The 72,089-nt window shown below is 39.0% G+C and overlaps 1 protein-coding gene and 1 non-coding gene across 2 annotated transcripts; one reads left to right on the top strand and one right to left on the bottom strand.

Annotated features, from left to right (window-relative positions):
* Positions 1-35,109: 35,109 nt before the first annotated feature.
* On the top strand, positions 35,110-39,397 carry LOC140860874 (uncharacterized). Its single transcript, XM_073263880.1, has 4 exons — positions 35,110-37,123; positions 37,291-37,421; positions 37,596-38,360; positions 39,200-39,397. The coding sequence occupies exons 1-4, from the start codon at positions 35,110-35,112 to the stop codon at positions 39,395-39,397; spliced, it is 3,108 nt and encodes a 1,035-aa protein (XP_073119981.1).
* A 19,615-nt stretch (positions 39,398-59,012) lies between these two features.
* On the bottom strand, positions 59,013-59,123 carry LOC140876843 (small nucleolar RNA R71). Its single transcript, XR_012149075.1, has one exon. It is a non-coding gene; the product is annotated as a small nucleolar RNA R71 (small nucleolar RNA).
* Positions 59,124-72,089: the final 12,966 nt, after the last annotated feature.

Here is a 72,089-nt window from a genome sequence, read left to right as displayed (position 1 = left end):
AGACAATAGGATCAGCTGTAGGTTTTATTTAAGCTTATTCGATTGGGTTGTATAGTCGAATTTTTTTAACTGGTTGTATTATTCCGGTCTGCTTTTATTTAAGTCTTCCGCAACAATTTTATTAATGCATGCTTATTTATGCTCTAACTCTGATTAGGTAGTGGATCCGAGTAGGGTCGCTACAGGTGCAATCGACTACCTAGAGCTTGCTGCAGGCTATGTAAAAAATGAGATGTAAATCTAGGGTCTCGGTCTGAAACGATAGATTTAGGCACACAATGCAATCTTACCACTTCATTGACGTAAATCTATGTCATTTAATCATGTCTATACGTCATCTTGTATGGAATAAAACTTGCTGATTTCGTTAACCTGTCAATAATCACCCAAATGGCATCGCAACCTCTGGATGAACGTGGTAGCTGGGTTATAGGAATTATTTTTGCATCTTTTATTTCTTAATTTTTATGTGTTTTGCATTCGTATTGTGTCATTTTTTTTTTAATTTATTCATGTTTCATTTAGTGTTTTCACATGCATATAAATCACTCCTCTGGTTTTTTATGGTTATTTAGCAAGAAAACAAGAAAAAGAAGTATTTATTGCGGAAAAGTTAGAGTGCACCAGAGGGAAGCATGGGCAGTGATTCATAAGGGGGTGTGCGCGCGGTAGTTTTCTACATGCCCTTGCGCGCACTTGAGGAACAAAACAGTATCAAGAAAAAAATTGAGCGCGCGAGCGGTAATTTTCTACCGCCCGCGCGCATGCTTAAGAATCAAGGCAGTAAGGTGGGCAGAAATCACACTACAACAAATATGCAAATTAACCACACTAAAAAGACAACGGTTTTATACACAAACTGTTGTCTTTTCACATTTAACAACGGTTTTTTCAAAAACCGTTGTCGTTGGCCGTATTTTAATTAAAAACTACAACGGTTTTTAAAAACCGTTGTCTTATATGTGTTAAAGACAGCGGTTTTAAAAACCGTTGTTTATGAGCGGGTTTTTTATGGACTACGACAACGGTTTTAATTAACCGTTGTCCATGTGTGTGCTTTTTGAGCTCTACGACAACGGTTTTTTGTAACCGTTGTCTTTTTGTATTGCTCTATGTAGTCTAAGACAACACGTTTTTTAAACCGTTGTCTTTGTTTTTTTTTAAATATATATAATATATATATAAACATATATAACCTATAGCGTGCCTACACTCTTTAAGGGAAGAATGAAAAAAAGAAAGAATAGAGAAGCCCAAACCCTAGCCCCAACCCGTCGCCGCTCCGACCCAGCTCAGATCCGGTGCCTTAGCCACCGATCGATCGTCGGAAACATCTCCAGCTTCGATTTAAGACATCTCCAACTTCGATTTAAGCCATAAATCATAATTTTTTAGCAAGGAATCGAGCTGCTCGAAGTCTTGTTCGGTGACCTACTACACGCATTGTTCTTAATCTTTCTTGTGCGAGTTTGCTTCAATTTTTGGTTGTAAGTTGCTCTTAACCTAACCTCAAGCTATTTCGAGCATAGTCCAGTCTTTCTCTGTTCCATTTTTTTCTATTTTTTTTGGGTTTTTTTTCCATACCAGTTGAAGATCTTTCGATTTTGTGTTCTTGGGATGCATTTCTTCGTCGATTTGTATGAAGTAAAATTATAAGTTCTTCGCCATAATTTATGCTACATTCGCTAATGCCGCTAATTTGTCTGCTGAGAAGGCGTAAGAGCACAAAAACGCCTATTTTAGTCGTGTTGGAGAGTGTTTTTTTTACTGCAAAATAACTTTACATGGATCCAGGATTATTTTTCAAGCTGGAACTCTGGACCAGAAAAGGTGAAGGGGAAATCTTGGTCTGTCTACGAGGAGAAAATGCAAGGGTCGACAAAGGACAGCAAGCGGCCTTAACTAGAGCAGTGGGAATGGTTTTAGCCAACAATCAGGCTTCTGGTTATGAAATTATTGCTGATCCTCATGTCCTACCAGCTTCACATATCAATTATATCAAGACCCAAGATACATCCCCTGCTTTCATTTGTAGGGAATAAAATGAAAATTTAGCAACTCTTACAACAGGTCTGGTGTAGCTTCTATCACCCGACCCCAGACTCAATTAGGTACAAAGTCAGCTCCATCCATGGCAGCCTTTTCCTCCAAGGGTCCTAGCACCATCACACCAGAAATACTAAAGGTTTTTTCACATCAAATTAACTAACTTAATAAGTACTTCCCTTTCATATAAAAAGGGGGTGTGATACATTTTCATGTTGTAATTTCAGCCTGATATCACCGCTCCAGGAGTGAGTGTCATAGCTGCCTACACGAAAGCTCAGGGACCAACAAATCAAGATTTCGACAAACGACGTGTCAAGTTCAATTCTAATGGTATGATGGTAAGATGGTTTGTTAATTTTGTGGAATTTTATACTAACTTAATAAGTACTTCCCTTTGATTTGGCTTTTTGTGCTACTCAGACGACTAGAGACAGTTGAGTTTCTAATATAAAATTTGTTCCTTACATCTTCAGCTTCGATTTAAGCCATAAATCATAATTTTTGAGCAAGACTTTACTTGTTAATGCTAATGGTATGATGGTTTGTTAATTTTGTGAAATTTTATACTTTACCGGCTGAAAAGGACACTGATGAAGTTTATGCACAGATTACATTGCTGCCAGAAACAAATGTAAGAACCTATCTTTATTTTTGTGTTTTCTTTTATTTTTTATGTGATATTCAGCAAAATGCTTTAAGGTTTAAATTATGAAATTTACATAAGTTTTATGGCTGCATATTCAGCAAACTGAGCCAAGAAGCTTTGATAACTCCCCGGAGGAGCCTCCTAAACCTGCAGTGCACTCGTTTTGCAAGGTTTTGACTGAATCGGATACAAGTACCCATGGTGGATTCTCTGAATTGTATTTGAAAATTTTATGGTAACAATGGCATCAGTAGGTTTGCTCTATGGCTAGATTTATGAAGTATCACATAGTTTAGTGTTACTTCTATTGTGATGGATATGCGTGTTCATGTATGTTACGAGTCTTCTTATTTTTCAAAAAATGGTTTGCTTTTGGATTCTTCATTGTCATTTGTTTCGGCATTTAATATGATTGCTACTGTTTCATGTTCACTTAGCAGCTCATGGCTTCATGTGCAAGATATTGGAGGGGCACAAAGGTACCTTCACTCATATTAAGCATAAGAAGGTACAACTAATCAAGTTGATAAGATTTTCAATCAATTAAAATTGGGATTTTGGAGCATATTCTTTTTAATTTTTTTGGTCAAGTGAGTATTTATTATGATGCATAGTCTACATCAAAGATTAAGTTTGGTAAACGCATTCATCTAGATTTTCTGTTTTCTTATAATATATTAATGATTTTTCCACAAAAGGATTCCTCAAGATATTGTTTATGACCTTGTGGAAATCATCATTTTGTTGCAGTATATATGTTCATGGAATTTGGAGCAATAAACATCCAGTATTTCTCTTACATTCTTGATTTCTGCCTGAATGACAGAAGAGATCATGCACCTTGGAAGCTGGTATTACTCAATGTACTGATATTCACTGTACTGAAATATTTTGTTACCCCTATTATCTGATTTTTAACTAATCTGATTGTTAAGATGCTTGGTTATTATCGCTCTAAAAAGCTTCCAAGAATGTTCTCTTCAGAAGCAGTGAAGTTAAATTAGATGTTGTTAAACCAGACCCGTCAATTCCTATGGAAGAAAATAGGTATGCTTTGTCACCCATTCTATTGAACGATGTGATTTTATTGTTAAAAGCCTGCACATTTAGATTGGTTTGGTTGGTTCACGTGGATGCTTTTTATAAAGATGTCAATCCACTAGGCATTAAACAAGGGCGCGAGAGGTACACTGAACCTTTTAGATTTAAATATCTTATAAAAAGTATTACCTTGTTCATTCCCTTATATGCAATAGATCTTTGTGGCTTAAACAGCTTTAGTGAGGGAGGTTGTCCACCCAAAATTTATAGCTTGTGGACAAATATATTTCAATCTGTAGTAGCCCGTAACCAAAATCAGTAATTAAGGAATTAATCATTATTACTTGGGTAGAGTTCGGAAGCTCCGAAGGTGAGTTCGGAGGCTCCGAACAGGATCGGAAGCTCCGATGGTTTTACGTCAGGCATGACGTGTGGTTGGATCGGAAGCTCCGATCATCCCTATCCGAAGTCAACAAGTGATATTTTGACACATGGCAGATCAGGATCTTCGGAAGCTCTGATGGCAGGATCGGACGTTCCGATCGAGGTTCGGACGTTCTGATCGAGGTTCGGAGGCTCCGATCGTTGTCTATAAATAGAAGGCCGAGAATTCATTTTCAATTGCCAATTCCAGATTTCTTCTCTATTCTAGTCGTATTCGAGTTATTCCAGCCTTCCTAGGCTTGACCCGGGAGTCGTCGAGGCGTAGAGTTGTGCCCAAGTTCTGGAGGCATCGATATCAAAGGGCTAACGACGAACGAAGGTATAGCTTTTGCTTCCTATAAATATTTAGGAGTATGCAATAGCTTAGTTAAGGCTTTTAGAGCACTTTAATGATAGTAGTATCATTTGGCAGTGTAGAGCAGATTATAGGCGTGGACCTAGAATTGGTAGAGCTTGCACTGATTTGAGGTACGAAAGTACTGTTCGAGATATCCTAACTGAGTATGCATGTATTATGTGACTGCATGATTTATATGTCATTGATTTATGCTGCATTCATTTGCATACTGAGCTATCTCCTTCGAGATGTCTGTTAGTAGGGTTTTTCCCTATCCTGTTAGTGGTTGGACTTCCATGGCTTTGGATCCGGTAAATCCACTGGTATTATGGTATGGGAGCCACCTCCTGAAGCGACGACACAGCATGCTACATACCAGGGCCCAGTCCGTCTCTGTTATCTGATCCTTGACCTCGAGTTTATAGGGAGTTCACTTTGCATGCATGTATACTCATACTCTCGTACTGAGCGTTTTATGTTCATGTCTCGTACTCTGTGTTTCTGGACACCCTATTCCATGGGGCAGGTTTGCAATTGGATGAGGCGGGTGGATCCAAGAGGGGCTAGTCAGTGGTTGGCCAGCTGGAGCTTCGTCTAGGTTTATTTCTGCTGTTTTAGGTTGATACAGCTATTCGATTTGGTTGTATAATATTTGGATAAATTACAGATTCCTTTCCTTGGGATTTTATTTGTTTATGGTCTCCGCAAGTTTATTCTTATATCTGTTTAATTAAGTTAATTGCATGCCTAAGTTCTGTTTAGTAGGTGATCCAGGTAAGGGTCACTACATTTATGGTATCATAGCATGCAAAAGTATTATTGGGATTTATTCTCATCATGAGGTATTTTTGTAGATGGCAAACTACGATGATGAGAGTAGCCACGAAAGTGGAGGCGGTCATTGGGGCGATGCCGACCGAGAGTGTCATCGAGAACGGCGTCATCATCATCATGACGATGAGCATTTCACTGTGCGTCGATTCTTAGCTATGGGTCCTAAGCCCTTAGTTGGAGGTGAGCCTCCGGAGAAAGCTTAGAACTGGTTGGAACGCATGAATACGACCTTTCAGACATTGCACTGCACCGAGGATCAAAAGATAGAGACACTGGGCTATCTTCTAGAGGGACGTGCCCGCAGGTGGTGGAGGATTACTTCTGCACCTTTGGTTTCGGCTATAGGAGTGGCCACCTGGGCCGAGTTTCGTACAGCTTTCTATAAGATGTATTTCCCTCCTGCTCTCCGACAGGCAAAGGCAGGTGAGCTTCTGAGTCTGCGTCAGGGAGCCATGAATATCGAGGAGTATTAGCAGAAGTTTCTCGATCTGTTATCTTATTGTCCGAAGATTGCTGACAGCTCCCATATGAAGTATAACATGTTCCTTCAGGGCCTTAACCCTGAGATCCATGACCGTGTGGCGGTTGGCGACGACATGTCCTACGAGGGTTTGGTGAGCCGTTGTCACCAGGCAGAGGACAGCATTCGGCGGAACAGGTCTTTCTCTCAGTCGAGACCTTCTAGTTCTTTGGGTCCCCGTGCCCAATCTTTCAAGAAGTCTGGATCTACTTCTTCTTCCTCTGGCTCTGCTGGTGTTGTCCGTTTCGGTAGGAAGGACAAGTGTGATTACTGTGGGAAGAACCATCCATCCGACAAGTGCCGTAGAGCTTCTGGAGCTTGTTTTCATTGCGGCGAGGTGGGTCATATCCGGAGGGATTGTCCACTATCTGGGGGAGGCGGTTCTGGTTCTGGTTCAGGATCTGGTTCTCAGGCCACCGTTCAGCAGAGGTCGCAGGAACAACCTGCTGGGAGTTCTCATTTGAGGCCACGAGCTTCTGGCCAGGTGTTTGCCTTGAGGCATGAACAGGCAGTGGAGGAGAATGAGAAAGTCATCGCAGGTACATTTCTGCTTTATGGTATACCTGCTCTTGTACTTATTGACACTGGTGCATCTCATTCCTTCATTTCTGCACGTTTTGTTAAGAGGCATAAGTTACCATGCATTGCACTAGACATAATGATGTCTGTTTCTACTCCGATAGGCCAATCTGCTTTGGCTAAGAGTCTAGTGATGGGTTGCCCTTTAAAGTTCAAGGGGAACATTTTGTTAGCGAATCTCATGGTTCTTGCGATGGACAACTTTGATTGCATTCTGGGAATAGATATGTTGACTACCTATCGAGCTTCAGTGGACTGCTATCAGAGATTAGTACGCTTCCATCCGGTTGAGGGTGATAGCTGGTTTTTCTATGGTGAGGGAGCGCGACCCCCAATGCCTTTGGTATCAGCTTTGAGAGCCTATCGAGCTCTAGAGTCTGGCGGGGAAGGCTACCTTATCTATGTAGTTGATTTGTCTACTGAGAGCATTGGGATAGAGAGTATTCCGGTTGTGGATGAATTCCCAGATGTATTCCCTGATGAGATTCCGGGTTTTCCTTCTGTTAGGGAAGTCGAATTTGGAATAGAGTTGATGCCGGGTACTTCGCCTATTTCTCGAGCACCGTATCGTCTGGCTCCGTCAGAGATGCGTGAATTGAAGAATCAGCTACAGGATCTTTTGGACAATGGGTACATTCGTCCTAGTGTATCTCCTTGGAGAGCTCCTGTTCTTTTTGTAAAGAAGAAGGATGGGTCGATGCGGCTGTGCATTGACTATCGGCAGCTGAATCGAGTCACTGTGAAGAACAAGTATCCGTTTCCTCGTATTGATGACTTGTTTGATCAGCTTCAGGGCACTTCAGTTTACTCCAAGATTGACTTGAGATCTGGGTATCATCAGTTGAGAGTCCATGATCAGGACGTAGCCAAGACTGCATTCCGTACTCGCTATGGGCATTACGAGTTTCTAGTGATGCCATTTGGTTTGACTAATGCGCCGGCTATATTCATGGATCTGATGAACCGTGTCTTCAGGGAGTATTTGGACAAGTTTGTCGTGGTCTTCATTGACGACATCTTGGTGTATTCGCGTAATATGGAAGAGCATGTTTCTCACTTGCGGTTGGTACTGCAGACTCTTCGAGATGAGCAGTTGTACGCCATGCTGAGCAAGTGTGAGTTCTGGATGGATCAAGTGGTCTTTCTTGGCCATATCATATCCAGGGAGGGGATTTCTGTTGATCCAAGCAAGATTGAGGCGGTGCTTAATTGGTCGCGTCCGACGATGGTTGCTGAGATCCGTAGTTTTCTAGGTCTAGCAGGTTATTATCGTCGCTTTATTCTGAACTTCTCTCAGCTAGCTCGACCTTTGACGCAGCTTACCCGCAAGGGTGTGGATTTCGAGTGGTCCTCCGAGTGTGAGGAGAATTTCTGTGAGCTTCGACGGCGGTTGACTTTTGCGCCGGTGTTGACATTACCGTCAGGATCTGGAGGGTATGTGGTGTACACTGATGCTTCTCTTTAGGGGTTAGGTTGTGTCCTGACTCAGAATGTGCATGTGATCGCATACGCTTCTAGACAGCTGAAGCTTCACGAGGACAACTACCAAGTCCATGATTTAGAATTGGCAGCCATGGTGTTCGCTTTGAAGATCTGGTGTCATTATCTGCATGGAGAGAAATTTGAGATCTTTACCGACCACAAAAGTCTCAAGTGTTTGTTCACTCAGGCGGAGTTGAACATGAGGCAGAGACGTTGGATGGACTTGCTTAAGGACTATGATTGCGAGATTAAGTACCATCCGTTTAGTGACCCGTATCCAGAATTAGCGATTAATGAGTATATTAATCGTGTAATCATGTTTAGATTAAGTAAAACATGATTAAGGAAATTCCAGATGAGTTAACGGAGTCCAGAAATGGATTCAGGACACTCGAAAATAGCCGGGAAGGTCCCGAGGATCCGAAGGGTTCGGAAGCTCCAAACCAAGTCAGGAGGCTCCGAACGGGTTCGGAGGATCCGAACTCAGGATCGGAGGCTCCGAAGTGGATCGGATGCTCCGTCGGTAAGATCGGACGTTCCGATCGGGACCAGGGCACATGTCATCGCTTACATCAGCAAGGTGACGTCATGGCTGACGTAATATTGGGCGATCGGACGCTCCGAAGGTGGGATCGGAGGATCCGATCGTGTTCGAACGTTCCGAACCGGGTTCGGAGGCTCCGAACTCCGTCTATAAATAGGGGGCCGAGATTTCATATTCAAGTGCACTTTTCCCTCTCTTCTCTCTGATTCCTAAGCCTTCTAACTCAGATCTAGGGAGTTCTAGGCATCCTATTGGGAATCCGAAAGTGGCATAGCGATCCAGGCGTCGTAGCGGAGCTGTGGCCTAGTTTTGAGGCAATTGTCATCAGTGGGCTGACGACGGACGCAGGTATAGCTATGGTCTCCTTAAATTATTTAGGAGTATGCAATAGCTTAATTAAGGCTTTTAGAGCTTTATTATTGATGCATGGGTATTTGCATTGTAGAGCTGATATATGGTTGGAACCTAGAGCGGAACTGCTAGGAACTGCCTGTAGAAAGGTACGCAAGTACAGACTGAGATAGCCAGCGGGTTTTGCATGCTTATATGTTGCATTTGTGTGTCATATTATTATGCAGCATGTGCATATCATATTGTGCCTGTCCATCTTGTGAGATGAACCATGTAGGGCCTCTCAGCCCTGTCTGGACGGGTGATGTCTAGTGCCCAGTGACTGACGGGTCATGGGTGATTAGCATCTGGGGACACAGTCCACGTCCTGTAGGAATGAGCAATGTCGACAGGGTTTGCTCCCCGGGTTGTACCACTCATGTCCTAGGCGCCATTACTGAGCATTTATATACAGTTATCCCAAATATGGATACCCTATCATTTTCATGCATCATATTTGTATGTTTTACCCAGTGCTTTCGTATTGAGCTTAGAGCTCACGTCCATTCTTTTTTGTGTATTTGGACACCCCATTCGACTGGGCAGGTGTAGGTGCAGGATTGAGCACCAGGAGCTTGGAGTAGCCAGTGACCAGTGAAGACAGCAGGATTAGCTGTAGGTTATGCCTTTAGGTTATTTATTCGATTTGGTTGTATAAATCGAATTGGTTTAACCAATTGTATTCTGCCGGTCTGTTTTTATTTAAGTCTTCCGCAGCGATTTATTTAATGCATGTTTAATTATGCTCTTAAACTCTGATTAGGTAGCGGGTCCGGGTAGGGTCGCTACATTTATTGGTATCAGAGAATATGCATGCAAGAGTCTTGGGATATAGTACTGAGAATTTGGGTTATCCTTATAGGATTGATGAGACCTTGGAAGAGGTGATGATGCGGCGATTAGTTTGCCCAAAGACTATAATCATCGGCAGGATTTCTGAAGATTTGGCTTATGGGATTCCAGCAAGTGCGGACAGGAGTGATGGATCGTGTCCGAGTTTTCAAGATTTCTACTCATGTGGATCCTAGTTTTGGATCGAGTACCGGATGCCAGAGGCAGTGGCAGAGCATTGGATGGGACGCACTTGATGCTTGCATCTGTATCGTCCATACCATGATGACACTACTCTGAAGATTCTCCAGTCGTAAATGGAGAGATTGTCATATAGACCTTCACGGGGAAATGCCTCGAGTGCCTAAGGCATGACATGTTTCAAGCGTAAGGTCTTTAACCTCATGCAGCACATGGTTTTGCCGGTATGCTGATATCGATGCTTTCAGTAGGCACACGGAAAACTTCATGTTCAAAAGCATGATTTGGTTACAAGAAGAAAGCTGACGGTAGATCGTGAGCTGAAGAGGTCGACTGACATGCACTGACGCAGAGCATAGCTGGTTAGCTATCACGAGCCATTTCTCCGAAGTTCTTCGTAGGAGGACATGTAGAGAGACTTGGTCGGGAGTATGCTTGTATCGATGCGTGTGTCAATTAGAAGCTTCATGCTCAAGGAACAAGACTAGTACGATGATTTAAATACTGTATTGTTGTAGTTGTAAACAGTATTTCAGTTGTAAAGAATCATCATACTATGGTTGTATCATTTCAAGTTTGGTTGTACATTTCATTGTATTTTGAATACTGTATGTATTACATGGGATTGTAATTGAAAAATTGTACATAAATGGAAGAAATGATACATGTTTTATTTATCCAGCAATTCGTGAATGATTGCGAGTGATTTTGCTAGGATTGGAATTGTTTTAGTTGATTAGTGTTCAACTGTGGTAACTCATGGGATTTTAGTGGGCCGACTGTGACAGTTTGACTTGTGGTTAGTCTAGGCGTTTTTCTAGGATTGACCTAGTTAGTCAGTGGACTATGTTAGTGCTAGTGATGGGTGGACTCGTCTAGAGGCATTAAGGGTATTGTACGGTTTAGAACTTTGTTCTAGGTTGTTTCCTTAGAACAGGCTGTCTGACCTTCGTTGGGTTGAGACTTGTGATGATGGGTTTTTCATTGGGATACCAGGTCCAGTATATGCCGAGAGTTGTGGACTATGACCATGACTAGATGTGATGGGGCGCGATCCTATGCCAGTATTACTCTGGGAGTCCTTGTACTTCAGAGGTTATCTGGGAGCCTTGGTGCTTCAGGATTGGCGGTGGGAAGGCTGTTCAGTCTAGGGATTTGGTTACAGTCACGACGAGGTATGACCTTGGATTAGATATCAGGTTTGATATCGATGGTTTGATATCATCTGGGTGCCAGAGATATAGTTTGAGTATTTTGATGTAGGAACCAGTCTTGGAGGGAATTCCTTGATAAGTGTATACTCTGAGAAGATAGGTTTTAACCTTTGATTTACTTCTAGACGTGTGAATCTAGTAGGAAGAAGGATTTCTACCAGCGATGACTAGAGGTTTTCATCAGAGTTGTGGTTAGAGTTTCCTTGTGATAGGGATCAACCAAAAACTTGGATGGGATGCTGTTTAAAAACTTAAACTCGAATACGAGGACTAATCCTTGATGATTGGCTTCATCAGTATTGGATTATATCAGACGTTGAGGATTGTACATGACTATTTAAGATGTGGGGAAGCATGGCCTATAACCGTGAAACCTTGGTGGTTGTCCAGGTGGGTTATTGAGGTAAGCTACCTTAGTCTTAAACTGTTGCACAATCTTAACAAGGGATATGATCAGGAGAGTGTTTGAAGATTGTGGAAATCTTTGGGATTCTTTAGTTATTCTTCTTGGACTTGACGAGCCGTGGTGTTCATTCTGAATGAACGAGGTAAGGATAGTAAGTCCAGTGGTTGCGCTAAGTACTGTCTGATATTTTCAGAGATTGATCGTAGGATTTTCCATGGGATGGAAATGGGCTTAGTTTATCTTGATGTTTGCCTTGGGTGAACAAGACAACGATTAGTAGTGCGAAGGTGGCACAGGATCTGTGCTAGTGACTACTAGTGGTTATTGGCTAAACTCTGTCAGAGTTAGGATGATTAAGTTCAGAATACGAAGCAGCGGTTAGTAGTGCTTAAAAGGCGCAGGACTTGTGCCAAGTAAACTACTTATGTACTATGATCTGACACCGATAGAAATGGTTCTTTGTGGTAGCTAAGTCATGGTTATTGACCGAGCCATGTAGGTTGGATGATCAGTGGTGGTCTGATCTGATAAGTGCGAGCTTAAGTAGATCGACGAATTCGATTGTTTGAGCCAATCAGGGTTGATCAGGATGTATCAATTAAGAAATACTTGAGATAGTATTTTGTCGAGTAATGCTTATGGGATGAGTACTGAATACCATCACAGAGAAATCGGAGATTTAAGTTATTTAGTCTCAATGATCACCAGAGATGAATCTTCTGGGATTGCTGTAATCAGGAACGATTGCAAATGGACTTGTATGATCAAGTTAGGTGCTAACTTGACAATGGAGACAAGCAAGGGAGTTGGTAGTTTCCAGTATAGTGCATTCTTGTTAAGAAGGAAGTTGATATTGATCCAATCAATTGCTTAGTGATAGCAATAGGTCAGGAAAGGATCATGTTGTTGTTTCATGTGAGAGTTTTCCATTGAACAACAATACTGAAGATTGTTGACCGGATATTTCGGTTAAGTAAGGGCATCTATGTGTACCGTTGTGGTTGGTTCCGACGAGTAGTTGGAAATGCTAATGGACATTAGCAAAGAAACATCAGTTGTCTGATCTGTGTGACATTAGCTAGGATCTGATCCTCGAGATCTAGCAGGATGTGTCACTAATCTTCCAGCGAGTGATGTGCGATATGTGAATGAGATAGTCAAGGATTGACTTAGTAGCCAACGAGGTTTGCCTTTGGGGTCGAAGATTTCGCAAGATCGTGATGGATCGAGTTTGTTCTTTCGAGTCAGTGAGTCGCATCTATGCAGACTGTTTGTCAAAGATATTGCATTGTAGCAATAAACGACAATCAGAGACTCATTGTGTGGCAAGTTACTTCGAGCACAAGTATTTCCCAGGATTGACTAGGGAATCGACGAATTAGATCGTTCAGTGCTGAGACTGATGCGTTCGACAAGGGAACGATTTGACTATTGAGGATCCGTTGGGATTTAGTTCCAGGATCAGTATGTTCAACCTTGGGAGATTGGTATGAGCTGATGGTATTATCAGAGACTCTGAGTTGAGTTATACCAGGTGCAATGACTGTCGAGTTTCGAGACGGAATAGGAAGCATTTCCATATGTCTGTGCACTGTGGAATGTCCCAGTCGAGCATATTGGTTGGAGCTTGCCTTAGTCTTGATGAGCGTACAGTGATTGCGAGTATGTATAACTATCAGGAGGACGTCCATCGATCAAATTCATGAGGTCATGAATAACCTATGATCGAGATGATGTAGATCATCAGAGGCGTGATGACTTCCATTGCAATGTATGCGTGACTTCGCAGGCCAATGGCTAGGAGATGACGTAGCGTCATGAATTTCAAGTGATGATAGTTATCATCAGGGCACAGTGTTGAGGTTATACTAAGAAACGTGGACAGCAGAATGTACTGGACATGATGGTTTAAGTTCTCAGTATTCCTTGGGAAGCCGGTTGTGCTTCAGGGAGAGTGGGGAGGATAACCAGTCTAGGGAACATTGTGAGAAGTTACGTTGAAGTATAGACTTGAGCAACTAGATTCTCTTGAGGAGAATTAGGGCTTTGTTGTGTTGGCACAGTGTTGGGAATAGTGTTTCCTGATTAGAGGTGTTGAGCACCGAGAAATTTTGGAACCATTAGATGGTTAAATTTGATTAGTGATTCGACGATTGTCATAAGCCAGTCAAGTTATGACTTGGTCCTCTTCAGTATAAGATTTCCTTTGAGACGATAATCTTGATCAAGCGGGTATTGTATCCTTCGTGGCCAGGAAGATCGTGTTCCGAGTGAAACAGGTATCAGTGTTATGATACGCTAGAGCAAGGGAAGTTCGATTGTCAACCAGTAGCGTAGTAATTTTCAGCTGGGAAAATGTTAATGCGGTTCAGCATTAATGAAGCTTGCAGCGAATTCGAAGGGAGTCTGAGTGTGTCGAAGGATATTTCGACCAGACACTTGAGCAAGGGTTTCTTGTACGTTCTCGAGGTATTACCTTAGATTTCGAGGACGAAATCTTTTCAGGGGGGGAGAATGTAGTGACCTGTATCCAGAATTAGAGATTAATGAGTATATTAATCATGTAATCATGTTTAGATTAAGTAAAACATGATTAAGGAAATTCCAAATGGGTTAACGGAGTCCAGAAATGGATTCAGGACACTCGAAAATAGCCGGGAAGGTCCCGAGGATCCGGAGGGTTCGGAAGCTCCGAACCAAGTCAGGAGGCTCCGAACGGGTTCGGAGGATCCGAACTCAGGATCGGAGGCTCCGAAGTGGATCGGACGCTCCAAAGGTGGGATCGGAGGATCCGATCGTTTTCGGACGTTCCGAACCGGGTTCGGAGGCTCCGAACTCCGTCTATAAATAAGGGGCCGAGATTTCATTTTCAAGTGCTCTTTTCCCTCTCTTCTCTCTGATTCCTAAGCCTTCTAACTCAGATCTAGGGAGTTCTAGGCGTCCTATTGGGAATCCGGAAGTGACATAGTGATCTAGGCATCGTAGCGGAGCTGTGGCCTAGTTTTGAGGCAATTGTCATCAGCGGGCTGACGACGGACGCAAGTATAGCTATGGTCTCCTTAAATTATTTAGGAGTATGCAATAGCTTAATTAAGGCTTTTAGAGCTTTATTATTGATGCATGGGTATTTGCATTGTAGAGCTGATATAGGGTTGGAACCTAAAGCGGGACTGCTAGGAACTGCCTGTAGAAAGGTACGCAAGTACAGACTGAGATAGCCAGTGGGTTTTGCATGCTTATATGTTGCATTTGTGTGTCATATTATTATGCAGCATGTGCATATCATGTTGTGCCTGTCCATCTTGTGAGATGAGCCATGTAGGGCCGCTCAGCCCTGTCTGGACGGGTGATGTCTAGTGCCCAGTGACTGATGGGTCATGGGTGATTAGCATCTGGGGACACAGTCCACGTCCTGTAGGAATGAGCAGTGTCGACAGGGTTTGCTCCCCGGGTTGTACCACTCATGTCCTAGGCGCCATTACTGAGCATTTATACACAGTTATCCCAGATATGGATACCCTATTATTTGCATGCATCATATTTGTATGTTTTACCCAGTGCTTTCGTATTGAGCTTAGAGCTCACGTCCAGTCTTTTCTGTGTATTTGGACACCCCATTCGACGGGGCAGGTGTAGGTGCAGGATTGAGCACCAGGAGCTTGGAGTAGCCAGTGACCAGTGAAGACAGCAGTAGGTTATGCCTTTAGGTTATTTATTCGATTTGGTTGTATAAATCGAATTGTTTTAACCGGTTGTATTCTGCCGGTCTGTTTTTATTTAAGTCTTCCGCGGCGATTTATTTAATGCATGTTTAATTATGCTCTTAAACTCTGATTAGGTAGCGGGTCTGGGTAGGGTCGCTACAATCCAGGAGCTGCTAATCTCACCGCTGATGCTTTGAGTCGCAAGGTGCGACTTTCCGCACTTCAGACTTGTTCGATGTCTAGTGCAATCAGTGACTGTTGTACTTCGGGTTATACCTTCAAGCATAAGAAAGGTATGCAGAGTATCCAGATGTTTGCGATATTATCTGAGTCAGCTTTGTATTCGCGGATTTGAGATGCTCAGATGTCTGATTCGAAGACCCAGCATTTAGCTCGTCTAGCTAACGAGGGTAGCTCGTCTGGATTTCATTATCAGTCAGATGGCTTTCTGTGTTTGTCTGGTAGGCTTGTGATTCCGCAGGATGAAGAGTTGCGAGAGGAGATCTTGTCTCAGGCGCATCGCACTAAGTTGAGTATTCATCCTGGGAGCAACAAGATGTACAAGGATCTACGTACTCGTTTTTTGTGGAAGGGAATGAAACGCAGTGTTTATTAGTTTGTTTCGAGATGTTTGGTGTGTCAACAGGTCAAGGCTATGCACCGACGACCTGGAGGATTGCTTCACAGTCTGCCTATTCCAGAATGGAAATGGGAGTTTATCACAATGGACTTTGTGACCCATTTGCCGGTATCCCCGAGGAACTGTGATGCTATATGGGTTGTGGTGGACCGACTCACCAAGTTAGCGCATTTCATTGCCTATAGCCGGGATTACAATGTGGATCGTATGGCTCGGTTGTACATTCAGGAGATCGTTCGACTTCATGGAGTGCCTGTGAGCATTATCATACTAGTATTGGGATGGCACCTTTTGAGGCGTTGTACGGGCGACGTTGTCGTACTCCACTCTTCTGGGAAGAAGTAGGGGAGAGACAGGCTGAGGGACCAGAGTTTATCCAGCAGGCAGTAGACATTGTTGATCAGATCAAGAAACGGATAATGACTGCACAGGATCGTCAGGCCAGCTATGCTAATACTAAGAGTAGGCCTTTGCATTTTGATGTCGGGGAGAAAGTGTTTTTGAGAGTGTCACCTTTTCGCAAAATTCTCAGATTTGGCCTTAAGAGCAAGTTGTCTCCCAGATTTATCGGTCCGTTTGAGATCTTGGAGAGCATTGGCGATTTGGCTTATCGACTAGCTTTGCCACCGCATCTTTCCAGTATTCACGACGTGTTCCACGTATCTCTATTGCGATGATATGTGGCGGATGAGTCCCATATTTTGCAGCGGTATGAGGTTCAGGTGAGCAAGGATTTGACCTATGTTGAGAAACCTATTCGTATCCTGGATTATAAGGATAAGGTTTTGCGGAACAAAGTCATTCCTTTGGTTTTAGTTCAGTGGCAGCGCCGAGGCACTGAGGAAGCTACTTGGGATCTTGAGGACAGGATGCGTGAAGACCATCCTGAGTTGTTTTGATTTCATTCTTAAGATGTATTCAGCTGCAAACTTTGTAAACGTTTGATTTGAATAAAGAATGTTTCTGAATTCTGTATTTCATTCAGTACTTAAGATCTGATTTCGAGGACGAAATATCTTAAGTGGGGGAGAATGTAGTATCCCGTAACCAAAATCGGTAATTAAGGAATTAATCATAATTACTTGGGTAGAGTTCGGAAGCTCCGAAGGTGAGTTCGGAGGCTCCGAACAGGATCGGAAACTCCGATGCAGGATCGGAAGCTCCGATGGTTTTATGTCAGGCATGACGTGTGGTTGGATCGGAAGCTTCGATCAAGATCGGAAGCTCCGATCACCCCTATCCGAAGTCAACAAGTGATATTGAAACGCCTAGTACTAATAAATGCGGAAAAACTTTTTTTTTTTTAAATAATACTATACATATACGCCCATACATATATGTATATAAAAATAACATACTTTTCTTAAATAACCTGAAAAATATTAAATAAATAAATCCTTAAAATTGTTTCATGCATCAATTTAAAATAATAAACAATACTTCTGAAAAATCTCATACGCGGAAACAATAGTAAAATAAATCATGTTTCAAAACTCAATGCAATAATCTAAATAACTGCGACGATCACGGGGTCCACTGCCATGCTCGCTCATACGTCCTCGCCACCGGTAGGAGCTACATAGACATCATCATACTCACCTGCACCATATAAGCGTAGTGAGCCTAGAGGCTCAACATGTCTAATCCTTGATAACGAGGTTTAAAATAATGCATCACATAATCATACTAATACATATAACTTACGTGGACATGCATGCATGATCTTAAAATAAATGCATCATAAAAATTATTCATCATCAGTCGTACATACATCATAACTAATCATACATAACATAATTGAGCATGTCATAATCATAAAAACTGAGTAGGGTCATATCCATGAATGTGACTAATAACCGTGCCGACTGATCAGTCTAGAAACCATCGTACGTGGCGGTGGATAAATCCACCTCTATGCTGGTAGTAAACTACCTCTGTCCAGTGGTAAAACCACTTCTATGCCGGTAGTAAAACTACCTCTGTGCCGGTGGTAAACCACCTCTGTGCTGTCACACCACTTCAATTTCCATAAAAATATTTTTCATGCTCAATTCTTAATCATAAACACATCATAAAATATTTCATGTATGCATGCACTTAAAATATGTCCGTAATATATATTTAATTAATTTTAATAATAAATATACTTAAACTTAAAATAAACTTCATGCATAAAAAAAAGAATTAAATATATATTCCGGAATTAGTTAATTTTCATGGGTTGGTCCAGACTGCTGACCACTCACTCAAAGCCCATTAAACTTAAATAAAAGCCCTATTATCATATTTAGCCCAAATAACTTAACTAAACTTAACTGGGTCTAAATAAAAATATTTAAGCCCACTAACTTAATTAAACCCAATAAAACTCTAAACTGGCCCAAAAATCCACTTACTGGCCCAAAAATTCCCATGGGCTCCCAAACCCATAAAAATCATTGGGCTAACTTAAATAAATATTTAAGGCCCAAATAAAATTATTTGGAGCTCCAAATAATTTTATTTCTAATTAATTGGCCCAAAAACCAATTAAAACATTAAACATTTAAAAATTAAAATACTCAAGCCCGGCCCACCTAACCCGAACCCGGACCAACTTAACCCCACCCATGACTACCTGACCCGACCCAGCACTCAACCCTGACCTATAACCCGACCCAGCAACCCCCCAAACCCCAAACCCGATCACCCCTCTCCTTCTCTTCTAGGCTGGGCGAGCAGCAGCCATTCCATGGCTGCTGCCGCCCTTCTCCGACCGCCCCTGGCTGGAGCACCACCGCCCATGGATAGCCCACATCCAGGGGGTTCTAACACAACAAGAATCAGACCAAACCATGGCCCGAGGAGTGAGAACGAAGCTCTGCACCAGACGCCTTCCTCCTCCTCGCGCGCAGACTGAGCAGTCGCCAAACTTTTGTTCGTGCGGCTTCCTCCAACAACCAAAGACCGTGAAACTACTTCTCAATTTTAGCCAACATCTAAATCTTTTAAACCCAACAAACCACGCACAAATCCATGGCCTGAGGAAGGAGAACGACCCCTCTCTTCCCAAAGCCCTAACCTGCACGTCTGTGTGCATCAGAAGTGAATAGCTTCGTTTCCAGCCTATGACACCTTAAAACTCTGAACAAACTCGACCCTAAGGCACCCTGGGACCCCTCTGACTCGAGCTCTCAGCCCTAGACCGTACCATGCTTGGCAAAAACGTGAATCATGACCCAAACAAGCAAGAACATGCATCAATACAAAGAATACATGCATAAACTCTAAATTTCCATGAAAAGTCTGATATAAAACACGTCATGCATGATTAATAGCTTATATGGTGGCCAAATAAAAGTTTTAGACATGCCTTTTAAATTAAATACGGGACTATTGCGTATTCGGGACTCCGGGACGACGAACGAATGAAAAACCACAAAAAATCCTTGAAGAATCGGCTATGGAGGTTGAAGAAATTCTGAAAATCTGATGGTGAGGGTAGAAGAGGGTTGAAGGCGGCTAAGGGAGACAACGTAGGGTAGGGAGTGTTTTATTTTGGGTAGATATAGGTCAATAATTGATATAAATTTATTAGGTAGATAATATAATCATAAAATATAACATTTTAAACTCCTAAAATACTTACCAATCTGATAATAAATTAAAATCCCGAAATACTAATTTATAATATTTTTAAAAATTAATAAAAGTCATTAAAATGACTTATTTTGGCTAAAAATCAACTCTTAAATAAATATATAAATAAATACTAAAATTTTCTTGACAAAATACATTAAAATAATATTTTAAGCCTCATAAAATTCATAAAATATTTTTGGCTAAAAAATATTGGTATCTCGTCCGTCCACAGTCCCGTCTACGCGATCAACTCAATAAAATTCTTAAAAATCTAAAAATACAATAACTGCGGGTTAAATGATAAAATAAATTTAAATCATGCATATAATTCACATAATAACACATAAATGTCATTTAACCCAAATATAAATTTTTAAATAATTAATTTCTTTAATTATGCATGCGAATTTACGTATTAAAATTTCCGGGTGTTACAGATATTTTGACACGTGGCAGATCAGGATTTTCGGAAGCTTCGATGGTAGGATCGGACATTCCGATCGAGGTTCGGAGGCTCCGATCGTTGTCTATAAATAGAAGGCCTAGAATTCATTTTAAATTGCCAATTCCGGATTTCCTCTCTATTCTAGTCGTATTCGAGTTATTCTAGTCTTCCTAGGCTTGACCCGAGAGTCATCGAGGCGTTCGGAAGTCATAGCATAGTTGTGCCCAAGTTCTGGAGGCATCGACATCAAAGGGCTAACGACGGACGAAGGTATAACTTTTGCTTCCTATAAATATTTAGGACTATGCAATAGCTTAGTTAAGACTTTTAAAGCACTTTAATGATAGTAGTATCATTTGGCAATGTAGAGCAAACTATAGGCGTGGACCTAGAGTTGGTAGAGCTTGCACTTATTTGAGGTACGAAAGTACTGTTCGAGATATCCTGACTGAGTATGCATGTATTATGTGACTGCATGATTTATATGCCATTGATTTATGCTGCATTCATTTTCATACTGAGCTATCTCCTTCGAGATGTCTGTTAGTAGGGTTTTTCCCTATCCTGTTAGTAGTTGGACTTCCATCGATTTGGGTCCGGCATATCCACTGGTATTATGGCATGGGAGCCACCTCCTGAAGCGACGGCACAGCGTGCTACATACCAGGGCCCGGTACATCTCTGTTATTTGATCCTTGACCTCGAGTTTATAGGGAGTTCACTTTGCATGCATGTATAATCATACTCTCGTACTGACCATTTTATGCTCATGTCTCGTACTCTGTGTTTCTGGAAACCCTATTCCATTGGGCAGGTTTGCGATTGGATGAGGCGGGTGGATCCAAGAGGGGCTAGTCAGTGGTTGGCCAGCTGGAGCTTCGTCTAGGTTTATTTCTGTTGTTTTGGGTTGATACAGCTATTCGATTTGGTTGTATAATATTTGGATAAATTACAGATTCCTTTCCTTGGGATTGTATTTGTTTATGGTTTCCGCAAGTTTATTCTGATATATGTTTAATTAAGTTAATTGTATGCCTAAGTTATGTTTAGTAGGTGAACCAGGTAAGGGTCACTACACAATCAATTAACAGCCACTCAGATTTGTTGTAGTAAAAGTGCACTCTTCATGTTCAGAGTTTCGGGAATGCTTCAAACAAGAGGTTTCTTATTTTCATTCTCAATATGATTTGAGTTAATTTGTTATTTCTATTATATGAGGACAACTATGTTCTTGATTGTGTAGGACGGAGAAAAGAGGTTGCTAGCATTCACCAAGAGAGGGACAAATATTCACTCAGTAAGTCTAATATAAAGTAACTTGGCTTCTGGAATTGTTCTGCTTGAGAAAAGATTTAAACCTTAAAGGCCTACTTACTAGGTTTTATGTGGTGTTCGGTAAAAAAAATGATATTAGCATTTCCTTCATCGCCACCTCGTTTAGCTGTTGCCAACTCTGCGCAAAGAAGTATATGTCTTACCTTCCCACACCCTTGATAATTTTGAGAAACGACTAGTACAACACACACCTTCGATTTCTAGACCACATAGCCTCAAGGAAAGCATACATGTGTAATGCTAACAACGTTGATTTCTATTTTATCTAGTAAAATATCAAGATGATTAAAAAGTAGGGAGTTTATTTTTATCATTAGGTTTCGCCATCACATGACAAAAAAATTATCAGAAAATTCCATTTCCCCTACAATAATTGACTCATAGAAACGTTCATGATGAGCCGAGAAATATGAGAGTTAACTGTGTTAACCACTGTATGTATGCCTTTTTTACTGCTTGTATATAATTCTTTATAATAAACGGGCTGTGATCAGGTATTTATTCAAGAAAATCTATTATTTTTTTTAAAAAAAAATTAAAAAAATCTTCTTTAAGCTAATAATTGGCAGTCTTTAAAGATTTTCTTGACTATAAATCCTCCTGCATGCAGGAATTTTCCTACAGAAAGGGCGATTGGCTTGTATTCGGCTTGGAAACAAGCGGTTTGCCTCCGGAAGCGCTGCTGGATTGTAAAAGCAAACCACTCGGTGGAGGAACCATTCGAATTCCGATGATCGAAACGTACGTTAGATGTCTGAATTTGTCAGTGAGTGTTGGCATTGCCTTGTATGAAGTGTCTAGGCAGGTAAATTACGAGTATATGCAGACAAATACAAGTTAACCACTTATATATGCAGACAAAAAGATTATATGCAGGCTTGTACTGCCTGCTTCCCATGAAGCAAAATCCATGTTGAAAAACACATTTGGTTTCGAAAACCATATAATAGACAAATACAGATTAGTCATGAGCTTGTTTTAATTGGTCTATTAGCAATTTAATATACTTTAAGCGTTAACTTCACTCTTTTCAATCTCTATGCCACTACAGCTACAGTGTCTGCAAGGTTGAAATTAAGTTTCTTGGAATATTCTAAATGAATTAACTTGTGGCATGTTTATTTTTGGTTTTAGGGTCGTGGAACTGCACTGAAAGACATTCCAAAGGATATTCATTTTTCATTAATTTCCTCATTTCTGTACCATGCAAGCACTACTCCTCATTTATGTACCATGCAAAAGCCTTAAGATCAAGAAAGTTAATTTGATCGATCCTGTAGCTGCTTTGATCTTGAGGAGGTAAAGACATGTTTCGAATTGCAGGTGTCAGATGAAGGGGGGATAGTGAAGAGGCTGTGGAAAAAGTTCAAGAACGAGAGGGCTTTAGCTCTTTACAGCCCTTTTTCAGTTTGCTTGGCTGCCAGAACTTTGGACCCCAAGTCTTTTATTCATTGCATCTCTCAAGATGTCTACTTTCTTCAGGATTTTTCTCACGCGTAAGCCACCATGTCTCTTTATGTGTTTTTTTTTTAAAGAAATCATTTGTGTTGTTTTGAATATTTGTTTCTGCATATATTTTTGGATTGGATCAATTTGGTGTATATGTGATTCGAGTGTCCTGCCGTTTTGGGCAGTAAGAAGTAGGAACTAGTTTTGTTGGTTGATTTAGGACAGGGGAAGGTCATGATAAATTATGCTTGGAATTCGAAAATTTTTCGTTGAAGGTGGTTGGATCGAATAGGAAAGGATTCTCTGGAATCTGAATCATAGTGAAATATATGATGGATAAATGTCTTTGAGAAATTAAGAAGGATGGTTCGATCCTCTTATCTTTACTTATTTAGCCAGGAGATCCATAAATTGAGATAGAACATCTTGTTTCGGGGGCAGAACAGCTGTTTTCAGATTAGTATTTGATCTGGTGGCCTCTATGTGTGTTTATCTTTGAACTGGATTGACTCTGAACATCTACTGCAATTGGTTGATTGAGTGAAATAAAGTGAAGGAAAAGAAAATTTGCTGAATTGAGGGGGAAGCATTTGTTTTTATGTTAATAAAGTTTGCGCATTTGCAGGTACGAATTGGCAGAGTAATATGTAGATGACGAGGAGGACAAGGAGCGCCGACAGTCAAATGATATGAATATTTATAGTTTTTTTTACGCTGATTCTTTATATTGCCACTACTCATTTTCATAACATCGACAGGAGGAATTTTTGTTTTATGGATTTGTATTGGAACTTCTAGATGGATATATTTTCTAGTGTAGATTGATTTAGAATTTAGAATTAGAATATTGATATGTAATATTGAAAAATTGTATATTAAATTTTATTTTAAAAATTTAATTTTTATTTCATTTATAATATTAAAAATTTGTATATTAAAATTAATTTTTTTTGTTTTTTTTAGCAACGACAACGGATAAAATCCGTTGTCTTTGTAATTTCAAAACTGTTGTAATTTTCGGTGTTGTTAAAAGTTCTATATACGACAACAAATAAAACCCGTTGTCGTTTCAAGGAAAAGACAACAGATAAAATCCGTTGTCTTTTGAAAGAAACGACAACGGATAAAATCCGTTGTCTTTTGAAAACAACGACAACGGATTTTATCTTTTGTCGTTGGGTATATTTTCGACAACACCTTAAAGTACAACGGTTTTTTGACCCCTATGACAACGAATTATATCCGTTGTCGTATCCCGTTTTTGTTGTAGTGACATGCGCCCGAGTGATAAGTGTATTTTATACACTTAATTTATATATTCTTTTAATTGTTAATTGCTTGTTTCGAGCAGATTTATGTGGGTATTTTGTTGTTTTTGTGTTTGTAGGAAATTATGGAATTTATGTGGAAAAGGAGAAAAAATGAGAAAAATGAGATTAGAGAGAAAAGAATTAAAAGAATAAAAGGGAAGAAGAAAGAAGAAAAGTAAAGAAACGTACAGACAAAAGAAAGGAACAGTGATGGGCCATCTTATTGGGCCAAAAGATCAGCGCTTCCCATTAGTGCGCAAAAAGAGCTATCGCGCAAAGATTCTAAAGGCGTGAAGAATCGAGATCAGAAGGCTATACGCGGGCGCATGGATTGTGGAGCGGCCGCTTGTCGCGAAGTCAGCGTTTGGAAATTTTTATCGGAAGGAAAGCTTTATATTTTTTATGGGCTTTTGAGTGGGCTTTTTGGAGACACTATAAAAGGGAATTTTTTCATCAGATTTGGGGGCCGCCACAACACACTTACACAGAGATCAGAGTTTTAAACGTGAAGATTTTGGAAGGATTTCTGGAGCTTAACTGAAGAACGAAGACGGAGTTTGATAGACCGGACACGGCGTCGACGACGGATTTGTTTCTTATCTTTTATTTAATTCTGAACATGTTTGGGTTTATGATTTATTGTTTTCAAAATTTTATTATGAACTAATTTTTATAGTCTAGAGGTCGGATGGAACCTGATGTAGACACTTTCTTGAATTCTTGAATTTATTGAATTGAGTTTCTTCTAGATTAATTATTTTTTTCTAGAATTGATTGTCTTTTCAATTATCTGATCAATAATTGATTTGTTATATTTATTTGAAATCTGGCACTCGGGAGAGGAGATTTTGAATAGGACATTAGAAATTACACTGTTAATTGTTTATCTGACTCGGGAGAGCTTATAACTTTAACAGAGCTTTTAAAAAGAACATTGTTTTGTGATAGATCATTGCGATAAATTCTTAATAGGGATATTGGAATTTAATTGTAGTTGATAAACATTATTTGTTGCTCGGGAGAGGGAAATAATACACGTAAGTGTTCTTGGCTATTAATTCTTTGAAATTCATGAAGATTAATTAATTAGGATTGATTGTTGTTGAAACCAGGTGAAATCTATACCTCTAGACCATTTTTCTCTGATTGATTTTAATTTAAAAGTTGTGTGCGTGCTATCTAAAATCATCTGATTATTTATTTTATTGCAAAATTATTGATTATTGATTTTCTAGATAAAGTTTAGACTATTTTAATTACAAGTACTAAATATTTTCATTTTACTCCCTGTGGGATCGATATCTGATTTAATCACTATATTAAAACTTGACACTCGTACTCTTGCGAGGAAATTTTCACAACAAGTTTTTGGCGCCGTTGCCGGGGAGTAAATTTTGATTATTTTTTAGTCTTGTTACCAATTAGTCTAGATTTTAATTTAGAGTTTTTTTATTTTATTTTTAAGTTACTAATTAATTTCTTCTTATCTTTTAATTGCAGTTTATGCGACGATATCAAAGTGCTAATTCTCTACTGTTTGATCCAGAGATCGAGCGCACTGCACGTGCTTTAAGACGAGCTAGAAGAGAAGAAATTGAAAGAATGGCTGAACAAGAAGCAAATCAAGCTCCCCTAGTGCCAATTAGAGATCACTTCAGACCGACGATCCAGGCTCACTATTCTGGAATCGCTCGAGGAACTATCAATGCAAACAATTTTGAGCTGAAGCCTGCATTGATCAACATGTTTCAATCGAACCAATTTAATGGGAGTGCCACAGCTGATCCTCATCTGCATCTAAGGACCTTCTTAGAAATTACTGATATGGTAAAATTTAATGGGGTCCCTGAAGATATTATTAGCTTACGCTTGTTTCCTTTTTCTCTCAGGGATCAAGCCAGAAGTTGGTTGCAATCACTGCCGCTTGGAAGCATCACTACTTGGGAGGGAATGGCAGAAAAATTTCTTGCGAAATATTTTCCACCTGCCAAAACCACCCAACTGAAGATTGAGATCAGTACTTTCAGGCAGATGGACTCTGAACAGCTTTACGAGGCGTGGGAAAGGTATAAAGAATTACTTAGACGTTGTCCTAACCACAATTTTGTAGATTGGGAACAGATTGAGTGGTTTTACAACAGACTGAATGCGCCTACGAGAATGAATGTGGACTCAGCGGCTGGAGGTACTATATTTGCGAAGGATCATGTTCAGGCTTATGATATGTTGGAGGAGATGACGGTCAATAGTTTCCAATGGACATCTGAGCGTATAGGAGTAAAGAAGCCGGCTGGAGTGTATGCTGTGGATCCTCTCACATCCATCACCGCTCAATTATCTGCACTGACTACACAGGTAGCTTCTTTGAATAAGATTCATGTTGCAGATTCAACTGGAGTTGAGGGATCACATACACCAGAGCAAGTTAATTATATCAATCCTAATGGCTATCGAGGTTATGGAGCTTACAGAGGTAATCATGTTCCCAACACTTTTCACCCTAATTTGCGGAATAATGAAAATTTTTCATATGCTAACAATACTAATAAGGGTGATGGTAAGTTGTTTTTGGAGGATGTGGTTAGTACTTTTGTGCAGGAGTCAGGTAAGAGGATGGCGAGGACTGAGTCTCTTCTTGACAGTTTGGAGACGCACATGGCAAACATGGGTGCGCTGTTGCAATCCATGGAAACCAGCATAGGGCAGTTGGCAAACGCACTGAAGGATAATAACAGAGGACAATTTCCTAGCAATACTGAGGTGAATCCCAAGGAACAGTGCAATGCTATCACGTTGAGGAGTGGGAAGCAAATAGATAGAGAAGAGTGCCAACCTGAGATCAAGATGCCTGAAATAGCTGTAGTTGAAGAGAAGGACACCGATGTACAAGCCTCCACTCCCCTATCCGCAGAGGTTCAAGAAGAAGGTGTTGGATGAGAAGTTCTCCAAATTTTTGGAGATTTTCAAGAAAATTCACATCAACATCCCCTTTGCTGAAGCTTTGGAGCAAATGCCAAATTATGCAAAGTTCATCAAGGAGATGATGTCCAAGAAGAAGCAGCTGCTAGAGAACGAGGTGGTGAATTTAACGGAAGAGTGCAGTGCCGTGCTTTAAAAGAAGATGCCACAGAAGCTTAAGGATCCAGGGAGTTTTAATATTCCTTGCACTATTGGTTCTTCTTATTTTAATAATGCACTTTGCGATTTAGGATCTAGAACTAATTTAATGCCTTTGCCTTTGTTCAGGAGCTTAGGACTTGGTGAGGTAAAGCCCACAATGATCGCGTTGCAGTTGGCTGATCGATCTATCATATATCCGCTTGGACTCATTGAAGATGTTTTGGTAAAAGTAGATAAATTTATTTTTCCAGCGGATTTTGTTGTGTTAGATATGGAGGAGGATGCAAACATGCCCCTGATATTGGGGAGACCTTTTTTGGCCACTGCCGTTGCCAAGATAGAGGTGAAGAGAGGTGCATTGTCGATGGGTGTGGATGGTGAGAGTGTAATTTTTAATATATTCATGAAGTCATCTAACCCCCCTATTGAAAAATTATGCTTGATAGAGCCGGTTATGATGTTGGAGGGTCGTTCAAAAGCCGACATTGCGGTTGATTCATCGAATGAGAGAGCGCCAAAACCACCAAAGAAGGCCACGAAAAAAGCAAAATTTAAAAGGCGGTTCGTGGAATTTATTTGGCGAGTGAAAGAGAAAGGGAAGAATTAATCCCGTGAAAGTTGGGCTGACGACTATAAACCAAGCGCTTTTTGGGAGGCAACCCAAAATTTTTTAATTATTTATTTATTTATTTTTATTTATTTATTTTTAATTTCTGCTTTAATTTTCATTCTTGTTCATTCGTTAATTTTATGATTTTTGAATTATTGTTGGGAGTTTTGGAGGCCTAATTTTATAAATGCTTTGAAATTTTTTCAGGATTTTAACAGTCTGGGCAGACCTTTATGCGCGCTCGCTCATCAACTCTTGCTAGTCCGCGCACACTTATGCGCTATCGCACTCCCTAACAGCACAAGACCAAGCGCTATCGCCCTCTATACCCGCGCAAGAATCAAGCGCTATCGCTCTCCGGAACCGCGCTACACAAGGCGCCATCGCGCAACTTGAAAGGCGCAAGATCTTGCGCTATCGCGCAATATAAGGGCGCTGCATTATGCGCTATCACGCTCTCTAACCGCGCTCCAACATGTGCTATCGCGCAACTTAAGGCCACCGCGGATTAATTCTGATTCAGAGATTTAAAAGCCCACTGCAGTCTGCTCGTTTCCATTCCATGTCTAAATCTCACACTCTCGCATCTTGCCATCATAAATTTTCCCCTAGACAAAACATAACATCTTTGGCATTTTGATCTTCAAGGCCATCGCAAAACAGAGATTCCCAGAATTCATCTTGCTCCATCTACGCTCGTCCAGAAACAGGGTCTCGTGAAGGGTTGTCAAGTTCTCGTCTTGAATTGGTAAAAAGCTCTAATTTTCCCACTTATAATTAGCCGGGTTCTATCTGTAGTGTGTGCGGCTGTTGATTTCTTCAATCTGTGGTATGGAGAATAGCCGATGCTAGTATATTTCGATATCATTTCAGTAATGCATACTGAGTGTTTGTTCAATTGTCTGACCTAAATCTTGTCTAGAACGTTGCTTGGTGTGAAGTGTTGGGATTGTGAGAATTTCATAGGCAATTGAATTGAGTTGAATTATTGAGTCACAATGCCCCCGAAAACCAAAGGGAAAGGAGCAATTTCTTCGTCCTCTACTGCTTCATATGATAGACACAGATTTTGGAATGCCACAGCGGAGGAGTATTGTTTTGATGTAATGGAGAGAGGGATGCACAAAGAAAGGGGAATGAGCTTGAGAGAACTTGATGCTCCGGCCTTAATTGAAACTAAGAGAAGAGGTTGGGAGACATTTGTTAGGAGTCCACCAGATGCTGTTATATCATTGATTCATGAGTTTTATGCAAATTTGATGGTTAAAGACGTGAATCTGAAAGTTCGAGTTCGAGGGAAATTAGTGTCGTTTGATAAGAGTACAATTAACAGTCTCTATGAAATGCCGGATTTGGACATTTCAGATGATGAGTATGAGGTATTCAAGAATAAGTCATATCCAGATAATCTTGTAATTCAGACTTTGTGTCATGATGGGGCGGAATGGAAGAGGAATGCAAAGGATGAAGCTGTTACATTTCCATCCATCTTTCTTAGAAGAGAAGCGAATAATTTGCATGAGTTTGTGGCTGCCAGAATGTTGCAATCTGGGCATACATCCGATGTGACTAAGGTTAGAGCTGGTCTTGTGTACTGCATTGTCACTAGAAAATCTGTTGATGCTGGGAGGGTGATTCAGGAGTCTATTATTGCTGCAGTTAGGGGTTCCTCGACTATCAGTTTACCCCACTCGTCTTTGATTACTCAACTTTGCTGGTTAGCCGGTGTTGTGTGGGATTATACGGAGAAGATTCTTCCAATTCGAGGTCCTATAAGAATTACTAGTCCACTGAGACGGGACACGAATAAAAAAACGGCTAGTACTTCTGAACAGGCAGCTGAGCCACCACAGCACTCTGAGCCATTACCACACTTTGAGCCAGCACCTTTCCATTTGGAAGAACCTATGTCACTACCGACGCATCCGGCCACTGTGTATTCTACTCGTGATGATTCTACGGCTGTGCTTGCTCAGATGAAGAAGCAGTGGAAGATGATGAAAGCACATATGACATACATGCATGACTTCACTGCCGCTCTCGCCCAAAATTATCCTCCCACTGTTGTGCCTTATCCACCTTCTCCGCAGTGGTCTTCTGATGATACTGCTGCTGCTGCACCTTCTTTCCATGGAGATGATGATGATGACGCCGAGTCCTGATGCTCGGTGTCGAAGGTATGAGTCCCTTGTTCTTTTTATTTTTTTTAATCATTAGGGACAATTATTACATTAAGTTTGGGGGGGATGAATCATTTTTTTTTATTTTGTTGGTTGGTTGAGTTTTAATTAGTTGGTTGGTTGATTGAGTAGTTGAGTTTTATTGTGTGCATTATTAGATAAAATTTTTGTTTGAGTTGAGTTGCGTTTAAAAGAAGTTGAGAAATATATGGATGCATGGCTGATGAAAAATATTTTTTGTGCTATAACTGAAATCCATGATTGTCTACCTATCTGACAGACATTTTTGAAAAAATGGAACCAATTAGATGAACAATTTCCTATATACAATGTGATTAATTATTGAATCTGATTTTTGAGACATACAGACATAGATATGATTAAGGCATTGTTTGAAATTTTTGGGCCTAATTTTCATTGAAATAATATTATCTTTAGATGCCTATTTGAGCCTACACTTGTATAAGTACATTGAGGTACGAGAAATCTGAAATTTGTTGAAAATCATCTTTAACTGCTGATGATTATTTTTTCTGCACTGATTGAAATTTGTATGATTTAATTGTTGATTGAGACTTGTCTAGAACTAGTTCAAACACTCTTCGAGGCAAAATACGGGCAAAAACTGAGATTAGGAATGATTTAGGCGATTTTTCTGAATGCGTTTGAGCCTTTCAAGCTACCTAATTATTTATTTTATCCCTAGTACCTTGTTTGAGCTTTATCTGAAAATCGAATGCCATGCATGTAAACGTGTGATTATACCCCCATTCGTAATTATTTCAAGGTCCTACATTGACTACCCGATAGCTTATACACTAATTCCTACCTTTAAGGGAGTAATTTGAATGCTAAATTTTGATATGCTCCTAGTTTTATTTGTGAAAAAATGGAATGGTGTGATGATGAATTGAAAAAATGCAAAGAGGTAGTAGAAAAAAAAAAGTTGAAATTGTTGGGAAAAAGAGAAAAAAAGTTGTGAAAAAGAAGAATGAAGAAAGTTGAAAAAAATGAAGTGAATTGAAGAAGAAAGAATGTGAAATTGTGAATGAAAAAGGAGTTGAAGTTAGATTGAGCATGAATAAGAATTACTCCTTATTTTGAATTCTTTTCATTCATTTGTAGCCATGAGCCAGGCATTACATTATAAGCTGATTAAGTCTTATTAACCGAGTCTCAGTTGCCCAATATACTAGTGGAGAAGAGTTGCGAGAATTTAGCCTATGGACTGTTGATTGATGCTTTTAATGATTATGAATTTTGATCTAAACACACAAACACGTTTATTCGTTTCATTAACCTAATTGTGAGTGTTTTTTGATTAATATCCTATTTTTGATCCTAGCTACCTTGAAAAGTCCTCATGATCTATGAATGTTTAAATTGAACTTGGATAAGAGTGTTTTGAAACGTGAGTTGCGGAGATTGTGAGTTTATGCGGTTATTTTGTTATGATTGAAACTTTCAAGTGTTAGTTGGGTGTGATATGATTGAATTTGATATTTTTGAAATCATTGTTGATGTCATTGCCCCATATTATTTCTTGGCTATTCTTGTTGGTTTGATAGAATGAGTTTTTTTGGAATTTAATAGTTTTGCTCGTGACTAGCAAAAGTCTAAGTTTGGGGGTATTTGATAAGTGTATTTTATAAACTTAATTTATATATGCTTTTAATTGTTAATTGCTTGTTTCGAGCAGATTTATGTAGGTATTTGTTGTTTTTGTGTTTGTAGGAAATTATGGAATTTATGTGGAAAATGAGGAAAAATAAGAAAAATGAGATTAGAGAGAAAAGAATTAAAAGAATAAAAGGGAAGAAGAAAGAAGAAAAGTAAAAAAACGTACAGACAAAAGAAAGGAACAGTGATGGGCCATCTTATTGGGCCAAAAGATCAGCGCTTCCCATTCGTGCGCAAAGAGAGCTATCGCGCAAAGATTCTAAAGGCGTGAAGAATCGAGATCAGAAGGCTATACGCGGGCGCATGGATTGTGGAGCGGCCGCTTGTCGCGAAGTCAGCGTTTGGAAATTTTTATCGGAAGGAAAGCTTTATATTTTTTATGGGCTTTTGAGTGGGCTTTTTGGAGACACTATAAAAGGGAATTTTTTCATCAGATTTGGGGGCCGCCACAACACACTTACATAGAGATCAGAGTTTTAAACGTGAAGATTTTGGAAGGATTTCTGGAGCGTAACTGAAGAACGAAGACGGAGTTTGATAAACCGGACACGGCGTCGACGACGGATTTGTTTCTTCTCTTTTATTTAATTCTGAACATGTTTGGATTTATGATTTATTGTTTTCAGAATTTTATTATGAACTAATTTTTATAGTCTAGAGGTCAGATGGAACCTGGTGTAGACACTTTCTTGAATTATTGATTTTATTGAATTGAGTTTCTTCTAGATTAATTGTTTTTTTCTAAAATTGATTGTCTTTTCAATTATCTGATCAATAATTGATTTGTTATATTTATTTGAAATCTGGCACTCGGGAGAGGAGATTTTGAATAGGACATTAGAAATTACACTGTTAATTGTTTATCTGACTCGGGAGAGCTTATAACTTTAACAGAGCTTTTAAAAAGAACATTGTTTTGTGATAGATCACTGCGATAAATTCTTAATAGGGATATTGGAATTTAATTGTAGTTTATAAACATTATTTGTTGCTCGGGAGAGGGAAATAATACACGTAAGTTTTCTTGGCTATTAATTCTTTGAAATTCATGAAGATTAATTAATTAGGATTGATTGTTGTTGAAACCAGGTGAAATCTATACCTCTAGACCATTTTTCTCTGATTGATTTTAATTTAAAAGTTGTGTGCGTGCTATCTAAAATCATCTGATTATTTATTTTATTGCAAAATTCTTGATTATTGATTTTCTAGATAAAGTTTAGACTATTTTAATTACAAGTACTAAATATTTTCATTTTACTCCCTGTGGGATCGATATCTGATTTAATCACTATATTAAAACTTGACACTCGTACGCTTGCGAGGAAATTTTCACCGAGCGGCTGTTTTTTACCGCTCGGGCGCTTTCGCGTAATCTTGGAAATTTTTATTTCGGGTGTTTTGTAAGGAAAGGACTCTTGGGTCAGTATAAAAGGATATTTTTCAGACTTTTTAAGGGTTGGATAGACAGAACAGCGAGAGGAGGCGTCTGTTGAAGATCGAAGACTTCTTCTTCTCGTTGGGAGTTTTTCTTCTACATAATTTCTGAATTTTTATGTTGAAAAACATTGTTAGATTTAATTTTTATGATGAGTTGTCGTAGCTAAACTTTATTTTGTTGGAATTTAGGGGAACCAAACCCCGAAACACTTTTGTGTGATTGAATCTTTGGACGAATTGAGTTTGATTTATTCTAGTATTTGATTTTATCATGGTTGAATGTTCTATGTTGAGAAGTAGCTAAATTTAGCATAGATTCGTAAGTTGTGAATTGTTGTCGAGAGATACATTCATGATTAGGAAGAGTGATAAAATCCATGGACTTAAAATATGTATAAAGATATGATATTTAGTACATGTTGATAACCATATACCACCAGGTTGAAAGTTGTAGGAATTCAAAGTACGCAAAGCAATCAGTAATGATAAATAATTAAAGAGATTTTATTGTTTCATTAACTCGAGTTAGATTGGCATAAACTCGAGAGAGAGTATCGATACTTCAGGAATTTCTATCAAATTTATGTGGAGCAAATTAAGATTCAATCGTCCAGTTCAATTAGGGTGAAGGTGAACCGAGATTCCAACAAAATCCTTTCATATTATATTTTTCGATCTTGGAAAATTTGTTTCTTTATCTGCATCAATTCTAGTTATTCAAGTTGATTTCATTAGTTATAAATATTTGTTTAATCAAATTTCAAAATTTCGATACTTTGGGTATAAGAGATAAGATAAATAAATCATTGTCGACATAGTCCCTGAGGAGGATACTCGTACTCAGTACACTTTACTATATCTTGAGTCGTGCACTTGCGATAATTTTGAGCGTAATAGAAAGATTTTTATATCATTTTTAAGTGTTAGTATTTGCTCGATCAAGTTTTCGGCACCGTTGTCGGGGACTAATGATTACTTTGATTTATCTAATTTAATTTTATCTACTTCAATTTTAATCACTATTTTCATCTGTGAACTGCAGGATTCTCTTGCAGTGCATGCAACATTCACCCGAATCAGAACTCTTTTCTTTTGATCCTGAAATCGAAAGAACCTTTCGCAGGAGAAGAAAGCAACAGTGAGAAACAATGTCAGAACAAGAACGACTAAGTGTAAATGGAGTAGCTGAGAATAATGCACCACCTATCTACAGGTTAATGATGGATAGCCCTTTGCCATCCATAGAAAATGCCAGACCAAGAATCATTAGGCCAACCATAGCAGCAAATCATTTTGAAATAAAGCCTGCTATCATTCAAATGGTGCAACAGTACAATTTGGTTGGATGACAATCGATGATCCATATGCTCACCTGACAAATTTTCTAGAAATCTGTGATACTTTCATGATGCAGGGAGTTTCTGATGACGCTATTCGTTTGCGTTTATTCCCTTTTTATTTAAGAGATAAGTCTAAAGCATGGCTCACAAATTTACGTGCAGGTTCGATCACCACTTGGGATGATCTCTCAAAAGCTTTCCTCACCAAATACTTCCCACCATCTAAATCGATGAAGCTGAGAGCCGACATCACCACTTTTGCTCAAGGAGAACTGGATACACTATATGAAGCTTGGGAGCGCTACAAAGATCTATTGAAGAGATGGCCACACCACCAATTACTAGACGGTCTTGTGGTACAAACTTTTTATTATGGTCTTACTGACTCTAATCGTACCATGCTAGATGCAGCTGCAGGTGGTGATTTATTACGCAAATCACCAAAGTATGGATATGTGTTAATTGAGGAGATGACATCTAGTAGCTATCACCCTCAATCACAGAGAAACGTAGCTAGGAGATCCGCAGGAATGCATCAAGTTGATGCATTCACCTCAGTAGCAGCTCAACTTGAGGTCATGAATAAGAGGATTGAAGAGCTAACTCTTAGGGCAGTCTGCAATGCGTATTCAAGAAGTGTGGTGTGAGAAATGTGGTGGTGAACACTTCATGAAAGATTGTCAAACAAGAAATCCATAATATCAGCCAGAGGGAGGCATGGTGAACCATGTAGGAAATCAAAACCGCACTAGTAATGATCCATTTTCAAATACATATAATCCAGGGTGGAAACAACATCCAAACTTTTCGTGGGGAGGACAGAACAATAGGCCATATAGGAATCAGAACTATGGAAAACAACATCAGGAGGAGAAGTCAAGCATGGAACAGATGATGCAGAAGTTCATATCATCCACCGAGACCAGAATGCAGAATCAGGATGCATCGATTAAGAACTTGGAAAATCAAATAGGTCAGTTGGCTAAAGCGATGTCCAGCAGAGAGCCAGGTACTTTGCCAAGTGACACGGAAAAGAATTCAAAGGAGCAGGTCAAGGCAGTTGAACTGAGAAGTGGGAAAAGAATTGAACCTGAGAGACAAGGCGAGAAAGAGCCAGAATCAGTTATATTAGAGAAAAATGCAGGTAAGTATTCAACTTCTACACAACCACCCCCATCACAGTCAAATATTATTGTTCCACCACCTTTTCCTGCAGCTCTCAAGAAGGTCAAGCTAGATTCTCAGTTTGCTAAATTCCTAGAAGTATTCAAGAAATTGAATATAAACATCCCCTTCGCCGATTCATTGATGCAAATGCCCAGCTATGCTAAGTTATTGAAGGAGATTCTCTACAACAAGAGAAAATTGGAGGAGCATGAAATGATCAGTATAACAAAAAATTGCTCAGCACTAGTTCAGAACAAAATCCCACCTAAGCAAAAAGATCCAGGGAGTTTCTCTATCCCTTGTGTTATAAATGATGTGCAATTTCATAAAGATATGTGTGATTTAGGAGCTAACATAAACTTAATGCCATATTCTGTTTTCAGAAAACTGAGCTTGGGAGAGCCGAAATCCACCAGGATGTCATTGCAATTGGCGGACAGGTCTATCAAATATCCAAGAGGGATAATAGAAGACGTGCTGGTGAAAGTTGAAAAATTCATCCTCCCGGTGGATTTTGTGGTACTTGATATGGAGGAAGACTTGGACATGCCACTTATTCTGGGTAGACCTTTCCTGGCAACAGGAAAATCACTCATTGGTGTCCAAAAGGGAGAACTACTTTTGAAAGTTGGAGAGGAGAAAATATCTTTTGATGTGTTTAATGCACTTAAATTTTCACAATGTAATGAAGAGTGTTTTCAAATAGATGTTGTGGACTCACTTCTGTATGATTATGTGCAGGATAATTTTCAGGAATCGTTAGAAGCTGCACTTGTATCTCCACCTCATGATGATGAAATCAATGAAGAAATAGAAGAGATGACTGCCTACTTGAATGATAACCAGTCATGGCGAAAAGGTGGCAAGCTCAGACTCGAAGATCTTGGTGACCGGAAGGATTTAGTCCTCCAGAAACCAAGTCTTGAAGAACCACCAACTGTTGAATTGAAACCATTACCAGCCCATCTGAAATATGTATTTCTAGGTGAGAATGAAAATTTACCTGTCATATTTTCTTCTTCTTTGACAGGTGAGAAGGAGGCCAGACTGCTGGATGTTCTCAAAAATCACAAGAGCGTGTTTGCTTGGAAGGTAGCAGATATCAAAGGAATAAATCCATCCATCTGCATGCATAATATCCTAATGGAAGAGAGCATCAACCCCTTGGTTCAACCACAGAGAAGATTGAATCCCAAGATGCAAGAAGTAGTGAAAGCTGAAACGATAAAACTTCTGGATGCAGGTATTATTTATCCCATTTCTGATAGTGCTTGGGTGAGTCTGGTTCAATGTGTACCGAAGAAAGGTGGGATAATTGTCATTAAGAATGAGCAAAATGACCTGATACCTACTAGGACAGTTATAGGTTGGCGGGTGTGTATAGATTATAGGAAGTTGAATGACGCAACCCGTAAAGACCATTTTCCCCTCCCCTTCATTTACCAAATGCTAGAAAGACTTGCTGGGTATGAATTCTATTGCTTTTTAGATGGATATTCAAGATACAATCAAATTGCGATTGCACCTGAAGATCAGGATAAAACAACTTTTACTTGTCCATATGGTATGTTTGCTTATAGACGTATGCCTTTTGGTCTTTGTAATTCTCCTGCAACCTTTCAGAGATGCATGACTGCTATATTTCATGATATGGTTGAAAATTTTCTAGAAATATTTATGGATGATTTCTCCATTTTTTGTCAATCTTTTAATGCATGTCTGCATAATCAGAATACTATTTTGATGAGATGCAAGGAGACGAACTTGGTACAAACTGGGAAAAGTGTCACTTCATGGTGACAGAAGGTATTGTATTAGGGCATCGAATATCTGAACAGGGGATCGACGTGGACAGGGCCAAGGTGCAAGTCATTCAAAATTTGACTCCACTGACGACAATGAAGGGAGTCAGAAGTTTTCTAGGCCATGCCGGTTTTTATCGGCGGTTCATTAAAGATTTTTCAAAAATTTCAAAACCTTTGTCTTCTCTATTGATGAAAGATGCACCTTTTAATTTTTATTCTCATTGTTTGCAGGCATTTGAATCTCTGAGAGAAAAATTGGTGACTGCACCAGTACTGACATCACCTAACTGGGATCTCCCATTTGAGGTCATGTGTGATGCAAGTGACTCAGCTGTTGGCGCTGTACTTGGCCAAAGAATAGACAAGGTATTCCGTACTATTTACTATGCTAGCAAAACATTGAATGAAGACCAATTGAATTATGCCATCACTGAAAAGGAGTTGCTAGTTGTAGTCTTTGCACTTGACAAGTTCCTTTCATACCTTTTCCTTTCGAAAATTACTGTATACACTGATCACTCTGCCATAAGACATCTATTGGCTAAGAAAGATGCAAAATCTAGGTTGATTAGGTGGATCCTGCTCTTACAAGAATTTGATTTAGAAATAAAGGATAAGAAAAGAGTAGAAAATGTTGTCGCTGATCACCGTTCTAGACTAGAATTCATTCCTGAATGTGCACAGAATGATATTGAGGACATAGATGATTGGTTTCCTGATGAAAAGTTGTTTGCCATAGAAAATTATCCTTGGTATGCTAATTTTTCAAATTACGTGGTCACGGGCAAACTCCCACATAACTTGTTTTTTCATCAAAAGAAAAAATTTCTGTCGGATGTAAAGCATTATTTTTGGGAAGAACCTTTCTTGTTTAAAATTTGTGCTGACTCGATGATCCAGAGATGTGTGGCGGAAGGAGAGATGAAAAGTATCCTCAGTCATTGTCATGACCGTGAGGTAGGTGGCTATGCTGGGCCAATCAAGACGACAGCTAAGGTACTTGAATGTGTGTTCTATTGCCCAATCTGTTTAAAGACGCACGGTCTTTTGCGATTGAGTGTGATAGATGTCAGCGGACAGGTAATATCTCAAACCGTCATGAAATGCCTTGGAATAATATTATTGAGTGTGAGATATTTGATGTGTGGGGAATCGACTTTATGGGACCATTTCCAAACTCTTTTACAAAAAAATCCTTTTTGCTCTCCGTCGATTATGTTTCTAAATGGGTAGAGGCTGAAGCTTTTGCATCTAATGATGCACAGGTGGTCATAAAATTTTTGAAGAAAAACATTTTTAACCGGTTTGGTACACCCCGTGCAATTATTAGTGATGGTGGCACCCACTTTTGCAACAAACTCTTTGAAAAACTTTTGAAGAAATATAGTGTCAAGCACAAAGTTTCTACACCCAATCATCCCCAATCTAGTGGCCAAGTAGAAGTGTCCAATCAAGAAATCAAACAAATCTTGGAAAATATTGTGAGTACGAACAGGAAAGATTGGGCACTTCAATTTGATGATGCTTTATGGGCCTATAGAACAACTTTCAAAACTCCCATAGGCACCTCACCATATAGACTATTGTTTGGTAAAGCATGTCATTTGCCAGTTGAGTTAGAGCATAGAGCGTATTGGGCCATTAAGACACTAAATTTTGAATTTGCTGCTGCAGGAGAGAAGAGACTGCTCAAACTGAATCAATTGGAGGAATTTTGAGACAACGCATATGATATAGAGGTATCGTACAAGAAGCGGACTAAGAGGATACATGACAGACGTATTTGCCATCGAGAATTCAAAGAAGGAGACGTTGTCTTGTTATTTAATTCCCAGTTGAGGCTCTTTCTCGGAAAATTGAAGTATAGGTGGTCTGGCCCCTACAAAATCACCAGGGTGTATCCATCGGTGGCCGTTGAGTTAAAGGATGCCAGAAATGATTCTTTCACAGTCAATGCTCAGAGACAAAAACATTATGTGGGAGGTGACGTTGATTCCATGCCAGTCATCACCACACTGACTGATCAAGACTAGTTTGGGGAAGAGAAAAGTCAAGCTCTAGACTTTAAATTGAGAACTACTTTCTTCACTATATTTTTTTTAGTTCTGTCAGACTTGTTTAATTTTATTTTTCAATTTTTTTTAGTTATTGAATTTTTCGTATTGTTTTCAAATTTTTTTTCAGTGCGCTCGCGCGGTCATTTTCTACCGCCCGAGCGCCTAGTATCTGTTTTCAAAATTTTGTTTTCAAATAGGGTGCGCCCGCGCGCTGGTTTTCTACCGCCTGTGCGCTCACTCTCTGTTTTTAATTCTTGCTCTATGGGGTATGCGCCCGCGCGGCTAGTTTCTACCGCGCGGGCGCCTCGCGCAGATCCAGTTTTTAAATCCCCCGATCCCCTTTCGTTTCTTAATTCTTTCTTTCCTCTTCTCCTTTCAAAACCCTATGCCACCTCCTCTTACCCCTATTTCTCACTTCTTCTCTTCCCAATCGCAGGTATCTATCTTTTATTTCCCTAATTTCACTCAAGATAGGACCAAAGAGAGCAAAGATTGCTACCTCTCGTGCTTCTTCTTCATCCTCCACCATTATCGACGGAAAATTCATCTCCTTGGAGGCTAAAGCACGATATGAAGCCGCAAATATAAATAGGAATCCGATCCACGAGAGAGGAATCGATCTATCCGAGAACCGCACCATCTCTCTCGGCATCATTGGGCATGGATGGACCGAGTTTTGCCGCCAACCTCCCGCGGACTTCGTACCTTTGGTGAGGGAGTTCTATGCTAACGCCCCTAAGCGAACCGATAACAAAGCTTATGTGAGGGGTAAGTTTGTTTCTTTTGACCCTGAAACTATCAGTGCTTTATTGCAAACACCGGAGGTAGACGATAGCCAATTCCAAGTGTTTAGGGCTAGGCTGGATTATAATCTAGTCTCTGATGAACTGTGCTATGATGGAAATGTTTGGAAGGACTCGGTCAAATTTCTACCGTTTAAAGAAAAGTTGTTGAAGATGGAACCGACATTGTGGTATGCATTTCTAACTCACAAGATGATGTCGGTGTCCCACACGCACGACGTGGTGATGAGCAGGGCATTGTTGTTGTTTGCATTGCACAAAAACTGGCCAATCAATGTAGGCAAACTCATCAACAGGGATTTATACACGTCCATCCGCTCAACGAATATTGGCATTTTTTTCCGTCTATTGTTTCCGCACTGTGTGTGCAAGATGGAGTTGAAGTGTGAGACGATGAAGAATGGAAACATCCAATGCAGGATGTGGACGATTCAATTTTGAAGACAAAGCAAACTTTCAGACTGCAGGAGTTTTCATCGCATGGGGGGGGGGGGGGGTGAGTTCCGGGGCCGACAAATCTTCCAAGCATGTACCAAAACCACTACCGAGTCGCCGCCCCAATTCTGAGACAACCAATGAATTATATTCCTTGGCCCACTATCAGAACGAATTCCAAAACATCACTTTTGCCCATCTGGAGTCAACAAACGCTATGATGCGAGGGCTGCTCACTAATGCCGGGTTGGATCTTGCTACCTTTCCTACTCCACCACCATATCCACCTCCATTCCACTTCAAATATTCTACCCTCCGCCAAAATATTTCTGATGATTCCGAGGAAGAGCCAGCTGATGAAGACGAAGACCAGTAGCCAGGGGAGTTTCTAGTTTTCTTGTTTTTGTTTTTGTTTTTGTTTTTTTGTTTTTATTTGCTGTTCGTTTGTTTTTATTTTTGTTTTTGTCTGTGTTTTGTTTTAGTTTGTGTTTCGTGTTGTCAGAAATTGGTTGTGTCTGTTTAGCATTGAGGACAATGCTAGTGTCTAAGTTTGGGGAGGGTGTTTACTTTGAAGTTATTCTTGTTTAATATTAAGTGTTTGCATTTTCATAATTGTTCGCATGTGTGTTGAGTGAGACGATGAATGGGGCCAATGATGATTTGATGTTGTGAATTTTGAAAAAAAAAAATAAAAATTTTTTTGTTGGGATCTTGATTTGACATGAGAAACCGTAGGTTGACCCATGAATAGTTTAACCACTTGTGTTAGACCAGTGGAGTATGACGAAAGTTTAGATGAAATTTCTGTTTGTTTGACCATTACACGGCAATAGGTGTTTTGTGGATCTTAATTGTTTCTATGAATTTTGGCGAGCTGATAGCATGACACTTATGATCTTGGGCGCACCTAGAAAAACAAAAAACATTTTTTTTATACAACTCCATCCGGGCCTTGAAAGGATTAAAATCCTAAAAGATTAAATCAAAGGCTAAGTATGCGGATTACATGGGGTTGATGCTCCATCTGGGCTATAGACGAGGGGATTAGAAATTTTTTTTTTATAACTTTCATATCTTAGCCAGTTGTAGCTAAGTCAGCGGGTAATTCATGGGGCTAAAGAAATACCTAGTGTAAAATCCAGAGGTGTGTAATTCATTATATCAAGGGAGGTGGGTGTGGCTAGAGTCGTTAGAAGGAATGGATACTTGAGAGTGAAACTTGCACTGATATGTCATAGGTCGCTAAGAAGATTAGAAATGGATTTTGTCTGAGTTGTATGAAACTGAAATGACATTTCACACACACACGTTCACGTTAAACCGAAGGTATATTATGAAAATTTAAGAGCGGTGGTAATTTTGTGCTGTGAAGGGACTTCTCTGAGGCCATGAATTCCCATGAATCGCCTTACTTGTTTTTATGTTTTCATTCTAGTTATCACTTGTTTTCTCGAGGGTGAGCAAAATGTTAGTGTAACGCCCCGTTTTTATCTTAAATGAATTTAATTGAGTTAATTAGAGATTACAGAGTTCTCGAGCCGGTTTGACTTTGATCAGGGTCCTATTTGCAAATATTGGAAATTTCATGGACTAAAACGCAAATATTGATTTTTATATATTATCTACACTTAGAATTGATTGGGTAAATCTTTCATCTTCCTCTCCAAAACCGTGAGCCTCCATTGAAACGCCCCTTTTGAGTTTTGAGCTTTCAGATTTCCTTCCGAGCTCGATCCGGCCGTTGGAATTTATTTCTGAAGGCAGTTTAGCGATCACTGCAGCGAGAGCTTCGTTCTATCGTAAGTTTTTCTACGATCAGATACATTCTAGTTTTTGGATGTTGTTAGAATCATTCTAGATTCGAGTATGTTGTTCTCTACAGTGTTCTGATCGTTTATTATCTGTCGGTTTTGAAATAGAGCGACGTTCGAAATTGTTATGATTTTTGGAAGCCATTTTCGAAAGTTTGAGTTTGAGATTTGTTGGGATTGCCTTGTTGTTGTGGTATTAGCATTGTTATGAGATTATATCGTTATTGAACTGCTGTCTGCGTTGTCGGTTTGTTCAGTTATAGCCGTTATGCCGCCGGTTTGAGTTTTAGAGATTTGATACGTTTTTGGGTTGTTGGACTTTTTCTTGAGTTGAACGTTGTTGTTGATCACTTTTTGTCTCCGTACAGATTCGTTTGGAGTTTTTGAAGCCAGTGTTAATCAGCCTTTTGATCGTCAAGAGATTAGACGAAGAACGGTAAAGAGATTCGCCTTGAACCGTTGTTGTTGTTTAGATTGTATAGCTTTTGATACAATCTTTTGTTGTAGCTTAGCCAGAGTTGGAGCTACTGCATTGAAAGGTAAAAGCAGTCATCGTAGCGGGATAGCATACTCGGGACTGTTGGTTCTCGAGTTTTCCCTTTTTAAATCACATATTGCATCGATACTGGTTCTAGCATGTGGAACTTGTATTTTGTTGATTGATTGAGTTTTGTTATGTGGCTTATGTTTATGTTTCTGTTATGCATTCATCTTGAGCCTACTTTGATTTCAGCGGGCAGAACCGCCCTTTTTGTTTAGACGTTTGGGAACTATGATTGAGTGGCCTAGGTTGTAGTATTTCGCCTAGTGCTAGCATACTCGTTATGGTTGCTCAAAGTCTAGAGGAGTGGGATACGTGGCACCACCTCGATTGGGAGAGTCGGTGGGTTGTTACGTGATCTCATACTCGCGATCCCAAAAGCAAAGAAGTACTCCCTTGTTTATCAGAATTGATATCTTGGTTTTAAAGACATGCATATCATTAGCTTCGACTTGAATATGTTGTTTGATAGCATGTTGTATATTCATTACTTGTTATGTTGTTTTTACTTGGAATGTCATTCTCACCGGTTTATCCGGCTGTTGCTTTGTTTTGTATGTGTACTTCGCAACAGGTGGGACAGGACCAAGTCAGCGAAGGCCTGGTTAGCAACAAGAGGGAGAGCTAGTAGTGAGACTCGGTTTAGAAGTCGTGTCAGCATGTCTACCTAGTTGTATTTGAACATGTTTAGATATCAAACTTCGTTATGATATTGTATTGTTTATGCGAGCTGTGTTGAAATTTTGTCGTTACAAATCCAATACTTTTGAGCGGTTGTGTAACCCTAGAATTTCATGTATTAGTTGGAGAACTTGTGATTGTAATGCATGATAAAATGTTGTTGGTTTTGGACTCAAGTTCAGCATGATTTCTGCCGTTTCTGCTCTGTTTCTGTCACCGCTCGATCCGCAAGATCTTGCGGATCGAGCGAGGGCATTTTGATGCAGTTCTGTTTTGGAAATTTTGTGGCTCGCTCGATCCGCAAGATCTTACGGATCGAGCGAGGGCTGAGTTTTTCGGGCAGTAACTTTGGCAAAAGTTGCTCGCTGCTCGATCCGCAAGATCATGCGGATCGAGCGAGGCACTTTTTCAAAAAAAAAAAAAAATATTTATTGCTTTTAACCTTTGGTTATTATATGCCTTATTCTTGTTTAATCCCGAGATTAGTTGTTTGGAACCGAGATCTCACAGTTAGTTTGAGGAGGTTGATAGGAGTTGTTTTGCGTGTTTTATTGCCTGGTTTTTATGTGTTTTGCATTTGTATTGTGTCATTTTGTTTATTTTAATTTATTCATGTTGCATTTAGTATTTTCACATGCATATTGTTCACTCCTCTTGTTTTTTATGGTTATTTAGCATGAAAACAAGAAAAAGAAGTATTTATTGTGGAAATTCAGAGTGCACCATAGAGCAGCAAGGGCAGTGGTTCATAGGGGGTGCGTGACAGAGTAGGTGCCCTGTTAGCCAACTTGTGGCTAAGGGCTTTTGTGATTCTATGTGTAAACAATCTTTGTTTAATATAATTTACATTTTTATATTGGCATTTACTTTATCTTTTATCATATTATTATGTTGTGACGTACTATACGATGTTTAGATAAAGACCTTGAATATACTAGAGTGCATGTAAGATGTGATAGTATACTTGGTTGACTATCATGAAACGCATCTTATAAGCACTGTATATTCTAAACAGTTCCTAGTCAATTGAGCCGTCCACAAATAAGGATAAGGATCGCTTGAGATTGAGACTAGCATTTGCGATGCTGAGTACCACGTTTCATTGGTATGGAACAAAGAGATGTTCGATGCATGCAAATGGATATTCATATGATGGATGATCGAACTACCCTATTCGGACTTTCCAAGTGGTTATCATTAATTGAGTGGATAAGTCCGCGGTTTTGGTTGTACACCATTAGTACTTACTACATGAAACATCATGGAGACTCTATATGCTAGTACTATACTTTGACTCGTTTATCGACTCTATTAGGGTCACCAGGTATCGAGATTGGGTACAGTTACGACACATATAGGAGTCAATGCTTTGTTGTCAAGGATTCACCACACGCTTGCGAGTGTGGATATCCTATGCGATCTGAGGAGATATTAGTGTGACAAATCTCTGGCTAGAGTACATAATATGCTTTAGGTTACTTGGTTTCCTAGTAGCACATGAGATGTCACTATTTGATCTTCAAGATGTATTACTTAGTTATCGAATCTCGAACGACTCTCGATGTACCAATGGTTGTTGATTCAATCGGGATATATGGTTGAAGGGACCGTACTGTACGCTAACCAAAATCTACTGGTTCTTGCAGGCACTATCAGTGAGACCTAGGGAATCATGGGGAGATGTTGCTAGGCGCTCTTACCATGATTCGATGGGTAAGTCGGAAATTATTGTTCCGAGTCACAAGGAGTTGTGAGCCCACGACTAGCTGTATCCTTGAACCATTGAGGGTTACACAAGTAATGGATTTATAATCCCCGTTGAGATAGTTGAATTTAAAGCGTTAAATTTGGCGAAAGAGATGTTGGACTTCTTAACTAAAGGGAGTGGAATTTCCTAAAATGACATAGGGATGGGAATTTTTGAAAATCACTGAATTCGGATTAAGAAAAATTATCTTGACTTTAAAAGGTGCAGAAATGGTTTCTGTGCACATTGGTGAAATTAGTTTATCAATCGGAGTCATGATGAATTTTATATTAATTTATATAATAACAGGCTTGGCTTGTTGGGCTTAAGTTATGACTAATGAGCCCTAAGGTGTTAGTGTCCTATTAGACATATAACTAGTTCAGTACAAAAATTATATATAGGAGTTGATGGGATTTTCGAAATACATACAAACTCATAATTAAAAGAGGAATTTTTGAAAATCTTGAGAGAGTGTCTCAAGAGGATTTTCGAAAATCAGTCTCCCTTTTTGAGTGAATTCAGTCTGTGATTTTTCGGAAAAATTACATTCTAAATTGACAGATCAAATCTGTAAATCTCTTCGATAAACATCTGATTGATTTCTAGTGCAATCAATCAGAGGGTTTCAGTTTTCTATTTGTGGACCTAATTCAGGAGTTGATTGAGCGAGTCACTAGTTCCTGGGATTTACAACAAGAGCAGATTTAATCTTTTTGAGTCCATAGATCAAGCCATAGCTTGAAGAGGTAAAATTATAATTTTTATTATTATTTTACTTGTTTATTTTAATCGTAAGGATTTGATACCCATGATATGGAATCGTTCCATATCAGAAAAAAAAAATTTTAAACTTCCGCTGCTCCGGGTATCAGATCTGACTGATCTGAAAACGTGTTCCAACAGTGGCGTCAGAGCAGGTTGTTCTCAGATCAAACGATTAAAATTTATCGATTGTACAAAATTTTGGGCCTCGGTTTTTGGAAAACAAAACAAAATTTTTAAATTAAATTTTATGGGCAACAAGGGCAGCGATTGGATCGCTGCCCAGGGCAGAGATCATCGCTGCCCCGGTGCTGCCCAGGCCCGACGTGGGGCTGCCCTGCCCCACGTGGGGGCGGGGCTGCCCGGGAACGTCATGGGCAGCCTGGAAAATTAAAAATTGTTTTTTTAAGAATTTAAAATTTTTGAAATTTTAGTTTTTGGTCCGATCGAAAATTGTTTTGATTAGTTTACGAGGCATTGGGTCAAAATTTTTGAGCCCGAAATTTTTAAAATTGATTTTTGGATAAATTTGAATTTTTGGAAAATTTATAAATTTTATCCGTTAAATTATATTTTACAAAATTAATTATTTTGGTAAAATTGATGATAAGATATGATCTTATGATTATATTAGATAAAATTTTATTTTATCTTTTTAATTATGTTGCCATTGCATGTTATGCAATGATTTAATTATTAAATTAATGATTGGATAAGAGGATGATCGATTGTCATGACCAATTTTGTGGGTGTATGTTAGGTTATTTACATTTGATTTTTATTATTGTTGTTGGGTTTTATTAATGGGCTTGGTTTATGGCCCAAATTTGATTTGTCATTTGTAATAAAAGTTGGCCTGGTTTATGGCCCGTTCCCACCCTTAAATATGTATCCCCTAATTGTCATCAAAATTTATTGTAAATTTATTAGACTTAGTGAGAGATAAAGATTTGAAGACAATGATGGGCCCAACAGACAATAAAGATCGAAGAAATGTAAATTGGAAGCTCAATGTAATAGGATTACATTGCATACTTGCATATCACCTAGGATTGGACTTAGACTCGTGATTGGCAACCACGGGTCGATAAGATCTATGCATCGATCATCCTTTATATAATATTTGATATTATTGTTGTATGCATGTTTAGACTAAATTGCATGAATCCCGCAAGCATACAAATTTTTAAATGATGAGACAATTTTCAAAATTAAAATCCCTCATTTTAAATATGATTTAAAATTGATATCAAGATTAACAAAAGGAAATTTAAATATTGTTTAAATGTTCCTACCTTCCATCAACGATCAAGTATGAGATGCTACCCGCGGGCATGGTCCGGCTCATATTATTGGGGGGGCCCGTTTGTCGGAAAGCTGTACATTGGATCGACACATGTTGTAAGTTTTGTGGAACTCCCATGGGATTGGCTCATATTATTGGGGATCCACGTGACGACCGTCCATCACAACTTAATATTGATGGGTCATCTTGACATGTCACAATAAACAGCGTCATATTATTGGGCCCTTATTGGACATGAGGTAAAAAAAACCCGGGGTTGCTTTGGAAGAAATTGGGCTTTACCTTTTGAAAATTATGGTTGGCTGATATTATTCGGGACTATGATTTGTCAATTGAACTCCATGATCCCACTAAGGAAACCAGTTTCTCGTTTTCACTAGAGGGTGGTGAAAACGTTAAAATATTGGGAGGGTAATTCATAAAATTAATCTCGCCTTATTTTATGTCTTAGTAAATTAATTAAGCAATCACTGATAATTATCTGCTTTCATCTCAGTATTTCATTATGATGAATTCGAGTAATCCACATGTTTCTATTCTCAAACAAAATAAAATGACTGGCGCAAACTATACGGATTGGTTTCGTAAGTTAAGATTGTTCTGAGTTCGGAGAAGATTTTCTACGTGTTAGAAAAGGCTCCTCCGAAAACAGCCCCGACTGATGTAACTTCGAAATGGTTGGCCAAACTAGAGAAATGGTGGGACCATGATCTCAAGGCCAATTGTTACATGCAAAGCTGGAAAAGTCTAAATAAGTTTGCCATCACTGCAAGAAACCCGGTTACTGGAAGCACAACAGCAAAGAATATAACGAGCAGTTACGAACTGCAAAGGATATATTTTATATTGAAATAAATGTATAACTTAATACTACTTCTTGGGTATAGGATACCAGATGTGGATCTCACATTTGCAAATAGTTGCAGATGATGACAAGAAGTCGTAGGCTAAGGATGGGTAAGACCAAGTTAAGGCTCTGGAATGGTTCCAGAGTTGAAGCCAAAGCTGTGGAAGACATTTGTTTAAAATTTTGTAAAACAATTTTAAGCTATTTTGAGAGATGTTTCATTTGTGTCAGATTTCATTAAAACATTATTTCTATTTCTATGCTTGATAGAGATGGTTTTTCTTAAAATTTTGCGAATGAGATTTGCAATATGTACAAGAATGAATGTTTGATTGGAAATGAACAACTTGAAAATGATCTATATAACTTAAAATTAAAAGACATTCCAGTTAATTATGTTGATAAACCAGCAACAACAATAAAAGAAAAATTGATAGTCAAAACCCAGCAAAGCTTTGGCATGCTAGGCTAGGTCATATTTCCTCAAGGAGGATGAACAAGCTAGTGGGAGAGAGCATGTTTGATATGTCTGATATTAACTCTCTACCAACTTGTGAGTCCTGCCTAAAAGGAAAAATGACTAAATATTCTTTCAAAGGAAAACCTGAGCGTAGTCAAAATCTGTTGGATTTGATCCATACAGATGTTTGCGCCCCATTTAGTAATGGTACTAAATATGGTCACACGTACTTCATTACCTTTACTGATGATTATTCTACGTACGGGTATTTATATTTGATGAAATATAAGTCTGAATCATTTGAAAAGTTCAAAGAATTCAAGGCTGAAGTTGAAAACAAACAAGGTAAGAGTATTAAAGCACTTCGATCAGATCGAGGTGGGGAATACTTAAGTACCGAGTTTTTGGGCTATCTAAAAGAGAATGAGATTCTATCTCAGTGGACTCCTCCTATGACACCTAATCTAAATGGCGTTTTGGAGCGTCGCAATCGAACTTTGTTGGACATGGTTCGATCTATGATGAGCTTCACTGAGCTCCCACCTTCGTTTTGGGGCTATGCACTTGAAATGGTGGTATTGTTGTTAAACAATGTCCACACTAAAGCAGTGAACAAAACTCCATATGAATTATGGACTGGCAAAACTCCTAAGTATCGTACCGGAGGATTTGGGGATGTCCTGCTTACGTGAAGCAGACAGTGGGAGATAAGTTGGATAGTCGATCCACCTTATGTTATTTTGTAGGGTATCCGAATAATTCAATCGGATATTATTTCTATCATCCTACTGAAACAAAAGTGTTTGTTTCGAGGAATTCCACCTTCATGGAGAAGGTGTTCTTACTTGATAAGAAAGGCAAGATGATGGAACTCAATGAAATACGAGAAGAACCCGAGATACAAAATAATAATCCCGCACCTCTGGAACCAATGAATGACACGCCACATCCTAGAAGATCCGAGTGGACTTCTAGACCTCCTATTCGATATGGTCTGCTTTTGAAGGGGATCAAAGTGAATCCGACATTGGATGTGTTCCAAGAAACTTCAAGGAAGCAATTTCTGATGCTGATTCGAACTCATGGCTTGAAGCTATGAAGTCGAAAATAGACTCGATGCATACAAACCAAGTTTGGTCTTTAGTAGATCCTCCCGATGGAATTGTTCCTATAGGAAGTAAATGGATCTACAAGAGAAAACTTGGGCCTGATGGTAAGGTACTGACCTACAAGGCACGATTGGTAGCAAAAGGTTATACTCAAAGACAAGGTGTAGACTATGATGAAACTTTTTCACCAATCGCAATGTTCAAATACATAAGAATCCTTATTTCCATAGCAGCTTGGTATGACTATGAGATATGACAAATGGATGTGAAGACTGCATTCCTTAATGGAAACATTAAGGAAGATATCTATATGATGCAGCCCGAGGGATTCACATCCATGGGAAGCGAGCATAAGGTATGCAAGCTTCAGAGATCAATTTATGGTCTCAAACAGGCATCAAGAAGTTGGAACCAAAAATTTGATGAAATAATAAAGTAATTTGGTTTCATCAAGAACCCGGAGGAACTGTGCGTATACATGAAAGTGGTTAAGGATGCTGTGACATTCTTAGTACTTTACGTTGATGACATCCTACTCATTTGGAATGATGTAGGGATGTTGCAGTCAACAAAAATATGGTTATCAGGTAGATTCTCAATGAAGGACTTGGGTGAGGCGTCCTATATTCTAAGAATACAGATCTATAGAGATAGATCCAAGAGAATGATAGGACTTACTCAAGAAACCTACATCGACACCATATTGAAAAGGTTTTCTATGGATGAGTCCAAGAGAGGACATCTACCTATGTGTCATGGAGTTTCTCTATCCAAGTCTATGTCTCCCAAGACTGATGAAGAGATAGAGAAAATGACACACATATCATATGCGTCAGCCATATGGAGTATCATGTATGGGATGATATCTACCAGACCGGTTGTGGCCTATGCTCTGAGTGTCACGAGCAGATATCAAGCCAACCCCGGTCAAATGCATGGAAAGCTGTGAAGGATATTATTAAGAACTTAAGAAGGACTAAGAATATATTCATGGTTTATGGGGGAAGAGAATTGAAATTGGAAGGCTATAAAGACTCTAGCTTCTAAAGTGACGTGGATGACTCGAAATCAACCTCTGGATTTGTATTCATGCTCAATGGCGGTGCTGTCTCTTGGAAGAGTTCCAAGGAGGACACCACAGCAGATTCCACCACTGAGGCAAAATACATTGCAGCATCAGCTGCTGCTAAAGAGGCCGTTTGGATGAGGAAGGCGTAATTCCTGAAGCTGTTGGTCCAGTCCCGGTGTACTGTGACAATACTGGTGTCGTTGCTCAGGTAAAGGAACCAAGGTCTCATCAAAGATCCAAACACATGCTGAGGAAATACCACATCATCCAGGAGATTGTGGAAAGAGGAAACATCACTATCGAGAGAGTGGCATCTGCAGACAATATCGCTGATCCACTTACTAAGCCCTTGCCAGGACCATTATTTAACAAACATCGCGAAGTAATGGGACTACGTAGTATGACTAGTTGGCTTTAGGGCAAGTGGTAGATTGAAAGAGTAGGTGCCCTATTAGCCAACTTGTGGCTAAGGGCTTTTGTGACTCTATGTGTAAACAATCTTTGTTGAATATAATTTACATTTTTATATTGGAATTTACTTTATCTTTTATCATATTATTATGTTGTGACGTACTATACGATGTTTAGATAAAGACCTTGAATATACTAGAGTGCATGTAAGATGTGATAGTATACTTGGATGACTATCATGAAATGCATCTTATAAGCATTGTATATTCTAAACAGTTCCTAGTCAATTGTGTCATCCGCAAATAAGGATAAGGATCGCTCGATATTGAGACTAGCATTTGCGATGCTGAGTACCACGTTTCATTGGTATGGAACATAGAGATGTTCGAAGCATGCAAATGGATATTCATATGATGGATGATCGAACTACCCTATTCGGACTTTCCAAGTGGTTTTCATTAATTGAGTAGATAAGAACGCGGTTTTGGTTGTACACCATTAGTCCTTACTACTTGAAACATCATGGAGACTCTATATGCTAGTACTGTACTTTGACTCATTTACCTACTCTATTAGGGTCACCAGGTGTCGAGATTGGGTACAGTTATGACACATATAGGAGTCAATGCTTTGTTGTCAAGGATTCACCACACGCTTGCGAGTGTGGATATCCTATGGGATCTGAGTAGATATTAGTGTGATAAATCTCTGGCCAGAGTACATAATGTGCTTTAGGTTACTTGGTTTCTTAGTAGCACATGCGATGTCACTATTTGATCTTCAAGATGTATTACTTAGTTATCGAATCTCGAACGACTTTTGATGTACCAATGGTTGTTGATTCGATCGGGATATATGGTTGAAGGGACCGTATTGTACGCTAACCAAAACCTAATGGTTCTTGCAGGCACTATCAGTGATACCTAGGGAATCATGGGGCGATGTTGCTAGGCGCTCTTACCATGATTCGATGGGTAAGTCGGAAATTGTTGTTCCAAGTCACAAGGAATTGTGAGCCCACGGCTAGCTGTATCCCTGAACCATTGAGGGTTACACATGTAATGGATTTCTAATCCCCGTTGAGATAGTTGAATTTAAAGAGTTAAATTTGGCGAAAGAGAAGTTGGACTTCTTAACTAAAGGGAGTGAAATTTCCTAAAATGACATAGGGATGGGCATTTTTAAAAATCACTGAATTTGGATTCTGAAAAATTATCTTGACTTTAAAAGGTGCAGAAATGGTTTCTGTGCACATTGGTGAAATTAGTTTATCAATCGGAGTCATGATGAATTTTATATTAATTTCTATAATAACAAGCTTGGCTTGTTGGGCTTAAGTTATGACTAATGGGCCTTAAGGTGTTAGTGTCCTATTAGACATATAATTAGTCCAGTACAAAAATTATATATAGGAGTTGATGGGATTTTCGAAATACATACAACCTCATAATTAAAAGAGAAATTTCGAAAATCTTGAGAGAGTGTCTCAAGAGGATTTTCGAAAATCAGTCTCCCTTTTTGAGAAAATTCAGTCTGTGATTTTTCTGAAAAATTACATTTTGAATTTGCAGATCAAATCTATAAATCTCTTCGATAAACATCTGATTGATTATTAGTGCAATCAATCAGAGGGTTTCAGTTTTCTATTCGTGGACCTAATTCAGGAGTTGATCGAGCGAGTCATCAGTTCCTGGGATTTACAACAAGAGCAGATTTAATCTGTTGGAGTCCATAGATCAAGCCATAGCTTGAAGAGGTAAAATTATAATTGTTATTATTATTTTACTTGTTTATTTTAATCGTAATGATTTGATACCCATGATATGGAATCGTTCCATATCAGAAAAGAAAATTTTTTAAACTTCCGCTGCTCCGGGTATCAGATCTGACTGATCTGAAAACGTGTTCCAACAGTGTGCGCGCGCGGTAGTTTTCTACCGCCCCCGCGCGCACTCGAGGAACAAAACAGCAGCAAGAAAAAAATTGAGCGCGCGAGCGGTAATTTTCTACCGCCCGCGCGCATGCTCAAGAATCAAGGCAGTAAGGTGGGCAGAAACCATGCGCCCGAGCGGCTGTTTTCTACCGCTTGGGCGCTTTTTGCGTAATCTTGGAAATTTTTATTTCGGGTGTTTTGTAAGGAAAGGACTCTTGGGTCAGTATAAAAGGATATTTTTCAGACTTTTTAAGGGTTGGACAGACAGAAGAGCGAGAGGAGGCGGCTGCTGAAGATCGAAGACTTCTTCTTCTCGTTGGGAGTTTTTCTTCTTCATAATTTCTGAATTTTTATGTTGAAAAACATTGTTAGATTGAATTTTTATGATGAGTTATAGTAGCTAAACTTTATTTTGTTGGAATTTAGGGGATCCAAACCCCGAAACACTTTTGTGTGATTGAATCTTTGGACGAATTGAGTTTGATTTATTCTAGTATCTGATTTTATCATGGTTGATTATTCTATGTTGAGGAGTAGCTAAATTTAGCATAGATTCGTAAGTTGTGAATTGCTGTCGAGAGATAGATTCATGATTAGGACGAGTGATAAAATCCATGGACTTAAAATATGCATTGAGATATGATATTTAGTATATGTTGATAACCATAGACCACCATGTTGAAAGTTGTAGGAATTCAAAGTACGCAAAGCAATCAGTAATGATAAATAATTAAAAGATTTAATTGTTTCATTAACTTGAGTTAGATTGGCATAAACTCGAGAGAGAGTGTCGATACTTCAGGAATTTCTGTCAAATTTATGTGGAGTAAATTAAGATTCAATCGTCCAGTTCAATTAGGGTGAAGGTGAACCGAGATTCCAACAAAATCATTTCATATTATATTTTTCTATCTTGGAAAAATTGGTTTCTTTATCTGCATCAATTCTAGTTATTCAAGTTGATTTCATTATTTATAAATTTTAGTTTAATCAAATTTCAAAATTTTGATACTTTGGGTAGAAGAGATAAGATAAATAAATCATTGTCGACATAGTCCCTGAGGACGATACTCGAACTCAGTACACTTTACTATAACTTGAGTCGTGCACTTGCGATAATTTTGAGCGTAATAGAAAGATTTTTATATCTATTTTAAGTGTTAGTATTTGCTCGATCACTAGGTAACGAAATCCATGGAAATGTGATCCCACTTCCATTCAGGAATAGACAAACTATGCAAAAGACCACCAGGATTCTTCCTTTCAGCTTTCACATGCTGGCAATTCAAACATCGAGACGCAAATTCTGTGACATTAGATTTCATCTATTTCCACCAATACTGATTTTTCAAATCATTATGCATTTTTCTGCCACCAGGATGAATACTGAATCTACTGCAATGAGCCTATTTCAAAACCTGTTTTCTCAAATCTGACACATCTAGTACAAAAATTCCGTTATTCACCAATAAAACATCATCAGCACTGACCTGATATTCGGTTTGATGTTCTGATTTGACCATCTCAATCGACTTCTGAATATTCTGATCATTCTTTTGTGCTTCATTATTTTTTATCAGCAATTCTGGCTCAGCTTGAATAGCACAATCTCTGATAGGCTGCATATCTGTCTTAAATACCAATCCAAAAATACAACAATCTTCTACAAATCTAGATACACCTATCGTAGATAAGGATAAAGAACATACCTTTCTACTCAAGGCATCTGTAGCTGCATTGGATTTTCCTGGATAATATTTGATCTTGAAATCAAAGTCTTTCAGTAAATCTAGCCAGCTTATTTGCCTCATATTCAATTCAGACTGTGAAAACAGATATTTCAAACTTTTATGATCAAAATAAATTTCAAACTTCTCACCATATGGATAATGTCGCCATATTTTCAGTGCAAATACAATGGAAGCCAATTAAAGATCATGAATTTGATATCTGGCCTCATGTGGCTTCAACTGTCTTGAGACATAAGAAATGACATGACCTCTTTGCGTAAGCACACATCCTAATACCTTATGAGAAGCATCACAATATACAGTAAAATCACCAGTACCTAAAAGAATAGTCAAGACTGGTGCACTCGTCAGTATCTTCTTCAAATCAATGAAACTAGCCTCACAAGCTTCAGTCCAGACATACGGTGTATTTTTTTGAGTCAGCTGAGTAATAGGCTTTGCAATGTTGGTGAAATCTTTGATAAATCTGCGATAATAACCTGCTAAGCCCATAAAACTCTGTATCTCTGGTACCGGTGTAGGTCTAGGACAACTGATCATTGCCTCTAATTTACTTGGATCAACAAAAATTCCATCTCCTGAAATAATATGCCCAAGAAAAATAACTTTCTACAACAAAAATTCACATTTTTACAGTTTGGCATACAACTTTTCTGCTCTTAAGGTTTTCAAAACTATTCTCAGATGTTCAGCACAATTACAAAGATTCTTGGAATAAATCAGAATATCATCAATAAAGATAATAATAAAATCATCAATATATTTCTGAAATACTCTATTCATAAGTCCCATAAATACTGCTAGAGCATTCGTCAGACCAAAAGGCATCATTATAAACTTAAAATGACCATACCTCGTTCTGAATGCAGTCTTGGGTATATCTTTATCTTGAACTCTCAACTGATGATATACAGATCTCAGATCAATCTTGGAATAAATAGATGAACCCTGCAACTGATCAAATAAATCATGTATTCGAGGAAAAGGATAATGATTCTTTATCGTTGCTTTGTTCAGTTGCCGATAGTCAATGCAAAGTCTCATTGATCCATCTTTCTTCCATAAAAATAGAACCGGAGCGCCCCAAGGAGAAACACTTAGTCTAATGTACCCTTTGGCCAGTAAATCTAACTGGTCCTTCAATTCCTTTAGTTCAATAGGTGTCATTCTGTACAGAGCTTTGGATATAGGTTGCGTACCTGACATTAGTTCAATACTGAAGTCTATCTCCCGAGATGGAGGCAATCTCAGAATTTCATCTGGGGAAGACATCAACAAATTCACTAACCACTGTAAAGTCAGCCAATTTTGGGCTAGTTTTCAGCACATCTACTGCGTAAACGAGAAATCCCTCTACTTCTTTCTTCAATAAACGAGTCATAGATAGAACATATATCAAAGGAATTCGAGATCTCGAACCTTTCCCATAGAATTTCCATTCCTCTGTCATTTCAGGTCTGAATCTCACCACTTTCTAAAAATAGTCTACGGTGGCCCTGTACTTGGTTAACGTATCTATACCGATAATGCAGTCAAAATCTGGCAAACTGATGAAACTTAAAATTTGTAATTGTTTATTTGTTAAAAAGTGTGTTTTAAAATTGAAGTTTAATTAAAATTATGAAGTTGTATTATTTTAGTGTTATGTGTTTATATTTAAATGTTTTACTAAAATGTTGTATTTTACGGTTTGCGCAGGTTTCGTAAAAATAAAATTACTCAAGATACAGAGGTCATAATGGAGTAATCTCAAAACCTGTAGAATCACAAAAGAGGCATCTTCAACGTTTTAGAAGACAAGAAATTCCAAAAACTTCATTAAGATGATCAAATAATCAAACATCAAAATGGAGACAGATTTACTTTTACTATGACCATCTTGGAGTAAAAATATCATAAGTATTTCATATTTTATCCAAAAGGGGTGAATGAGTTGTCAAAACACATCTACAGACAAAGGGCTACGTGTTATATGTTTTGTACAAAAGCAAAATCGGAAGTCTAAGGCATCAAACATGCCAATTAATGTTGGGTCAATGTATTGACATTCAAGGAGACAAGCACCCACCAACTTTACTATTCCATATTTAATGAGTTTTGGACCCTTGCTCTCATTTGGCCTATAAATAGATGTGTTGTATAAGCTTTGTGGTGTGCAAGAGTGTAGAGAAGTCCTCATTTGTAAAATAAATATTGTGTGTGTGAGAATAAAAGTTTGAGTGTGCATATTTCTCAAGTTCAAGTATGAAATTTATTTTATCCTTACTCTTGAGTTTCATGTTCATGGCAAGCTAAATCTTTTTATGTCAAGGTGAAAAGGTTTCATTGTTGGTCAAGTAAGATTGTTTATATTTTGTATATTCTTCTCTTTTTCTATTTCTATTTTGTTTTTCTAATTGATCCTTATTTGTAGGTATAATTTGGAAAGATTTGTTGTTATCTATTTACATCAAATGCTTGGTACCTTGAATGTGGTTACCTTGATTTGTTGTCAAATATGATACAATAAATACTACAATATTTATATACTATAAATATAAGTATCTATTTATAATAAAATCATATATATTATTTAGACGATAGCGTGACACTGTCGGTTGTTCTAAATAATATATTGTGATTTGAACTAACATTTACTTTCTCGCATCTAACTTTTACTTTATCGCAACTAACATTTACTTTTCCGCAACTAACATTTACTTTCTCGCATATAACATTTGTTTTTCCGCAACTAACATTTACTTTATCGCATCTAACATAAAGTCATATATTTTATTTAGACGATAGCGTGGCTCTGCCGGTTGTTCTAAATGAAATATTGTGATTTGATCTAACATTTACTTTTATGTCAATTTATATTTATGCATTTATATATATATTATGGGTACTATGTATTAAATATCGGCTGATATTAATATAGTGGGAACTATATTATATGATATACTTGTTTAAATATTTAATTGTTCTTTTTATGTTTATATTTATTCATCTATATATATATTATGGGTACCATGTATTAAATATCGGTTAATCTGATATTAATATAGTGGAAACTATATTATATGATATACTTGTTTAAATATTTCATTGTTCTTTTATGTTTATTCTTATTTTAGTTTCTTTTATTTATTTTTATTAAGCAATATTAAATAAACCAACAATGAACCTTTGAAGCCTTGAAAATTTTATAATTTGTGTATTTGAAGTTTTATAATAATATTTTCATCTATAATATATTATTGCTAAAATTAAACTTACAACATCCTCTCTGTGGATCGATCTCGTACTCACGAGTATATTACTTGCAGACAACCTACACTTGGGTGAATTACAATTTAAGTTGTAGCAAGTTTTTGGCGCCGTTGCCGGGGAGGTATAAATTAAGTTTAATTTTGTTATTTATATTATTATGTAAATAGTATGTTGTTTTTAATTGTATGATTGTTTGGAGTCGTAAACAAAGTGGTAGACTTGTTCGAGTAACTGAAAATATTTTAAACATGGACGATAATTCTAATAATCAAGATAATAATAATAATAATAATCATCATCATCAAGAACATGAACAACCAAGAACACTTAGACACCATATGAATCCAATAAGAACTAGTACACCATCTTGTTTAGTTTTTCCTCCTAATGCATCTAATTTTAATTTTAAGCCACAAGTCATTCAACTTTTACCAAATTTTCATGGCTTAGATTCTGAAAATCCATATTTGCATTTAAGAGAATTTGAGGAGGTTTGCAACACTTATAATGATCAAAATTGTAGCATGGATACTATTCGATTAAAGCTTTTCCCTTTTTCCTTAAAAGATAAAGCTAAAACATGATTGCAAAATTTGAGATCAAGTTCAATTAGATCATGGGAAGAAATGCAACAACAATTTCTAAAAAAGTTTTTTCCTTCCGATAGAACAAACTCTTTTAAAAGACAAATTACAACTTTTTCTCAAAAACAAGGGGAAACATTTTATCAATGTTGGGATAGATATAAAGAGTTACTTAATACATGCCCACATCATGGTTTTGAAATATGGAGGATAGTTTCTCACTTTTATGAAGGTTTAATACCTAAAGATAGGCAAATGATAGAATTCATGTATAATGGAACTTTTGAAGATAAAAACCCAAACGAAGCTATAGAATATTTGAAGTCATTAGCAGAAAATTCTCAAAATTGGGATAATATAGGCTCAATTGAACCACCAAGTAAAGCCAATAATTCAACAAATGGGGGTGGTATTTATCATCTTAAAGATGATGCAGATGTTCAAGCTAAACTTTCATCTTTAGCAAGAAAAATCGAGTCATTAGAAATTAAAAAGAGTGATCAATTAAAAAGTGTTCAAGAAATTGTTTGTCATATATGTGACACACATGATCATCTTACAAAAAATTGTCCTACTTTGCCTTCATTTAAAGAATGTCTCCATGAACAAACCAATTATGTTAACAATTTTAAAAAACCAATATTAGATTCTTTTTCACAAACATATAATCCTTGTTGGAGAAATCATCCCAATTTTAGTTGGAGGAACGATAATAATGCACAACCTTCACAACAACCTTTTCAAAATAACCAAAATCATCAAGGTTATGCTCCTTATATCCCACCTCCAAGAAAACATTTTGAAGATTAAATTCATGCATACATTCAAAAGCAAGAGTCTATCAATATTCAAAACATTCAATCTATGAATGATTTGAAAGAAACTCTTGCAAAATTTGCATCTGCACTTAATATTCATGAAAAAGGAAAATTTCCATCTCAACCACAACCTAATCCTAAAAATCAAGATAAATTTGATCAAGTAAAATCTATTATTACTCTTAGAAGTGGTAAAATAGTTAATGATCCATATAGTGATGAAAACAAAGATCAATTAAACTCAAAGAGTAAGGATTCAAATCCTGATACTTTTGAGAAAGAAGATGCTTTGAGTCCTAAAAATAAGAAAATTGATGATAAAATAAATAAACATGTTCCTTTTCCTCATGCATTAGTAAATAATAAAAAACAAAAAAATGATTCTGATATTTATGAAGTTTTTAAACAAGTAAAAATAAATATTAATTATTAGATGCTATTAAACAAGTGTCTTCTTATGCAAAGTTTTTAAAAGATTTATGTACTGTGAAAAGACAATTGCATGTAAAGAAGAAAGCATTCTTAACGGAGCAAGTAAGTTCTATTATTCAAAATAATTCTACCTTGAAATATAAAGATCCTGGTTGTCCAACAATTTCATGTATTATTGGAAAAAATAAAATTAAAAAAGCTTTGTTAGATTTGGGAGCAAGTGTGAATTTACTTCCTTATTCAGTTTATGAAAAACTTAAGTTGGGAGATTTAAAGCCTACATCTGTCACTCTTTTACTAGCCGATAGGTCAATCAAAATACCTAGAGGTATCGTAGAAGATGTGTTAGTTCAAGTCGATAAATTCATATATCCTGTGGATTTTATTGTTTTGGATACACAACCAATAGAAGTGCATAATGAAATTCCAATAATATTGGGACGTCCATTTCTCGCAACTTCAAATGCTTTAATAAATTTTCGAAATGGAATAATGAAATTATCTTTTGGAAATATGACTTTGGAACTTAATGTGTTCAATTTGAGTAAACAACCAAGTATTAATGAAGATGAAGATGAAAATACAATAGAAACTATCGTTGAAGAATGTCAACAAGATAACTTAAATCAACAATCTGATGTTTGTTTAGTGGAAAATTTTGATTCGGAAAATATTTTTGAATCAAAATTATTTGAAAAAGACAATCAACTTGAAGAAGATAATGTAGTAGCCGATCAGTTATCAAGAATAATTTCTGAATCATCTCAAAATGAAATACCAATAAATGAAAATTTTTCGTATGATCAACTATTTTATGCTACTACTATGCCTTGGTGTAACGCCCCGTTTTTATCTTAATTGAATTTATTTGAGTTAATCAGAGATTACAGAGTTCACGAGCCGACTTGATTTTGATCAGGGTCCTTTTTGCAAATTTTGGAAATTTCAGGGACTAAAACGCAAATATTGATTTTAATATATTATCTACACTTATTTTGACTTTCAAAGGAGCTCCTCCTCTTCCTCTCAACCGTGAACTCCATTGAAGCTTGGGGAAAAGGTTTCCAAGCTCTTCCAATCTCGGTTTCCGGTCGATCCGTCCGTTAGAAATTAATTCTGAAGGCAGATTATCGATCACTGCAGTAAGAGCTCTGTTATATTGTAAGTTCTTCTACGATCGGATACATTCTAGTTTTTGGATGTTGTTAGAATCGTTCTAGATTTGAGTATGTTGTTCTCTACAGAGTTCTGATCGTTTATTATCTGTCAGTTTTGAAATAGAGCGACGTTCGGATTTGTTATGATTTTTGGAAGCCATTTTCGAAAATTTAGCTTTTGAGATTTGTTGGGTTTGTCTTGTTGTTGTTGTATTAGCATTGGATTGAGTTGTTATCGGTATTGAACTGCTGTCTGCGTTGCTGGTTTGTTCAGTTATAGCCTTTATGCCGCCGGTTTGAGTTTTGGGGATTTCGAACCGTTTTGAGTTATGAACTTGGCTTGTGAGTTGAGCATGGTTATTGATCAATCATCTCTTGTATCTGAACAGATTCGTTTCGAGTTGTCGAGCCCTGAGTTAGCAGCTGTTTGATCGTTTCAGAGATTTGAACGAAGAACGGTATAAAGAGTTTTCCTTGAACCGTTGCCTTGTTGTTGTTAGATTGTGTAGTTGTTTATACAATCTCTTTTGTAGCTTATCCAGAGTTGGAGCTACTGCATTGAAAGGTAAAAGCAGTCATCGTAGAGGGATATCATACTCGGGACTGTGGATCTCGAGTTTTCCCTTTTGAAATCACATACTTGCATCTACACTTGTTCTAGCATGAAGAACTTGTGTCTTGTTTGATTATATTGGCTTTTGTTAAATGGCTTTTGTGTTATATTTATGTTGTGCATTCATCTTGAGCCAATCTTGCTTTCAGCGGGCAGAACCTCCCTTTTTGTTTAGACGTTTGGGAACTATGATTGAGTGGCCCAGGTTTTAGTCGTTTCGTCTGGTGCTAGCATACTCATTATAGTTGCTCAAAGTCTAGAGGAGTGAGATACGTGGCACCACCTCGATTGGGAGAGTCGGTGAGTGGTTACGTGATCTTATCCTCGGGATCCCAAAAGCACAGCAGTAATCCCTCGTTATCAGATTTGATATCCCGGTTTAAAGACATGCATTTCATTTCGTTGTTATTGATTGCGTTATTGTATTGAAAGCATGTTTCCTGTTTTATTTCATGATATGTTGCTTTTACTGGAAATGCCATTCTCACCGGTTTTCCGGCTGTTGCTTTTTTGTATGTGTACTTGGCAACAGGTGGGGCAGGAACAAGTCAGAAGAGGCATGGTTAGCTTCGAGGGCAAGTAGTAGAAGTGAGACTCGGTTTAGAAGTCGAATTAGCATGTTTATCTAGTTTAAGATTGAAGCATGTTAGAACTCGAACTTGATATGTTTTGTTATTCGAATTAGTTTGTATTCGGATTGTAATCTAAAATCGAAGTATGTTGTTGTTGTATCGATTTAGACTTCTGGTTGTTTTTATGCCTTCTGAAAGCATGACTTGTTATGGCATGTTTCCCTACACTCTGTTATTGCATATGTATTTGAAGGCATGTCGGACCAAGCGCGGAATCCTTTCTTTTTTTTTTCTGCAGCCTGAGCATTTCTGCCCAGGCCTTCCGCGCACGGGAGAGGCGTTCCTCGCGTGCGCACGAGGCCTCCGTTGGGCCTTTGAATGGTTTGCCCGCGCGCGCGCGAGCTTGGTACCTCGCGCGGGCGCGAGCCTTTGGTTGGTCTCGGGTGTTGAAGCCCGCGCACGCGCGAGCTTGGTTCCTCGCGCGGGCGCGCGGCGTTTAAAAAAAAAAGAAAAAAAAAAAATTTTGAATTGTTTTACTCTTGGATTCTTGTTCGCTTACTTGTTGTTTAATCCGAGATTAGTGGTTTAGAATCGAGGTCTCACATTAAGTGGTATCAGAGCGTTAAGATTCTTGGTCGAACTAGAGTGAGCGGGGTAGATCGAGTCTGTGTGTAATGACTCCTCGCATGTGTTTGAATTATTTAATTGTGTATTTAATTCCATGCGAGCATGCTTTATTGTTCGAGCATTATTTGAATTACATGGTTGTGTGATTTAAATTAATAAAGCATGATCTACTTGAGATATAACTGTTTCTGTTCTCGACTGGTATTCGGTATTCCAAGCGGTTGTAAGGGCACTGATGGTAGAGATTGAGATATGTCGTGTGCTAACCTTTGATAATCAGATGGGTCCTCGTCGAGTGATAAACAGAAACACACCACCAGTTATCCCTGCGACTGAGCAAGCTAGCACTGAGGTTGATCAGTTGGATGCTTCAGCGACTCCTATGGAAACCTTGCTGAAGAGGTTACAGTCGTTCAATCCGCCATTGTTGATGGGTTCAGAAAATCCAGTTGACTGTGAGAGTTGGTTGGATGATATGGATCAGTTGTTTGATTCCATTGACTACACAGATGACCGCCGAATCAGGTTAGTAATTCATCAGCTGCGTGGTGGTGCTAAGAGCTGGTGGATCATGACAAAGAAAGAATTTGAGAGTATAGGTACAGAGGTTACTTGGACTCTTTTTAAATCTGAGTTTTATAAGCGGTTTTTCCCTATCTCGTATCGTAAGGATAAGGGAGCAGAGTTTGCAAATCTGAGGCAAGGGAATCTGAACATTGAAGAGTACGTGGCTAAGTTCGATAGTCTGTTGCGTTTTGCACCGCTAATTGCCGGAGATGAAGAAGCTAAGGCAGATCAGTTCATCAACGGGTTGAACCCCGATGTCTTCACGTTGGTTAACACCAACAAGCCTAGCAACTTTGCGGATGCCATGAATTACGCAAAGGGAGCAGAAGCAGGCTTGTGGAGGCAAAGAGGTAATCAGGGGGCACCTCAGCAGCAGAGGCAGTATCAGAACCAACCATCTCAGTACCAGAATCAGCCACCTCAACATCAGAACCAGCAGCAGAGGTATGAAGGTGGAAACAGTGGGGGAAACAGAAAGGATCAGTACAAGGCAAGAGGTAAACAGTTCAAGAGACAGGGGAACAGTTCGTCCAGTTCCAGTGGTTCGAAGCAATTCGGTTCAGGACCGAGTTCTGGGTCATCATCCTTGTACTGCAGCAAGTGTGGAGGAAGACACTCACCAGATCAGTGTGTGGGAGTCTTCGGCAATTGTAACACATGTCAGCAACCGGGACACTTCTCTAAAGTGTGCCCTCAACGTAATAGAGATAGAGCTCAGAGTGGGAGTTTGTCTAGACCTGCAGCTCAGCCGGAGAGGCAGTCGTCTGCAGTGCACTCTTTCCAACCCCAGCAACAGCAGAACAGACAAGGAGGTAGCTCTAGTGCAAATCAGCCTCCGAGACAGCAAGCACGAGTCTTTGCATTGATAGAGGTTCAGGCTCAGGCAGCACCTGACGATGTCATAGCAGGTAACTGTTCGATTTTCGGTCATTCTGCTCATGTCTTGATAGATACAGGTGCTTCCCATTCCTTTATCTCTAAGAAATATGTGTTATTGCATGCTTTGCCAACTGAATTGTTGCCTACAGTAGTAGCTGTTACTTCACCTTTGGGTGGAGGAATTGTTTCTGTCCGACTAGTCAGGAACTGTGAATTTTGTTTCGAGGGGAATTTGTTAGAATTCGACTGTATTGTACTTGGGCTGTCAGATTTTGATTGTATTGTCGGGATAGATGCTTTAACCAAGTACAGGGCGACAGTTGATTGTTTTCTGAAGGTTGTCAGGTTCAGACCTGAAATGGCAGACGAGTGGAAATTCTTTGGTAAGGGTTCTCGAACTAGAATTCCTTTGATTTCAGTGTTATCTATGACTCGTTTGTTACAGAGAGGTGCAGAAGGATTTTTGGTTTATGCGGTTGATGTACTGAAATCTAGCCCAGCTTTGGTTGACTTACCAGTGGTTAGAGATTTTGCTGATGTGTTTCCGGAAGATGTTCCTGGATTTCCACCCATTCGAGAGGTTGAATTCAGCATTGACTTAGTGCCAGGTACTCAACCTATTTCAAAAGCTCCTTATCGTATGGCACTTGTTGAATTGAGAGAGTTGAAGGAGCAGCTTGAGGATTTGATTGCCAAGGGATACATCAGACCTAGTGTATCGCCTTGGGGTGCTCCTGTTCTATTCGTTCGGAAGAAGGATGGTTCTATGCGGCTCTGTATCGACTACCGTCAATTGAATCAGGCTACAGTTAAGAACAGGTATCCTTTACCCCGAATAGATGACTTGTTCGATCAACTGCAGGGTTCTTCTGTCTACTCTAAGATTGATCTGAGGTCAGGCTACCATCAGCTGAGAGTGCGAGAGGAAGATGTTCCTAAGACCGCATTCAGAACGAGGTATGGTCACTTTGAGTTTATAGTCATGTCGTTCGGTTTGACTAACGCTCCAGCTGTTTTTATGGGTTTGATGAACCGTATCTTTCAGCATTATTTAGATGAGTTCGTCATTATTTTCATCGATGATATTCTTATCTACTCGAAGAACCGTACTGACCATGCAGAGCACTTGAGAATCGTCTTGCAGATTTTGCGAGTTGAGCAGTTGTTTGCCAAGCTATCGAAATGCGAATTCTGGTTAGATCGAGTTGTCTTTCTCGGTCATATTATTTCTGAAGATGGGATTTCTGTCGATCCCAGCAAAATCGAAGCGGTTATGAATTGGCCTAGACCGACATCAGTACCTGAGATCCGAAGCTTCATGGGTTAGCTGGTTATTACCGTCGTTTCATCGAGGGTTTCTCGTCTATTGCCAAGCCTATTACCCAGCTGACTCAGAAGAATGCGCCTTTTGTCTGGACTACAGAATGTGAGGCTAGCTTTGTTGATCTGAAGAGGAGACTGACCAGTGCTCCAATTCTTTCTATTCCGAAGGGTACTGGAGGTTTCACAGTGTATTGTGATGCTTCTAACCGAGGTTTGGGTTGTGTTCTTATGCAACATAAGCATGTGATAGCGTATGCATCGAGGCAGCTGAAACCGCACGAGACTCGTTATCCCGTTCATGATCTTGAACTTGCAGCAATTGTATTTGCTTTGAAGATCTGGCGTCACTATCTTTATGGTGAGTCTTTCGAGATCTTTTCTGACCATAAGAGTCTTAAGTACTTGTTTTCTCAAGCAGAGCTGAATATGAGACAGAGGAGATGGTTAGATCTGTTGAAGGATTTCGACTGTGAAATCAAGTACTATCCGGGGAAGTCTAATGCAGTTGCAGATGCCTTGAGCCGAAAGCTTTGTTCTTTATCTCTTTCTACTATGGGTGTATCCCAGTTGATCGATGATTGTTGCACTTCTGGTTTAGAGTTTGAAACAGATAGGGAGACTATCAGAGTGTTTGCTATTCAAGCCGAGCCAGAGATGTTTGTTGCAATCAGAGAAGCACAGAAGTCTGAGCCGAGCATTCAGGTTTCAGTAGAGAAAGTCAGAACTGGGCATCAGTCAGAATTCCAGGTTAGAGATGACGTTTTGTTTGTGAATAATCGTATTGTTGTGCCTGATATTTCGGAGTTGAGACAGCGTATTCTCTGAGAGGCTCATTGCAGTCGGTTTAGCGTTCATCCTGGAGGTCGTAAGATGTACAACGATCTGAAGAGTCAGTTTTGGTGGAAGAGAATGAAGGACGATGTTGCGAGATTTGTATCTCGGTGTTTGAATTGTCAGCAAGTGAAAGCAGAGCGGAAGCGACCAGGTGGTCTTTTGCACAGCCTATATGTTCCTGAATGGAAATGGGATCACATTTCTATGGATTTTGTCACGAAGCTACCACTATCCGTTCGAGGATGTGATGCTATTTGGGTAGTGATCGACCGATTGACGAAGTCTGCGTGTTTTATTCCGTACAGGATGACGTATCGTCATGATCAGATGGCTGAGTTGTATGTTAGCAATGTTGTGAGATTGCATGGTGTGCCGAAGTCGATCGTTTCAGACAGAGATCCTAGATTCACTTCGCACTTCTGGCATAGTTTGCAAGAGGCGCTTGGTACTCGATTGCATCTGAGTACAGCTTATCATCCTCAGATAGATGGACAGTCAGAGCGGACTATCCAGACGTTGGAGGATATGCTGCGAGCGGTAGTGCTAGACTTTGGCACTAGTTGGCAGGATTCTTTGCCTCTTGTCGAGTTTTCTTACAACAACAGCTTCCAAGCGAGTATCGGTATGGCGCCTTTTGAGGCTTTGTATGGTAGAAAGTTCCGATCTCCGTTGTTTTGGGATGAATTGTCCGAGTCACCAGATTTGGGACCGGAGATGCTTAGAGATATGGCAGAGCAGGTTAAGATCATTCAGACCAGAATGAAGTCAGCTCAAGATAGACAGACGAAGTATGCGAATGTCAGACGTCGAACTCTGAGTTTTGAGCAGGGAGACCGTGTATTCCTTAAGATTTCTCCGTTCAGAGGCACCGTCAGATTCGGTAAGAGAGGAAAGTTATCTCCGAGATTCATCGGTCCGTACGAAATTCTCGAGAAAATAGGCGATCTTGCCTACAGACTTGCACTTCCTCCGTCTTTATCTGGTATTCACGACGTTTTTCACGTCTCTATGCTGCGAAAGTATCATCCAGATCCTTCTCATATCCTTCAGCCTGACGAAGCCGAGTTAGACGAGACTCTGAGCTATTTTGAGCGACCGATTCAGATCCTTGATCGGAAAGAAAAGCAACTCAGAACCAAGTTGATTCCGTTGGTGAAAGTGCAGTGGAGCCGTCACGGAGTCGAGGAAGCGACTTGGGAGACAGAATCTGACATGAGACAACGTTTTCCAGAGTTGTTCGGATGACGTGAGTTCTTCTTACTGTCTTTAGTTCTTTATTCTATCTTATGAGTTATGGTTCTTGTGGATTCGAGGACGAAATCTCTTCTTAGTGGGGGAGAATTGTAACGCCCTGTTTTTATCTTAATTGAATTTATTTGAGTTAATCAGAGATTACAGAGTTCACGAGCCAACTTGATTTTGATCAGGGTCCTTTTTGCAAATTTTGGAAATTTCAGGGACTAAAACCAAATATTGATTTTAATATATTATCTACACTTATTTTGACTTTCAAAGGATCTCCTCCTCTTCCTCTCAACCGTGAACTCCATTGAAGCTTGGGGAAAACGTTTCCAAGCTCTTCCAATCTCGGTTTCCGGTCGATCCGTCCGTTAGAAATTAATTCTGAAGGCAGATTATCGATCACTGCAGTGAGAGCTCTGTTATATTGTAAGTTCTTCTACGATCGGATACATTCTAGTTTTTGGATGTTGTTAGAATCGTTCTAGATTCGAGTATGTTGTTCTCTACAGAGTTCTGATCGTTTATTATCTGTCAGTTTTGAAATAGAGCGACGTTCGGATTTGTTATGATTTTTGGAAGCCATTTTCGAAAATTTAGCTTTTGAGATTTGTTGGGTTTGTCTTGTTGTTGTTGTATTAGCATTGGATTGAGTTGTTATCGGTATTGAACTGCTGTCTGCGTTGCTGGTTTGTTCAGTTATAGCCGTTATGCCGTCGGTTTGAGTTTTGGGGATTTCGAACCGTTTTGAGTTATGAACTTGGCTTGTGAGTTGAGCATGGTTATTGATCAATCATCTCTTGTATCTGAACAGATTCGTTTGGAGTTGTCGAGCCCTGAGTTAGCAGCTGTTTGATCGTTTCAGAGATTTGAACGAAGAACGGTATAAAGAGTTTTCCTTGAACCGTTGCCTTGTTGTTGTTAGATTGTGTAGTTGTTTATACAATCTCTTTTGTAGCTTATCCAGAGTTGGAGCTACTGCATTGAAAGGTAAAAGCAGTCATCGTAGCGGGATAGCATACTCGGGACTGTGGATCTCGAGTTTTCCCTTTTCAAATCACATACTTGCATCTACACTTGTTCTAGCATGAAGAACTTGTGTCTTGTTTGATTATATTGGCTTTTGTTAAATGGCTTTTGTGTTATATTTATGTTGTGCATTCATCTTGAGCCAATCTTGCTTTCAGCGGGCAGAACCGCCCTTTTTGTTTAGACGTTTGGGAACTATGATTGAGTGGCCCAGGTTGTAGTCGTTTCGTCTGGTGCTAGCATACTCATTATAGTTGCTCAAAGTCTAGAGGAGTGAGATACGTGGCACCACCTCGATTGGGAGAGTCGGTGAGTTGTTACGTGATCTTATCCTCGGGATCCCAAAAGCACAGCAGTAATCCCTCGTTTTCAGATTTGATATCCCGGTTTAAAGACATGCATTTCATTTCGTTGTTATTGATTGCGTTATTGTATTGAAAGCATGTTTCCTGTTTTATTTCATGATTTGTTGCTTTTACTGGGAATGTCATTCTCACCGGTTTTCCGGCTGTTGCTTTTTTGTATGTGTACTTTGTTGGAAAACTCGGCTCTCAGATCAATCACGATTGATACCCGGTGCAGCGGAAGTTTAAAAATTTTGTTATGGAACAATTCCATAGTGTGGGTATCAACCGTTCAACGATTAAATTATTGTGTGTGTAAAATTTAAATAACAGTTATTAAATTTTACCTCCAATCTCGCAACGAGATTAATGGACACCAACAGATTTTATCTGCTCTTGTTGTCTCTCCCTGGAACCGATGAACTCCTTCAATCAGGTCCACGAACAGAGGTTTAATCCCTCTGATAGATTGCACTAGAAAATCTATCAGAAGTTTTCTGCGAAGAGATTACACGAATCTGATTCGTTATTCCTGACCGCGATTCAAAATCACAGACCGGAATTTTCTCGGGCAGAGGGGGAGGGGTCGGCCGAAATTTTCTTTTAGAGAGACTAGGGTTTTCGATTTTTGCTCTCAAAAATTATGACCTGTTGTGTGTAATTTCTGTACTGAAATAACTTATTTATAATGCAGGCCACTAACACCTTAGGGCCCATTAATCATAAGCTGGGGCCCGACAAGCAAAGCCCGCATGTTCAGAAATTAATATAAAATTCATCGTGACTCCGATTGATAAACCGATTTTACCAATGTGCACAGAAACCATTTCTGCACATTTTAAAGTCAAAATAAATTTTCCTGAATCCGAATTCAGTGGTTTCCAAAAATGTCCATCCCTATGTCATTTTAGGAAATCCTACTCCCTTACTCTTATTTAAGAAGTCCAACTTCTTTATTCATTAAATTTAACTCTTTAAATTTAACTATCTCAACGGGGATTAAAACTCCATTACACTGTGTGACCCTCAATGGTTCAGGGATACAGCTAGCCGTGGGCTCACAACTCCTTGTGACTCGGAACAACACTTTCCGACTTGCCCAACGAATCATGGTAAAGCGCCTAGCAACATCGCCCCATGATTCCCTAGGTATCACTGATAGTGCCTACAAGAACCAGTAGATTTTGGTTAGCGTACAGTACGGTCCCTTCATCCATATATCCCGATCGAATCAACAACCATTGGTATATCGAGAGTCGCTCAAGATTCGATAACTATGCAATACATCTTGAAGATCAAATTAGTGATATCGCATGTGCTACTAAGAAACCATTTCTTAAATCACATCAAGTACTCTGGCCAGAGATTTGTCACACTAATATCTCCTCAGATCGCATAGGATATCCACACTCGCAAGTATGTGGTGAATCCTTGACAACAATGCATTGACTCCTATATGTGTCGTAACTGTACCCAATCTCGACACCAGATGACCCCCATAGAGTCGGTAAACGAGTCAAAGCACAGCACTAGCATATAGAGTCTCCATGATGTTTCAAGTCGTAAGGACTAATGGTGTACAACCAAAACCGCGGACTTTATCCACTCGATAAGTGATAACCACTTGGAAAGTCCGGATAGGGTAGTTCGACTATTCATCCTATGAATATCCATTTGCATGCTTCGAAAATCTCCATGTTCCCTACCAATGAAACGTGGTACTCCGCATCGCAAATGCTAGTCTCAAACTCGAGCGATCCTTATCCTTATTATCGGACGGCTCAATCGACTAGGAACGGTTTTAGAATATACAGTGACTATAAGATGTATTTCATGATAGACATCTCCATGTTCTACCACATCTTACATACACTATAGTATATTCAAGGTCTTTATCAAAACAACAATAGTATATCACAATATAACAATATGAAGTAATATAAAGTCATTGCCATAAAAGTGTAAATAATATTAAACAAAAGATTGTTTATACAAAGAGTCAACAAAGCCCATAGCCACACAGTTGGCTCACTGGGCACCCACTCTTACAATCTCCCACTTGCCCTATAGCCAACTAGTCATACTACGTAGACCCATTGCTTCGCGATGTTTGTCAAACAATGGTCCTGGCAAAGGCTTAGTAAGTGGATCAGCGATATTGTCTGCAGAGGCCACTCGTTCGACACGGATGTCTCCTCTTTCCACAATCTCCCGGATTATGTGGTATTTCCTCAGTACGTGTTTGGATCTTTGATGAGACCTTGGTTCCTTTGCTTGAGCAACGGCACCCGTGTTGTCGCAGTACACCGGGACTGGACCAACAAATTCAGGAATGACGCCCAACTCTTGGACGAAATTCCTCATCCAAACGGCCTCTTTAGCAGCAGCTGATGCTGCAATGTATTCAGCCTCAGTGGTGGAATCCGCTGTGGTGTCCTGCTTGGAACTCTTCCAAGAGACAGCACCGCCATTGAGCATGAACACAAATCCAGAGGTTGACTTCGAGTCATCCACATCACTTTGGAAGCTAGAGTCGGTATAGCCTTTCAGTTTGAGTTCTCGTCCTCCATAAACCATGAACATATTCTTAGTCCTTCGCAAGTACTTAAGAATGTCCTTCACGGCTTTCCAATGCATCTGACCAGGATTAGACTGATATCTGCTCGTGACACTCAGAGCAAATGCTACATCCGGTCTGGTAGATATCATCCCATACATGATACTACCTA

Source organism: Henckelia pumila, chromosome 1, assembly GCF_033568475.1.
Source record: "Henckelia pumila isolate YLH828 chromosome 1, ASM3356847v2, whole genome shotgun sequence".
Lineage (NCBI taxonomy): Eukaryota > Viridiplantae > Streptophyta > Magnoliopsida > Lamiales > Gesneriaceae > Henckelia > Henckelia pumila.
The sequence above is the reverse complement of the archived record's forward strand: the minus strand, read 5'-3'. Positions and strand labels throughout refer to the sequence as shown.

Coding starts and splice junctions, on each gene's coding strand:
- LOC140860874 (XM_073263880.1), top strand. CDS start 35,110: ATGGTGAACCATGTAGGAAATCAAAACCGCACTAGTAATGATCCATTT. Junction 37,124..37,290: donor AACTTTTACTTGTCCATATG/GTATGTTTGCTT, acceptor CTGCATAATCAG/AATACTATTTTGATGAGATG. Junction 37,422..37,595: donor TCGACGTGGACAGGGCCAAG/GTGCAAGTCATT, acceptor CATTGTTTGCAG/GCATTTGAATCTCTGAGAGA.